General features: G+C 34.2%; 3 protein-coding genes across 3 annotated transcripts in view; 2 read left to right on the top strand and 1 right to left on the bottom strand.

The window, feature by feature from the left end:
- Window positions 1-3826: 3826 nt before the first annotated feature.
- LOC116347150 (inactive serine protease scarface) lies at window positions 3827-26073 on the top strand. The gene is made up of 10 exons (XM_031777626.1): window positions 3827-4095; window positions 5720-5937; window positions 6143-6318; window positions 13960-14187; window positions 22740-23744; window positions 23949-24335; window positions 24403-24502; window positions 24573-24870; window positions 24940-24977; window positions 25061-26073. Exons 2-10 carry the CDS (start codon window positions 5721-5723, stop codon window positions 25459-25461), a joined length of 2850 nt encoding a protein of 949 aa, XP_031633486.1. The 5' UTR covers window positions 3827-4095; window position 5720; the 3' UTR covers window positions 25462-26073.
- Window positions 26074-26526: 453 nt separating this feature from the next.
- Window positions 26527-27662, bottom strand: LOC116347151. Its single transcript, XM_031777627.1, has 2 exons — window positions 27612-27662; window positions 26527-27539 (listed from the first exon to the last, which is right to left on the bottom strand). The coding sequence occupies exons 1-2, from the start codon at window positions 27660-27662 to the stop codon at window positions 26763-26765; spliced, it is 828 nt and encodes a 275-aa protein (XP_031633487.1). The 3' UTR covers window positions 26527-26762.
- Window positions 27663-36103: 8441 nt separating this feature from the next.
- LOC116347100 overlaps window positions 36104-72089 on the top strand; it is a 70963-nt gene continuing 34977 nt past the window's right edge. Inside the window, exons 1-3 of the mRNA XM_031777535.1 lie at window positions 36104-36293; window positions 56294-57842; window positions 58187-58349. Coding sequence (XP_031633395.1) covers window positions 57438-57842; window positions 58187-58349 — 568 coding nt within the window. The 5' untranslated portion in view covers window positions 36104-36293; window positions 56294-57437. The remainder of the gene's footprint in view (window positions 36294-56293; window positions 57843-58186; window positions 58350-72089) is intronic.

A 72089-nucleotide genomic window follows, 5' to 3' on the forward strand; every position in this document is an offset into this window, starting at 1 on the left:
TTTTTATTGCTTTACATGACTGCATAACGGCAAAATAGTTTTGAAGCAACCGAAAAAAAAACACACATATGACAGCAACAAAAGCCGCCGAATGAAGTATTAAGTGGTGAAGCATTTCAACGACAAGAGTGAGAGAAAACAAAAAAAAAACACTACTGAAATGATAATTTGTTGACATGAAAACTTGTCTGCCCACTGCCTAAGCACAAAAGACAAACGATATATGGGCATTAATTCAATTATCCAAATTTTGATAAGGGACAATTTAATTTGGAATTCCAACGAAAAGCGATTTATATACATTTGCGCAAACACACACATTTTTGTGTTGATGAAATAACAACAAAAAACTAAACCAACAACAATGCTTTGTTCACCCAATCACGCTATAAGGAACTATTATAAGACGACATAATCATCAATACGATTATCTTTTCGGCTCAGTTGAATTTTTGGCCACATTCAAACAAAATGAGGAGTGAGAGTGAGACCGACGACTCGATGCGAACCTCTGTTGAGAAATCCAGTATTTATAATGCGTAAATGTTAATTAACACAAAGTACATTTGAGATCCAATATTTTATATGATATGGCCAAATTATAAGCGAGACATTCATTTGGAGACATTCTTCAAAAAATTGGCGATTATTTCTTAATTTAGCCTCCAATTTTACTACCAGCAGCATATCTATATCGTTTTTTTATTTTTTATTGTTGTATTGCTTAATTACTTTTTTTGGACACGATGCGCAAATTTCAGGCGCCAAACTGAATGACACTTTAAACTCTTTTGCGATGGATCTCGGTCAAGATGCCATTCAAAAATGCACATAATTCACATATGCAACCGAATTTCACAAAGGACAATTGGATTTTAAATCAGTTTCGTTTTTATTTTGATTTTGTTTTGTTAGGTATCTTTTGTTTTTTTTTTTTTTTTAAATTTAGTTTTACTGTTTTTGGTAATTGGTGAAGATGAAAATCGCGTGGTTTAAATAATCATCAATCGCATTATTTGAAATTGAGAAATAAAACGAGAGAGAGAAAACATCACAAATTTATGACAAAACAATAAATTAAATGACGTCAAATTTTCAAGTATGGCATCTTCATTTTTTTTTGCGATTATGCCAATTTGTGATCAAAAATTTTTAATCGCTCAATCGAATAAAATCATCCAAATATGAAATACGAAACGGTTTTTATCATTGACATACGTCAAAAATCAAGTTGGAGATTGCTTTAGAACAAATATGACACAAAATTTATGCGAACATGTCATACTTTACAAGTCAGTTTGGACATTTTTACTGACAACATCACACAGCGATATTTTTTATAGAACCGGACTGGAATTAGAATTAATGATGCCAAACTCATTCATTCTCGCACGTATTCACAGAACTCTTCGATGTATATGATAAATATCGTTAAAAAGTGTAACGCCAAAGATCTCATCGAATTCTGTCGGATGTTCTTGTTTTCGACCTGTTCAAATGTTGACCGATTAAAATAGAATAGGTCTTAGAAAAGTAGCCAATTTGTAGGCTATTTCTTATCATGCTTACCATAAAAGAAGAACTTTGAGTGGGGAAAAGATTTTCAACGCATCAAATCGAAAAAAAATAATCGGTTTGTGGTTCAATCGATCATGAAAAAGTCCAAAACCGACATGATGAAAACGTCGATGAGTCAATTGGGATCGGTGTATTCGTCGAAATGACACAAAATAACATTGAAAAGAAAAAAAACGTAGCACCGAATAAAAACTGCAACATCCTGGAAGGAGATGTTTTATTGCGATTCTCTTAATCGATGTGCTGTTCTTTGTAATGGAATATGAGCCAATCAGCACGATTTGTCTCTCTGTAGGCATTTAACCCACATACACATAAAGTCAGGAAGAAGAAGGCAAAAAAACCATTCTGCCGACTGACAATGAATGAAGTAACGAAAAACGCATATATGCATATTATAACCATAATCGTTTTTATATATATATGTATATTCTTTTCGCTCGCATCATCAACATCATTATCATTGTTACGACGATCTTTTGTCGGTTTGTCGTGTGATCATTATAATTCCGTTTCGTTTTAATTTTTTTTCCTCTTCATTTCAGCGTTACCGCGTTTGTATACATACATATGTATTTTTTTTGCACCAAAAGTTATTAACATAAATTATAAAAGCTTAAGCAAAATAGTTATGAAGAAACACCTCTGTGATTAAAATACATATGCAAAGCGCAGTGCACGTGTGTGTGTGTGTGTATGATGTTAGATTTTCGTTGTTTTTCTTTTGCCCTGCACTGTCAGCCTTTTCACCTTCTTTCGGCAGCAGCACCAGCCGTCGCACAATTCCATATGAGTTCGAACGCAATTCGCATTGCCACAGTATCGCCGCTATGCACCGAATGTTGCAAATACCAAATTTTGCATATGAAATGGTTGATTCAATTTAGTTTTTCTCATTAGAATCAGAATGATATTTTAATTATGTCTTGTGTCATACGAATAAACGCATTTGAATATTTGCATTATTCAATCGTGCGAACTCATATTTTTCTGCGAATATATTAATAGAAAAAAAATCGCATCACATGAATTACCTGTATAATTGTTCGATTATGGATAATATTAACGATTTGCAATTGAGAAATAATAAATGCCATTGTTTTCATTGTTTTTTTCGTTTCGTTCAGCATGTGCCTGCGAAACCAATAGAGAGATAAATGAAAGCGGATGCAATTATAAAACAAGGATACTTTTATTGTTTGGATTTTCCGAATCCACGCGAAATGGTCACATGTGAACCGATCAACCGATAAACCGATTCGATCTTGCAATTCGTGTTCAAAAAGCGTTCAGGAAGATCAAAAATAAGTGAATATCGTCGTTGCAATTTTTTTTTTCATTAAAATTTTTTGCATTTCCATTGAAATCGATACGGAAAAAAAAATCTATGTCAAATATATGAAAATACAATGAAATAATTGAAACTGTGTTATCAGAGCTCTTGAAATTTATCTCGAAAAAATGTGTGCTGCGAAACACATCATCATTCAATCATATATGAATAAATTATAACAAAAAAGCAGATAAGCGATCGCCATACATAAACCAGCGCATATGTATATGAACAATGCGAACTGCTTTTTTCCGCAATTTTATTTATTTTTTTCTTATGTATCATCTCTTTTTTTTGTTTCTTGGAAATTCGTGTGATCCCAACATTTGAAGCGAAGAAGAAAAAAAAAACAATTATGCAGATAGTTTTCACAAAAATGATTATCAATAATATTAGTATCTAGTAACAGTAGCGCTGGCGCACGTATAGAAGAAGTCTTTTTGTCGAAAAAACCAATGAGAAGACACAGCAAGCATACAATGTCTAAGTGATTTGTTTTTTTTTTCTCTTCTCTCTTCCATATACTACCTTTAATCAGCAGCTATGGTGATCGCAACGCTAGCGTTAAGATGACACACAAGCACGAGAGCGTATGAGAGAGCGGCGACAACGATGACGACGGCGGCGGTGGCACCTTATGGTATGGTACATTTTTTTAATGTTGCTTTGGTTCGTCGCGTTTCATTGCTGTGGCAAAAATGAGAGAGATAGAAAACAACACCATAGATGCGAATACGCGTACACGAGACACACATTTAAATCCTCCAAATACACATCAACCACTTTGAACACCGAAATAAAGAGAGAGAGCATCAAGAAAGAAAAAAAAACGAAAAACAAAACCGCCACTGAATGATTTTCGATTCGCTATATAAATGCTGTAATTTTCTACTCACTCTCATACTAAGGTGATCATTCGAAGTGCAAAGACTGTATTCGGATTTTGAATACCGTGCGATCGAATAAACCGTTCAATCAGTGTATTTAGAAGAAAATTTTATTTGTTATTTAAAATAAACAAAAACACTGTTCACTATATTTCGCATTAGAACCGTGTTTTTATTGTGTATTATTTTTGGTGATTTTTGTTGGAAAACAATACCAGATATTGGATTAGCAGCGATCTGAACTTCAGATCATTTTCACCCTTTTTCGAGTTTTATTTAAAAAAAAAATTCCGCAATGTAAGGAATCTTAATTCATTGTTTTTGTCAAAAAAGCAAAAAAAAAAACAGTTTCATCGATTTTTTTTTATTTTGGTTGCAAGTGGTAATTTGCTGAATAGAAATTCGTGTATTTTCCATTTATTCTTTTCTTATTGAAATTTAAAAGAAAAAGAAAGATTTGATCTTTGGTTTAATTGCAAACGGAGAAAATCAAAGAAATTTACTTCTTCGGAATAAGTGATAACAGATAGATCAAAATCGAATTTATTTTCAACGATCACACACACAGTGACCAATATTTAAAGGATTAAAACAGCTAGAATTTTATTTTTGTAAATTTGCACCGTCACTTGATCCGCTGATCGAATCGTGTTTGTTCCGAAAATATATTTTGTAAAGAAAAAGGCGAAATTTTATTTTTAAAGCATCCGAATCATAAAAAAATTACGAAATGTACACTTTGTGCAAGCCGAAGAAAATATTAAATACGTTGAATCGTCGTTTATTTCTTAAATGTGAATGGAAGACATTTTCCAATTGAACTTCTTGATATACTTCTTTTGATTCACATATTTCTTGTCGTTTATTTTTTTTTTAATTGTGGTATAGTAGTGGCTCTTTTTTCATGCTATATGGCATTGCAACGCTTCCAATTTCAGATTCATTATTATGTTGGATGCTGATGTGTTCAACTGTTGTGTCTGATGAAAATCTTTAGTAGGGCACGGCAAGGTGAAATGAGTAGCGAACAATCTACACCGGTTTTTTTGTTTCTTCACTACATTTTCGTATAAAGTTTGTTTATTTATTTCGATTGTTTTGCTGCCTTTTTTCCATGTTTCGCCTGTTATGCGCCGTCGTCGTCATTGATGACGTTGATACAGCCTATGAAGATCATATTTGAATCGAAAGCATCACGGCAACTCTCTGTGCAATGCACTACATAATTTCGTTTTCTTGATGTAAACAACAACAATGTAGTGTGCGCCATGGTAAAATTCATTTATGACAACATTGTTGTTACTTAACACGAATCAAATGTGTACATCTGTTCTTTTTCTTTTCACGTTTTCATTCGTCTTTCTTTCGTGGCATTGTACGGCTCATGTGAAATGGCATTTCTTTTCTCGGAACTAAAAAAAAGTTAAACAATATGCATCAATGCGACAAATTAATAGCGGTGATCAATTGAGCGGACAGGTCGATGAAAATGAGTTTGTACACAACTTTTCGGTCAGCTGAAAATGTTGTGAATTTGATTTTTTTTTTGTTTTTCTTACTGTCTGCACGAAGAAAAGAAATTAATGATTTTCACTTGAATAGAGAGCTTAATGCATTTGTTGCCGTTTCGTACACGTTTTGATATAAAGCAATGCTACGTAATAGTTGATTGAGTCGCATCTTTGAACGTGACGAATTAAGTGTATTATAAGAGCATTGCCTCACCATCAGCGGAGACATTTATCATTCGTTTTGTTTACCTTTTTTTATGTAATTCAATGCACGAAGCAATCTCTAGTAACCGAATAATTATAATAAAAAAAACAATCGATATTCTGAAATGTCCATCAGAAAACGTGAATAAATCTTTTGTAATCGACTAATTTTGACAATTTCCCATCTCTCTCTCAATAAAATATAGAATGAACGTGTGTATTGCCCTCGTCGGGCTTTTCCTTATCGGAGCCCAATGTGCCGAAAAAGAAGATTTCGAAAAAATCGTCGCCAACAGCAATGTGTTCGGTAAAGGCGATGACAAATTCTGGTGGATGTCCCAAGGCTCACCATTCAAACGTGCTGCTGCATACCATGCTGCACCACAACAACAATTCAACTTTGATGCTAACCCATTCTTGCGCAGTAAGTTTATATTGGTTAATTTTTGTTTTTGTTTTTTGTTTGTATTTTTATATTCATCGCCGAAAACATTTACGATTCTTTGAATAAATCGATAAATAGAATAGCCTTTTTTGATTTTTTTTTGTTTGTTGAGAAAACAATAGATTTGACTATAAAACATTAGATGTGCTCATATAAATTAAAATGTTTTGTGTTTCTAAAATAGGCAACAGACAAGCTGCTTCCAATGCAAAATTGTACAGTGCACCTGGATACTTGCCACCAGAACCACAAAAGCCACAAACTGTTCCATGCCAAGGAAATGGTCGCGTCTGTGTACCAAAATACCAATGCCAGGGCGGTTCAGTTGATGCTAGCCAAGTGAGCGGACAAAATAGCCAGGTAACTTATGTTTTACTTGTTTTTACATTTTTTTTCAATGACGCAATTATGCATGTTGATCATCATAAATTGAGTTAAAACTCTTTGGATGTTATCGATCATTTGAATATGTTGTTTGTTTCTATATGCCCATAATGTTCGTTCATAAATGTTTTTAACGATCTCCAGGGAAAAATTCACTCAAAGAATTTTATTATTGCCGCATTTTTATTAATGTTCTTTTATTTAATTTTTTTTAAATTTCATATTCGTTGGTTATTTTTTTTTTGCAATTTGCCCATTGTTTTGTGCAGCCATTTCGGCGCAGCCATGCACACAATATGCGCACACAAAAATGTTCCTTCTCTATCTCAAGGTTGTGTGTTTGCTTGCGATGTTTTAGACAAGTGAAAAAAAAAACGAAACAAACGAAACAAAACCATATATAAAACTATTAAATGTTGTTGCTCTGTTTTCGGTTCGATTTTTGTTTGGATTTGGTGTGAGCGTATTGTGTGTACGCAATAAAAATTATTGTACCACCTAATGCGTTGGGAATTCTCACCATTTACAAATGAAATTCAATTCCATAAACAATTATATAGTCGCGCACCTATCTCATTCACTCTCGTTTTTCGTTTGCCAAACAAAAACAAAACACATGATTCAGTCGCGCGTCCAAATACACGCAGCCAAATGCACATTTAAATATTCTCTATTTTGGATTGAAATTCAAAAATGTGTGTTAAACTCATTTAATGCATTTAACTGTTAACGATTCGTGGTTTGTATGCGTGTGCACTGCGATTTGTTCAGTGTTAAGTATAAAGTGTTCTGTACTCATTTGCCATTATTTACGCAGTGCAACATTCGCACAAAATTTCGCATTTTTGCGAAATTGCATCTGAATTGTCCGGTCAAATGGGTTTTGCTATTGCGAAGGGGCACGAAAAATTCTCTCTGTGTGTATGTGATGTCATGCGTACGTTTGATGCGGTGTGAACTGTACACATTCTAATCGAGAGCAAAGAAAGAATAATAAAAATGTGCTCGCACAAACAGATATCACACACAGAAAGAGCGAATGAGAGGGCGGATGTTGAAACACCGGCACTTAGATTGTGTTCGTGCCACTTCATTCAATCTCGAGTTTTGCGATTTAATTAGTTAACTGTGAAGTGGCAAATATGTGTTTAATTGAAAACATAAAATCTATGAATTCGATATTAAAACAACGTTTCCCTTCAACATATATTTCGTACTGTACACCGTACACACATATATATCCAGAAAAAAGGCCTCAAAACGCGCAAGAACTTGTAATTTTATACTTCTAAAGTTCACATCAAAATTGCTTCAAGCCAAGTTAGTTTCATATTTTGTATCTCATTCTTTCGATTTTTCACCATCTCACTCTATCTCCGTTGCTCTCTTCACCTATATATTGCTACATTTATATGTGGTCGTGTGTTGTGCCATACGATTTTTCGATGTTTACAGCGAATGCAATCGAAACGACATACAAAGAAAAGAAACATGCATAATTACGAAAAATTTCACGATTTCTTTTTTACTTGGTGGCGCGTTAAATACGTTGACGTGATATATCAAAGGTACAACCTAAAAAAACACACGCTGAATTGACACGATATCGATTAGATTAGATAGTCGGTATATTTCAATTTTCCAAACTTTGGCCGTTTTATATTGTAGTACACGCGCGTCAAATGCTTGTCGGCATATACTCGAATTTCGTAAGAACACAAAACAAGAATTGTTTCTATTGGCGTTTCCAATTTTTTGCTCAATTGAAACGAAACCAAAATCCACACATTACGAATGAGAGAAAACAAAGTTACCGAATAATTGGTGAAAAAGGGACTTTAAGCAATGATCCCCGCAGCCATTTTCAACCAATATTGCGGTGGAAGTAAACATATTTGTTGTTCTTCTATAATTTGTAAAAAAAAACCAAAGAGAAAACCGCATTGGTCATAAGCAAAATGGCAAAACCTATTGAATTCAACTGAAAAACGCAATAACGTTTTTCGCCTGTGTCAGCGACAGCAGCGAAAAAAAGCCACCAAAATAAGCATAACAGTCAAATAATAATAATAATAAAAAAACTTTGCAGTATTGCGCATTAGTCGGAATCTCCATGAGAATTTATCATTTGGCCAGTTGGCTGTGATTAATGTGTGCATGTACGCGATGTTTCAACAGGGATTATTCAAGAATATAAGAAATGAGATGCGATGCGATTAGCAATTGAATGTAGAGTGTATTTACGATTGTTTGGCATGCTTAACAACATCGATATGTCGCCATATCACGTTGTTCACGACTCTCCTACTCCGGCCTCACAAGATTGAGAGAGATCGATTTTTCATTTGGCGCGATCGTTTTCATGGCGATGATAAAGATGAAAACGCCAAAAAAAAACAACCAACAACAACAACAACAATCATAATAAGACATAAAACAACAAAACCATAATGCTTGTACCGACCAGAATCTGTAAAAACCAACACAATTACAACTTTACCCATTTCAATAAATCGAAAAGCGATCGGATCGGTCTGAAAAACAGCAAGCATGATGAGACTTTGACTTCCAACATGTTTGCATGCGCATGTGTGAATATGATATTACATGGTTGTGAGCATGCATTGCACAATATTCTATATAATAATAATTTTTGCCTTAAAATAAAACACAAATCTTAAGGACACTTGAGTAACCAATGCATCGAACGAATCGACAATTGCGCTCATAGTTTTTGATATCGTTTCGTCCGCCGAAACATGAATGTGTGTAAGTGTTCGAAATGATTGGTAATCGCATAAATATTAGGCATCGTTCGACACGCCATTCAATTAATAATTATTTTATTTATCGTCGAATAATTTAAATAAATTGGTTTCAATGAACTAGGTATCATTGTTTATGTGTGCGTGTGTGTTGTTTTTGGCTCAAGTTGTAAAATAAATGTTATTGGCGTGTTTCACATTTGATTGCTATTATATTTACCGTCAATTAGTAAATTGTTCATAAACATCGACAAAATTCCGTTAATTTTCATTTAGTTTCGCGATGATGTGCTTTTTTTTTGCTCTTTTGTTGTTGTTGTCCAATGGTTTTGTATATTTACAAAATTTCTTGTTTTCCATGCCGTGTGCGGGCTTTCGAATGCTTTTTCCTCTGCATCGCACACATTTAACCGTGACGGCGGTGATGATGATGATGATATATGACCACATTTTATGTCATTTGTTGCGTTAAAGTTGATTTGTTCATCATTATACGATCGATGTCGAGTTCGTGCGCGCGCGTTCATGTCAATCGACGACTAACAACCGATCAAAATACGCGAAAAATGTCATTTATCATCGCCATTTTGTGATAAAAAAAACACAAGCAAACCACGCGCTTATATCGAAACCGATGATCGATTGAACTTTCAGGTCACTGTGTCATGCATTCTGTGTGCTTTTTGGTTTGTAATAATAAATTGTTGTTGATCCAGATGTATGTATATGTTGGATATACAATGATATATTATGACAAAATTCAATTCGTTGCCAATGAACGATTGCATGTTACATGCATTTTATTCAAATGCTGCAACAATTCAATTGCACTATGAGATGAGTGGAATTTTTGTAGCACATATGGCTGTGATAGCGCACTTACCCATTGACCGATGCCAAATATATTTACGATCATCAAATTGAATTGCATTTTTATGGCCAGTGGTTACTGTTTTTTTTTCTTCTCGAATCACCTTCCCATACCAATGCACAAAGTTCACTGGATGAATCGACTCGAAAACAAACAAACACAACAAATTTTGTCATATAATAAAATTCCATTGCCGTGAATTGAGTTCTCTTCTTTTCGACTGGTGCACATTTAATGGATGTGACGTTATTCCATCTTCCATTTTCATAACCTTTCGTCTCTTATGCATTCGACCAGTTCTATTTAAAATGTCTGAATAAATTGTTGAATTACATGTGTCGACAATTAGCAGAACATTTTGAAACAGAAAAAATAGATTGTGGTGTTTACACACACCCAATACGCGATGAATGTATGAATCGAACGATGAAGACTAACACAATGCCTTGATCAACCAAAAATAAAGTGATTAAATTGCTGTTGACAGACACATGAATTTAGGTAATGGTTACATTTGAATATAAATCAATTCATATGGCGGCCAAATACGCTAGTTCGACGACATCTAGCCTAATTTGTTTACGATTTGTTTGCTTGCTATTCTTCTTCTTCTTATTATTTTTGTCTTCAGTCGTCTTTTCTTTTCTTTTGGTTTCGTTAATTTTACATGACATTCACAAATTGTCCGTTAATTAACCGAGGCAGCATTGACGAACTAATGGGCGAAACAATACAAAAAACAAAAACTATCGATATATGTGAGCGCCCGGTTTTTAGTTCTAATGTAAATTAATACCCAGTGTATTTGAAACTAGGTATATATTTCATGTGTGCCTTGATTTTTCCCCGTTTCTACACGAAGATGAAAAAAAAGCAACACACGTTCGCAAAGCGTTTCGTTTAAAAATGCGACACATAAAGAAAAAAACAAATTCATGCTTTGCTCGGAGATTTCCTCACGTGTTGTATTGCAATAAATTCATTTTGACTATGTTGCTCCCATATGCTATTGCCTGTCTCATCATATATATTGAAAATGGCATTGCAAGCGTTATTTCGGGCTGCATAGAATTGCTTTTATAATTGCATTGATTGTTTCAATTGCCTCGTTCGAATTTCGTGTCTTCAATTCCACTTAAAACGCACCTCTGTGCAACAGGGAACTGTTGCTCATATTGATCGTTGTTGCTGCCATTGTCGGCCGGTATATTCAACGGCGGCACAAACTGGTTTCGGCCCGTTCGATGCTTTCATACAGTTTTATAACAAATTAAGTAATCGATTTTTAAAGATGTGTATGTGTTTCATCGCTCTCTTTCTTTCTTTTGAGATTATCGTTGCTCTCGATTATTTTTTAAGTGCAACTTAAGTCTCGGTGCGTCTCATTGTGTGTTTTTTTTGGGCCCATATGGACGGAATAAGGACAAATCAGTTCATGACGCACACATGATCATATTAAATTACAGACCACACTTGGCTTGTCACACATTTTGATCAACAGAGAATACTTATTAAATATGGCTACAATAAAACTCTGAACCTAGGAATTGTTTTATGAATGAAATATATCGGAGATTCGTTGAAATAGCAACTGATTCACGTGCATGTGTGTTTGGTGATCTTGAAGGAATTTTCTTCGATGAACAACGATTCGATTCAAGGGCAATAAAAATGTTAATGGCATGCTTTTTTATACCTTTCGATTTATATATATATATGGTGGCGTTGAATGATGATCATGTGAACTTTGTCGTTGCCATCCGAAGTGCTCAATGTAAATTGACGACGATGAAAAAAAGCCATTCATGTTTATTGAATCTATACATAGTTGCATGTGCACAGTTGGCATTAATTAGAACGGAGATTGTAAGCGAGAAAAATAATCATAAAATATTCTGGCCACACTTTTACGATTCGAAACTGCTATAATATTCCAAAATTCATAAAAGCGAGATAGATGAAAATTCCATCGAATTTTGCATGCACATACACGCGCATTCTACCGTTTGAATATTAGAACACGAATAATGCTAGAATTTAATGTATGTGTGTGTATCTTAAAATATATGTGCGATGCCACCAGAAAGTGAAAACAATCGCGAAAAAAAAAAATACAAAACATGCTTAAACGAAACCAACCAAACTGACAGCCAACGAGAGCGAAAGTGTAAGTGAGAGATAGAGAATGAGATGGCAAGACCACGTGTCTTACACATACACCACCAATGGAATGAGCATAGCAAAAAAAGGAACAGAAATAATACATCGAAATGAATAAACCGAATTCATTACAAAACATAATTATGGGAATTTACCTTACATATTATTTATAGTTGTATTATGCACACGAAAAAAAATCGACCCGCTCGTAAATACATTGCCTCTTATTTATCTGGTGTTGTTGGTGCTGAAAGTATGACAGAGAGCCGGTTGGTATTCGCATCCCTCTCTCTTCCTCTCTATCTCGTGCGCGCTCTTTCATATATATTTTTTTTTCATTTCGTGAACACATATTTATTATGATTCGTATGCATTGAACCGAGTGAATAAGACAACAACAACATAAAATCGCAACATGTCGGCGTGTGCGCAAACGTGCACTCACCAAAAACAGAAAATCCAAACCAAACAAAACAAAAGAAGATATTGTATGTGCTGGGCTTACATTTTTTTTTATTCTCTCTTGTTTCTGGGTCAAGTAAAAAGAATTTCCCAATTAGTTTAATTATTAGCATAAAATGGAAATAATGCAAGCGATATCGCGATGATGCGAAAGAAAGAAAGAGAGAGATTTTTTGTTGGTTCGTTGACGACTATAAATCATTTATAGCGGTTTAAATAGCAACAAACATGCATGAATCGAATATAATTTAAAAATTCATAAATATCGTATTTAAAAAAATGCGCTCAAAAACGCGTGTTAGAAACAACATTTTGCTCATCCAAAACGATCGTAGTTTTTTTGTGGCGTTTTTGACATGTCTTTTGTTTTTTTACTGTCAATGATTTTGTGACAGCTTTTGATCAAAACTGGAGCTCAAAGTCGAAATTTGAAAGTGAATTTAACAAGTTTACATTCATGATTTATATAATTTCCGATTTATTTGCCACTAATTCCGCCATCGATGGCTAGCAAAGGTCAATCGACGATATTTCAAGCACTTCTTTTCTCTCTCTCTCTCTTCTCTTCCTCTTTCTCATTTAAATGCGATTCATAATCCCTGTGTTTATATATTTGAAGAAAAAAATCGTGATTAATTCTAAATTTGCACGTGTTTTTTTGCCATTTTCGATAAACATTCGCACAATGTGTGATAAAGTGTTAAAAGAGCAAGTAATAAAATTTTCACGAACGAACCGTTGAATAACACAAAACTGATTTATTTGATTTGTTTTTCGACTCTTGTGCATGCTGTAAATGATTGTTATGCTTCATTTTCTATTTTTGCGCTTCTTATTTGAAATTTACATAAATCAAAACAAGTTCGTTCATTTGAAAAGTACAATTCATGCAATTTTGTGCCCGAAAATTATGCGAATAGAATTGAAAACAAAGTGTGAACGTTCGTCACCAATAAAACGATTGCCTTGTGGTTGATGAAACATTTATGCTCTCAAAAAAAAATAAAATTGTAGGTCATTGATTTGTTTAAACGATGAACAAGCAACATTTTTTTGTTTTTTTTTTTTTTTTTTTTTTTTTTCAATTGATTTGTTTTCTTTCACGCTTTGTTTTCGCTGTCATTTTCTTAATTGAGAAAACGTGCACTTTCGACTCGATTGATGAACTCTGGGAAAATTTACATGATTATTTATGGTTGACTTACATTGCTAGGGCCACAAGCAACGTGTTAATATAACGAACATTGTTTGTTTTTAAATAAGAAATGTCACCACTGAATATGCCATTGTTTTTTTTTAAATTATGTAAACAGTTTTGTTTATAATTTGTGTATGTTTTTTTCATCTTTTTCTCTGCAGGAATGTAATGTTGATTCAGAAGTTTGCTGCCAAGTTCGTCAGCCAACACCAGCACCAACTCGTCCAACACCACCACCATCCCGTCCAACCTATATTCCACCAGCACCGCCAACCCCTGCACGTCAATTGCCAACACCATGCAATGACCGTAACTCAGTCTGTGCACCAGCCAACCAATGTTACAATGGAGCCGTTTCACGTGGCAGCCCATATGCATCTCGCGCCCCGGTAAGAACACACACACGATTTTCAATTACATAATTACGATTTTGAAAATCCAGTTTAAAGTGCGCCACAACAAATCGCGCATAATAATCGCACATAATTGAATGAGATGTTGTTTTTGTAATGCGTCACAATTTATTTATTTGTTTATTTAATAACTATAATTATAATAATTGTGTCCTTCAATTCAAAATACACCCGGATGTTATCCCACATACACACCAAAACAGAAGATACTGACCGTACTCTCTTGAAAAAATGAGTCTATCGTCATATTGTGGGTATCGAGTGTGTCATCTTTTATTTATACCTATACGGGATGTTGTTATCTCCTCTTTTAGTTTCCACACATTAAAGCACACATTGTTGTTAATTATTCGCACAATATCGCGCTTATGCCAAGTGGACGGTGAAACCATTCCAACCAAAAATGAAACAGGAAAAAAACCATCGAATCCCATTTTGATTATGATTATCGTTTTTTTTTTGCTCTTCTCATTCGGATGTTAAATTAATTTGCACGTATTTTATGTCCGACTTGTCCACACAAATAAATTCGGTTACTTCGCACCGTTTCACACAAAACAATCTTAAGCATCGGAAGAACAATTCAATTGTTTTCTTTTTCGTCTTCTTTATAATCAAGCGTCATTGTACAGATATTAAAGAAATATTGAGTATCGTCGCCACTTTTATGATGTGACTCCATCGCATCACAGAATAAAGACGCATGATGCTCTCTCAAGGTCTAGGCCATTTGCATGTTTTATACATATTTCAAAGTTTATAAACACGTGTGTGTATGTGCACAGCGCATACATTTTTGGATGGCTTACTTCGCCTAATCAAAATTATATCACCATTTGTGTATTGTTATGATATTTTATGATCGTGGTCAGGTTCACAAAGAAACGAATTTAAAAAAAACCATCTAATTTGGTTAGATTTTTTTTTCATCCAAAATCAACTTTCACAACGTTTTTACGCACACTTAAAGTGTGTTTTTGTTATTCGTTAGCAAAATTTCAGTATATATGATGTCATCAGCATCATTAACGCAAAAGAACAAATCTGTGATAGCGTTAAATACATATCTTGATTTCAAATCCAAAGCATAAATGGGAAATTAAAAAAAAATTAACAATAGAAAAGTGATTCGAGATAAAATCGAAACTTTGGTGTTATCTCATTTTGTGATCGGTATGTTCACACTATGGTGATTGTGCTGTCCATACTATTGCAGTGACGTGCTTCACATTCGTTGTTGTTTTTTTCTTCGTTCCGTTCATTCTGAGTGATGCCGGTTACGATAAGTCATTTGCATATTTCGAATAGTAAGCAAATTGCTTTTTTTATGTTACATTTTGTCCATTCGTTCGCTGATTGTCATCTCTGATTACATATCTAATAATTTTGTGCATTTTGCAACAACAAAAAAAACACAACTCACAAACACCGTAAACTCAGCAACATCTGTTTATTGTTTTGGATTTGTCATAGAAACGTGTGTGGGTGCAACGATTAACCGCTCCTAAATAAAAAAATTCTATTCTCATACATCGCATCGTAAAACATGGTCATATAATTGTATTCGATGGGGTAAGAGCAATAATCGTTAATTTTAATGTCAAGTCGATGTGTCAACTCGTCGATTTAAATGTGTAAGGAAAATTGGCTCGGCAACCAATCACCTAATCAAATCCGATCAAATGTAACAATTACAAAAATAAAAACAAAAAACTGCAGAACAAAAATGATGACAGCTTAACCGCATCCAAAAAAAAATGGAACGATGAAAAAAAGATTGGGAAGAAAATACCATCGGTAAAATTAAATGAGATTCAAATTGAAAAGGTCGATTGACCAATAAAATGTTTGTTTATTCACTCCATTCTCAATTTCCGTATTGGTTGAAAGCAAAAAAAAAAACTTCATTTTTATGATGTGATTTATGAAGAAACAACAACAAAATGAACAATTCAAATAAAATAAAATAAGAGCGAGACAATGATATGCAATGAAAAAGATATGCAAAACGATGCCTTAACGAATGTTGGATCTGGCTTAGCGGATTTAAGGTGTTGCTATCGATTCACAATAAGAGGCCAATACATGATGCAATATCTTAAAAAAAGCCGTTGAATGATTTAGATTTGTGAGATGTTCTATTTTAAATATTGAATGGCAACATTCCCATTTGATGCACATCAAATCAAGTTCAATGGTTTTGAATATTTATGATGACTTTGGTTGAATTTGCGATTAAGCATATATCATATACAAAGTAGTATAATGAATTCAATACTAATGCGGTCATTTCGTTCCCATATCAGCACCAAAAATACACAAAGCCATAAAAGTGATGAACAGAAAAAACATCTTTTTTTTTCCGGCTTAACCTTTTAAACACCATCAATTTAGAATTTAACATCTTTTCTTAGAATAGATTTCATTAAGGAAACGAACCTCATTTTTTTATAAACACACAGATTTACGCACTACGCATAATCGTTGATGTTGTCAATATTTCCAGCAACTATTTTTTTTTGTTCATCATATATCTATTGAAAATATCGAGAGGAGAGTATGTTTTTATTCAGACATTACTCAGCAATAAGCGCTGAATAACATACTCTCTTCTCGATATATTCAATAGAAATGTGACACTAGCAAAAAAAAACACTCACACACATTTTTAAAGAAAATGACAAATCAATCAATCGACTTGGATTAAGTTAATCGATTGTGTTTGCATAAGACACCACTGGAATGGATTATGATATTAAATCGTATAAATAATTATAACCTATCGATGAAAATCAATCGAATTTTGCATACAGGCTCAACTTTGACTATGGTTGACGCTCATACACATTGAATTACCACTAGTTTCTTCTAACTAATCCTGAATGCGGGCCGATATTTAAACCATTGCAAATTATTTCGTAAAATATTATTCAACAAAATATTCGGTATGTGTACAGAAACTAAACGGATAGTGGGAGCCATTCCTTTTTTTGTTCAGGCATCGCAGCCAGCATCATAGTTTAAACAGCGAAAAAACAATAACAAAAAATGTGGTGCAACATTCATTGAATATTATTATTATTATGCATGAAATGTTTTGCGCTTGTAATCCGACACACAGAATTCGATAATGTCGAATCATCCAGACAAACAGATAACTGGCGCACGCAAAATACAATTACTGTTTTCTGTGTGTGTTGTGAAAGGGGAATTATGTAATAATATTCGAGGCTGGACTGAGAAGAAAGAAAAATAATAATACACATAATGTTTCAATCAATCGTAAACAGCGGCAGCAGCCCCACAGCATATGTGTTTTGGGTTAATTCCCGCATCTAGTTAGCATATTTGTCGAGTTCATGCTCTCTGAAGCGCATAATCTTTGTCTAAGACCGTTGTGACTTCGATGGAGTTTTTTCTTTCGAATTGCTATAGTTTCGATGATATGTCAATTGATTTGAATGAGAAAGAGAGAGAGAGAGAGAGAGAGAGAGAGAGAGAGAAAAAGAGCGGAAACTTGAAATGTCATGCACTTTCAAATTGCTTTATCACATCAACGAACCATTCGAAACTGATCGACCACGATGAAACGAAATTTGTATTTTTTTTTTCATATAATTCTTTGTGTTTACGAACAGATACTGTAATGTGACAACCTAAATAATAATATGAAGATGTGTAGGCCAATTGTAGATGATTTGCCACAATAATCCCTCTCAATTATTCATAAATTACGTTTGCGGTTTAATTGCAATAAATTTAGCATTAAATCTCTCTGTTGTTGTCGTCTTTTTTCCGTTTAAAAAAATATTATTATTTTTTTGCGAATTAAAGCAAGAATGAGTGTGCGTGTGTACAAAAAGAAGATATTGTGGCAGACGACATTACATTGAAATGAACATTTTTACCTGATGTAATCGAATTGTGTCTGTTGTCTACATATTCTTGTCCCCATGCCATTGACTTAGTAAGTTCGCTTTTTATTTTTGCGCATTCAATGTGCTAGCGCACTCACGCTTTTATTTTTGCTTTGGTGAACCTACACACAAAATATGAATATATATTTCCAGAATAATAATCAATAAATGAAATTAGAATGGAATTGTCAAATCATGGTTCGTTCACTTTGCGGTCGTGCATTGGTGAATCATCGTTGTCGTCATAAATATCCAAGAAAACAAGCAATTTCAGAAAGTTTGGAAATTCATTGGAATTTCCGCAACACACTGCATGTAAATATGACGAAGAAAATGGAATAATAACGATTCATCTGACATTGAATCCGTATTATGTAACCACATCTGTCGATCGGTTGTTGTTTGGTATACCCGCCCAATTCCTCCGTGCCCAGTGCATTCAGTCCATTCTGCAAGACAATTGCACATACTGAAATTTAGATTCGACTCTTTTGTTTTCGGTATTAAATCAAGTCCAAAATGGAGTATCACACAAACCGAAATTTCTACAGAAAAGTAAGCGAAAAAAAAGAAGAAGAATCACACAGAAAATATTTACTTTAATTCGATGACACCGACATTCTTCTCCATGCACAATATGGATAGATGTGTATATCTAAGCTCATTGCCCATTATATAATCGCCATGGATTTTGTAGTGTAGCACTTGTTGTGTAGAAATCGAGCGCGCTCTTCCATTTGTATAAATGAATAAATAATAGCTGGCGATAATAAAAGTGTCGATTTTAATTAAGCGATTTTAACGCAATCCACTTTATTCGAACGAAGCATTTCACAATTTCATTCCATCTGAAAATGTGGTATGGTGGCTTGTCGATGATATGTGCAAGTATTTTGTCGTATGGTGTGAAACACCGAGAGAGAGAGAGAGAGAGAGAGAGAGAGAGAGAGAAACGAATCCGAAAAGAGAAATATACTTTGTATTTGGTGCAAGATTCGGTGGACACATCTTCAAATTCCATATGCAATAATGGACGAATGTTATTTATTAAGGTGCTTTTGCAATAACAATTTACCAGACACAATATATATACACGCAGCAATTGCGCGGCCACTGTTGATGATGATGATGCGCTGTGTTTCTGTATTTTATGCATTTGACTTTTTACATTTTATCATTCACATTTTGAAGGGGAAATTCGATTTAAAGCTGGCGCTTCGCTTAATGCAGCCCACCACGATAATTCAAACTGTGAACTCACTACATGTTATTTCTTATTTTCATGTTCATTTTTTTGTTTGTTTGTTGTATTAAATTTGGCGAACCATACAAAATGGTGCCACATTCGCTTGCGGCCGCACCATCAACTATGGTCAATAAATGCATCGTCGTCTCTCCTCTCATCGGTTCCAATACCGATATCTGTGTGTGTGCGTCATCAATATAATGCCATTGTCTATAAACTTCTTTACTTTGGCCGTCGCCGTGTGTGTGTGTGTATGTTAAATCATGACTTACAGATAATTAGATAAAATCTCAATAAAGTAGCAAATGTGGCAGTTTTACTTTGCCGCCAACTTTTCATACACGGACCTTTATGCTCTATCTCTAGCTCACTTCATCCCATTCTCACGTCGCTTCTTTTATACAAAATGCATGCGGTGCAGCATACATTTTTATGCTTCTTTTAACTTTATTTATAATGTCACCGTCTGTAACCTATTTCAGCGCTGAAGCTTATTTAAATCAGTGGCTCACAAATTGTACACTGTACGATTTGGTTACGACATTCAAATGCATATGAAGACACATCGCATTGTATACCGTTTCAAGTAAATTTAAATGAATACAAGGGAACAGAAAAAAAAAATGAACCGCCGTAAAATGAACGTTGAAGACGACAAATCTCGACAGTTAGAATGAGAACAAATTTTCATGCAGCACATTTGTGACTTTTGTGATTCACACAACCAAACGGATAAACAGTATAATTGTCACCAATATATTGCTGTGCTCGGAATGTCAAGCAACGGAATGTTTCTAATTAATTCTCTCAAGTTTTTCTTCTTTTTCTATATATTTTTTTCTTATTCTTGGAAATCTATTCTAGCCTTTCAATTAGAAGAAACCAAAATGCTGAACTTTTAACAAAGAATAAAGAGATATACACCAAAATCAAATTCATAACGTTAATTACTAGAACCGGAAAATAACCAAAATTCGATTACTATTTAAGTCACACAAAACTTGTCCTAATTAATTAAACACGCGACGATACGGTTGTTGGCTCGCCTTCATATCTTTATTCACAGTCCATTTAAAGAGCGATCAATTTAGATAAAACCAAAAAAAAAACCACGCTCGTATATTTCAAATATGTTCATATTTATGACGTGTGTGTGTGCTTTTTTTCAGCTGTCCTGTTCTTTTTGTTCGCGAAAATGGCTTTAAAAATAATAGTGAGAATTGTATTTCTCATCATATTCCATGCACAGGCATTCAATATTTTACGAACGCTATTTTTTGTGTGCAGCGTACACTTCTTCACATTCATTTTCAGTAGACACAGTGAGTGAATCGCTGACGATGGGCGAGCAAGTGAGAGAGTTGACACAGTTTTTTATATGCGAAACAATCGTTGCATTTATGATGTTTGTGTGTATGTGTGACTTTTTTCAACACCTTTTGTACAGTCATTTATCAAATTAAGCGTTAATGCTTAATGTATACATATAGCGCCCAACCTTCAAAGTTCAAATTGACGATCCGATGCAATGGTTCAATTTGCATAGAACCCTTTGATTAAGCACTTTTAATTTGCTTTTTTCTTTCGTTGCATCGCTTAATCGGCGGATACGAATCACAACACCAAATGTGAAAGGTGAAAAGCGCGAATAAAAGATAAATCTATTCGCGCTTATCACTTTGCCAATGAATTAACGATACTTGCATAGGTATTATATAAAACGCCGTTAAACTGGAATATATACGCAAGCAAAGAAAGAAAATAAGCAGCAACCAATTCACAAAATGCCATTTCGTTGATAATTTGTGTGCATTAAAGCCACTCATGCTCATGATCTCGCTGTTACGCACATATCATGTGATTGAAACAACGTGCGATCCCTGGCTGCATGCATAAATGCTGCATTGTGTTTGTGTATATTAATACTGTATAAATATAAAAAGGTCATCGAGCACGTTATGCTATACTCACAGTCAAAAATAGCAAATCATTCTTTCTCCACAATGCTCACACACACACTCACATTACAAACTCTCACATCATGCATAACGATTAAAAGGCAACAAGCATTCGATTACGATGGGATTTATTCTTTTTCTGCACCAAATGGGCATGCAGCAACACACACACAACAATTTGACATTGCATGATGACTGATTCGATTTAACAGCGCAACAACGTCGATCGTCTTGTTGCTCTTATGATGATTATCTCATTATTTTCGAATTGTATTTGCCCGGCCAAATGTTTCTTGGTTGACAATGAAGAAAGACACATCAAATCAAATAAAAATTAATTGATGCCAGAGAGTCATAAATGTGTCTATGTATGCCAGCAAAACGATCAAACACGACATCGAACCGTACTCTTCATCATTAAAAGTTCAAATATGCATTTTGTTGCTCACAGACATTCAGTTCATATATTTAACATTTTAACTGCATAAATGTTTACATTTGATTCGGCTTTGATTGAGAATTCGATAAAACTTATGTTAATCAACGAGCATTCGTATGGAATTCGGTTCGTGCATGAAAATGTCCCGAAATAATGTTAAATTTGATCCATTGATTGATACAAAATATGAGTGATTTATGAGAAACATCCAGCCGTAAAGATCGTCAAATTGTGTCTTTTTCTCAGGATTTGAATTTATGGTATATTTTCTTTAAATTCATTTTCTTTTCGGATGATTTCGGAATTAATAATTAATTCGGAAAAAAATTGAAATGTAAGAAAAAAAATGTATGGAAAAACACTTGGATTAAAAATTCAATCATTCGCTCACCGTCAATTATGAGATCGAATCCATTAAACACATATATAAAACTGTTAACACGCAACTATAACTGGGTCGCCGACTTTCGTGGTAATAATTTGATATCGAAACAAAAGTAGCAAATGAATGCGATCGTTTGATGATATACTTGCCAAAACATCAACGAAATATAAATGCAAATCTCGAAAAAAAATATTGATAAATGCGTCATTGACTTTTGAATAAATTAGCTCGCACGCAGCTCTTTCACACCCGAGTGTGCAGCAATGTCATTCAGATATCCACAATGCACGAATGTGTTCGGTTAATGGGATATTTATTCATTTTCGATTTCGTTTACAAGGTTACCGGAATATTGATATTATGATCATCAGTTTGTCATAACGACTTAATCTCTCTTTAGTCACTTTGGCGAGAAGAGATTAACTTTTATGTGCATGCATATGTTCCGTCATTTCTTTGTATTGATTGTATATATGAGAATATATGAATATAAATGTTATTTATTAATTCAAGCCGCCCAATGACACTTGAGTTTCTAATGTTTTGTTTCTTTATTTGTCTTCTTTTTCTTTGCATTCAATAGGCTTCTCAATGTTTGGCACCAGAAGTTTGCTGCCGTGTTCCAGAAGAACCAAGACCAAATCCAAGCGTAACTGTTGTTTCATACCAACCAAGCCCAACCACACCACGTCCAGTTGTGATTACCAAGAGCCCACCACGTGTTAACAATGCATATCTTCCACCACAAGACAATCAAGTTGGACAAGGATCAAACCAAGTTGGCGTGGTTAATAATTACTTGCCACCACCATCTGGCGGCGAAGACCAAAAATCACCATCAATCCCAGACTACTCTGGTAGCTCAAGCAATAACCGACCAACAATCAATCAACAAGATGCCGCACCACAATTGCCACCAACCGCATGTCCAGCTGCCACCAATTGTACCGATATTCAATACTGTGCTGCTGACGGTACAATGTCAACCTCACCAGTTACATTGACGTCAGAACAAGAAACATATCGCGTACCATTGAGCCCATGCCGCGATGAATCGAAAGGAATAAGCCAAGGTGTCTGCTGCCGTGATCCAAACTACACCGATCCATGGCCAACCGATCTTTTGCGAACTGGCGCATTCGATGCAAATGCTCTCGCTCAAGCATTCGATGACGGACAATATCGACCAAACAACGGCAACAACGGCAATGGACGTAATCAAAGAGGTGAAGCACTGAAAAGTCCAAAAATCAATCCAATCAATCCAATCCATCCAATCCATACTGCATCTAGCGAACAAACCAAACAATACACAAATGCACCTTTCATTACAAACGCAATTCCGAACAATAATCAACCAATAAAAACCTCTGTTTCACAGCAATCGCCAAATCCCAATAAATTCCAACCAAATCAACAAACATTCAGTACCCCCTCTCAGTTTAACACACCAACACAGCAACAGCCACACTCCAAACAGCCACAATTCGTTCCTCAAAATCAACAGGCATTCTCTCAACCGCCGTACGCTCAAGCATCAACAAATCAAAAATTCGCTACAACACCAAGCTTCCCAACACCACCACCGGTAAAATTTTGATAATTCGAGTCACACAAAAACAACAATTATCAAAACATTATCAAATGACATATAATACACTGCTTATTTCTTAACTGTCGATATAACGACACATTTTGCTCGCTTTTATTATTATTTTTTTCATTTTAGCATTTTGCGATGCAGTTTTATTATTTGAGGTTTTACAATAATTTGACTGCATTTTAAATTTAGGTGAGCCAACAATATAAAGAACCAGGACAACCAAGCACACCAGCCATTCAACAACAACAAACCTATCAACCAAATCAACCTCAAACATACCCACCTCAATCACAATCACGAGGTTTTACACCTGATCAACCATCAGCGTTCCAACAGCCACAACAACCACAAAAACCAAATCAACATTTCCAACCGCCACAGCAACAAGCATTCACACCGGCCCAACCATCATTTACCACAACACAAAATTTCCAACCGCAACAACCTCAAGCATTCCAACCACAATCGCAACCACAACAACCAGCATTCCAACCAAGCACACCATCACAAAATCCATTCCAAACAAGCGCTCCAGTCCATGGAAATCAAATTGGAACATGCGCTGTTCGTGACCAAGTGAGTATTTAGAATCGAACCGTAACGTTTTATGCAAATTTATTCATTTAATTACAAATCAAAACAGCTTGGATTACCACGTGGAAATGCACCAAACGAAGCCGCTTTCGGAGAATTCCCATGGCAAGCAATGATCTTGAGAGAATCGACCAAAACAATTCTTTGCGGTAAATTCATTGAAATTAAAATAAATCACACTTAATACGAATAATACACATTCGAAATTCGGAATTTCAGGTGGTGCCATTATTGATCGTAATGTTGTTGCAACCGCTGCACATTGTGTTGATGGACTTCGTACACACGATGTATTGATCAAGGCCGGTGAATGGAAATTGGGTAGCACCGAAGAACCAAAACCATTCCAAACAGTTCGCGTTAAGCAAATCACAATGCATCCAGCTTATCAACCAACCAATTTGGAAAGCGACGTTGCTCTATTGCATTTGGAAAATGACTTGAAATACGACAAACATATTGGCCCAATTTGCGTCGATGAATCTGAATTGGAACCAACACAAGGTTCAGATGAAGAGTGAGTATTTTGAGAAATCAATTTTCAATATGAATTGCCTATCATTTTCAATTCAATTTCATTTTTTAGGTGCGTCACCTCTGGTTGGGGCAAAGAACAAATCAAATGTTAGTATAGCATTGAGATCAATTGACATCCTACATATATTCCATATGCCAATTCTAATTTCTCATGTTTCTAATTCAAATAGATCACGTTGCCGGTTCACTACCTCATTCAGTTGCAATCAACCCATTGTCAGCTGACGAATGTCAATCGTCATTGGGAACATTCAATGCAAATACAGCTGTATGCGGTCGTGCTCAAGGAAATCCATGTGAGGTTGATAATGGTAGTGCTTTGGCTTGTACACGTGGCAATGGACGCTACTTGTTGAAGGGTATCTACTCTGGTGAAACTGGATGTGGTCCAAATCAAGTCATGTCATTCACAAAAATGGATGTTGACTTTATCAAGGGCGGTAGCGCTCAAAAATCACTTCCAATCCAACCAAACACACGTGGTTCATTCAATGCACTACAACAAGAACAAACAAAAGCTGCATTCACAGCGTCAGCACGTGGTTTGAAAAAGTACCTACCACCAAATTAAAAACAAATCAACAACCATAATGTAGCAAAGAATTTAACCAACAAATCAAATTGTTAATCATCGAGCGAACATTCTCATTTGAAAAAAAAAAAATTAAAATCAATTCCATGAAAGCATCAAAAGCGATTCGAATCTATTCATCCAATGAGATTCTTTTCCGGTTTGTGCTGTTCACGCATTTTTTTCACGAAACACAACCACAATCAAATTTATATATTTCAGCTTAAGATTTTGTTTTTCAAATATTTGAATATCAAAATTAAATTAGTGCGTCATCACACACTCACACCAATCCATAATAACGGTTCAAACACATGAGGAAGGGAGAAGTAGCAATGCCAGATTATTACTTTAAAAAAAACAAATAACAACACCATCGAGGGAAGTTCTATAATTTAATTATAATTTGTAATTAAATTATTAGGTCAAAATGCATGATACTTGCTAAAGAGAAACATAAAATTATAGACAAAACGAACTGAGATAACGATAATCAAGAACATAGAATTTTCTTCTTTCTACAAAAAAAAAACAAACGAAAGCACACAAAACGCTAAAATTAATAAAATCACCCCTTTTATTGCCATCGTCCTTTTGACGAACAAAAAAAAACATACAAGACAATTAAGAAATTACAACCTTTTTTAGAAAAAAAATGAAAAATCTAACTAAATTTTTTTGACATATTCTTTTTTTATATTTTCCACCTTTTTTGATGATCCCTTTTTGTGTATGTTGAATAGTCTTAGTTAAGAAAATATCATGTATTATTTAATTTACATTTAATTTAGAAAACAGAAATAAATTGCGAAAAAACGATTATTTGTAATAAAATAAAAAAAAAACATGTTTTATCTTCATTTATACTCTAGGCTCTTTTCGTAACATCTGTTGATCTTCATACGTTGTTTGAATCTAATTACAAACAATTTCAGAAAACGTTTTGATAAGAGGAAAAGCAATAGAATTTGTACAATTGTATCTCTACGAAAAGGAATTTTAGTGAAAAATTTCTCATAAAAACGAAAGCAAATTATTATTGATATGAAATTGAACTGAAAATGATTTTGTTGTATGAACATTTATTTTATTCATCGATAGTTATTCAAGCAAGATAATAAAAAGACAATTTTTTTGTTTTTGTTTTAATATACATAGTTGATTTTAATATCTATCCAAAGTGGAATGACAGTATTTTATGCTCGGAAAAGAGTGTAAAATCTAGCCCTCATTAAAAACCAAGATCTATTGATTTATGATAGCGATTGCAATATAAATGTTCTCATTTCATTAGGAACAATCTATGACCTGGACTTCCTCTTACTACTCTTTGCTATTTCGGCTCTCGAAAATGAGAGATCTGTTTTGAATCCAAACAAAAAATCTACATATAGTGGCCGAACCCAACGATTTTCATCAATGGCGTCGCCAGCTTCTTTTAGACTATTATACATTTCGTCCTGGTTTCTTTTGTATGTTTCCAAACTGGTTGATAATTCTATTATGTTATTAGCCATCTTTTTGATATCATTTAACTTATTAATAAATGATTGTGCTTCTATAGTAAGCCAACGTTTTGCATTAACCACGTCGGTCATTTTTTTCACACTTGTTTGTTGTAATTGTGCTCTTCGATTAAATAATCTCAAATCAATGTGAGTTTCTATCATCAGAATTTGCTCATGATTCATTGGTTTCTTTTGCCATTTTCGGTAATTTTTCATCAGTGAAGTAGAAATATCACTTAATTCACCTTTATCTGCACTCATTCCATCAACTATTTCCTTTGATAGTTTATTTATCTTCTCTTCAGTCTTAAAAATATCGTTTTTTACCGAATCTAGTGCATTCGTATATGGCGTGTGAGGCAATTTGAGTATTTCAAATGATAATTTTAGGGTTATGTTAGTACTTCCTTTCCAAGGTTCAAATACATCAGCAACCTCTTCAGTCATTTGAATGGTTTGGAACAATGGCATCAATTTTTTATTCCAATCAATTTCCACATATGCTGCCTCAGCTTTAGCCTTTCGATGAAAGTGCTCAACTATTTCTTTATACGTTGTTTTAGACCAAGCCTGTATAAAGATAGAGATATTAAAAAAGATAATGAAATATCAGCCAGTATTGTCTGTTGTAATTTGTCTCACCTGATCAAAAACAAAAATCGACACAAATATATAAAATAGAAACCGTTTCATCTTTTTCATCAAAACAAAAATGACATTTAATAAAATTATGAACTTAGCACCAACTTTTATACAGATGGATTTTGAAAAAAATTACAAGAAACATATGTGATATTTTTTTAATTGCATTCTTTACCTACTTTTTGAATAACGCGTAAGTAAGTATTTGTTTTATACAGGGTGATAAAACGACTTTAACTCGCAATAATTTAAGTTTTATTTTAAATAAATACATTTTGAAATATTTTTCACTCGCGCTGCGCTAAGCATTCTCTTACATTTTATTTACAAATTTTATAAAACTGGCCGTTTTCTTCATTGACACCTATATAGCTTTCGACTAGGAACTTCAATAGCCAAAATGATCAACTGCACCTACATACGTCGTTTGAATCTAATCACTTAGGGGGGAGACACCAAGAATAAATTCCGAATCCACTATATAAATTACTAATCCAGCTATTCCACTAATCCAAAAACACAAATGTGAAATCGAAACTATTTTTCCTATTCCATACACTGTTTCCGTCAAAAATGTCAATTCTGCTTTTCCGCACTATTCCACTAATCCATCAATAAACGTCAAAAGAAATGTCAAATGGATTTGAAGTGAAACAATTTTTGCTATTCCATGCACTGTTTCGCCATTCCACGCGAATCCATTCACAGGCGTTGCTATTTCATTGCAATTTCTCGAATCTTTACACTAAAAGTCTAATCCTATTCCACGTGTCTGCCCCCTAGCTGCCTAGAAGTAGATCTTTATAAAACTTTAAAACAAGTTACAAAAAACATCAAATAAAGATGTTTTTTCGTTTCAAGACACCAAATCGTCTTGATAAGATGAAAAACAACAATGTTTGTACAATTGGGTCTGTAGAAGCTTAGCATTGACGTCAACAAAAAAGAAACTAAAAAAAGTGAATAAGAACAGTAGAATTGTTTAATTATCGAATTAACCTTTAAGAGCAAATATATTATGTTAAAATAGTACTTAAACAACTAAATAAAAAGACGTTGATTTTAGAGAAGTTGATTTTAATATCTACCCAAATGACAGTACAGTATTTAATGCTCGGAAAAGAGTGTAAAATCTAGCCCTCATTAAAAACCAAGATCTATTGATTTATGATAGCGATTGCAATATAAATGTTCTCATTTCATTAGGAACAATCTATGACCTGGACTCCCTCTTACTACTCTTTGCTATTTCGACTCTCGAAAATGCGATATCTGTTTCGACTCCAATCAAGAAATCTACAAATCCTGGCCGAACCCAACGATTTTCATCCATGAAGTCTCCAACTTCTTTAAGAGTTTTATACATTTCGTCCTGGTTTCTTTTGTATGTTTCCAAACTGGTTGATAATTCTATTATGTTATTAGCCATCTTTTTGATATCATTTAACTCATTAATAAATGATTGTGCTTCTCTAGTAAGGCCACGTTTTGCATTAACCACTTCGATCATTTTTCTCTCGCTTATTTGTTGTAATTGTGTTCTTCCACCAATTACATGGAAATTTAAATGTTTTTCTATATTCTTCATAAGATCGTCATTTATTAATTCCTTTTTCCATTTTCGAAAATTGTTCATCACTGAAGAGGGAACAGCACTTAATACACCTTTATCTGCGCTCATTCATGCAACTATTTCATTAGATCAGTTTATTTATCATCCCTTCAGTCTGAACAATCTCTTTTTTTACAGAATCTAGTGCATTCGTATATGGCGTGTGAGGCAATTTGAGTATTACAAATGATAATTTTGCTGTTATGTTAGTAATTCCTTTCCACGGTTCAAATACATCAGCAACCTCTTCAGTCATTTGAATAGGTTGGAACAATGGCATTAATTTTTTATTCCAATCAATTTCTACATATGCGGCCTCAGCTTTAGCCTTTAGATGAAAAGAAATACTTTATACGTTGTTTTAGACCAAGCCTGTTAGGGATAAAGTTATTTAAAAAAGTTAAATGGAATGTCAGACAGTATTGTCTGTTGTAATTTGTCTCACCTGATCAAAAACAAAAATCGACACAAATATATAAAATAGAAACCGTTTCATCTTTTCCAACAAAACGAAATTTAATAAAATTTTGAACTTAGCACCAACTTTTATACAGATGGATTTTGAAAAAAAAATACAAGAAACATATGTGATATTTTTTTTTATTGCATTTTTAACATTTATTGAAAAACGTGCTCTTCTAATCAAGTAATTTTGCTAAATTAACTTTGATTACCTTTATTATACGTTGTACCGTTTTATTACACACAAAGTATAAAAAATACTAAAATTAAAAACGCCTCAATGTATACACAAGATGATTAACTCACTGAGAATTCAATTGCCATAATTTAAGTTTTATTTTGAATAACATTTAACTCATTTGCGGAGTAATTTTGTCGATGACGGGACTGTGCGGAGTTCGGCGGAGATAGCATGCAAATGCTGTGTGTACGAGTGCAACAGCATTCTTTGCTGTTCATAGATTTATTTTGTCCAATCGAACATCTTAGTAGCCGTACACACAGCTAAGTTACTAATCATCTGCGTAAGAATGATACACATAGAAGTGCTGTTACCCTCGCACACACAGAGTTTGTATGTCATCTCCGCCAAACTCCGCACAGTCCCGCCACCGTCAAAATTACTCCGAAAATGAATTATATGGGCATGCTTTGCAACATTTTTTTATTTTTTATTTCTTTTTGAAAATATTTTTAACATTTCACCTTGAAAAATTTCTTCGCAGTGATCCCCTTCGGAAAGAAAAAATGATAAGCATTGACTTGACAAAATATAATAAAAATGAATAATATTCAAACCATATTAGCCTTACTAGATGCCACAAGAGTTCATGTTAAGTTTTACATGACAGGGAATGAAAGTTTCAAAAAGTCATGGCTTTACACATCTCTTACTGCATGAATCCCATGGGATCGACTTATTTATAATCATACGAATACACGTGTTTCACACGAACACCACAATATGTTTTTTTCATTTCGAACAAAAGCTTACATTTAATTTAAAATGTTCATCAATATGGAATGGGAGTATTGTAGCCTGGAGAAAATATGATTTTAACTTTTTCATATACGAAGACGATAAAGGTGCTCCTCTATCTAAAGTTGACATAAAACTATTCTGTTTAACATATTTCATGTATCATCGATCCAATTTAAAGCCTGCAGAAAATGGTAAAAAATCACAATAAACGTTTCAAATTTTAATCCCAAAAATAATACTTTTTTAATTTTATTCAATTTATGAGAATTTTCTGAAATTGCCGTACATTTTAAATGTTGCTCCGAACCTACTCTCCGAAACTGAGAGTATAATAGATGAAGTTTTATGGATGCATGTCTTGCATACAAATTCCTTGATTTGAATTCTATAGTATTCACGTTTATCGTGAAAATGTAAGCAGCCTTTGATATTTCCATTCACACAATACATTTAACACTTTCATTCAATTGAATTTGCATACAAAAAGAACTAAACGATTGATAACATGATAAGTTTCAGTTTGTTCAACGAATCGATACATGTATTGCATGTAAACGACAATTCGTTTCGTTGTGTTTATATTTAAAAAAAAAATCATCGTCATTATCTCTCAAACTTCCCATCGAACAGAGAGTAATGAAGATAAAGTTAGATGAGTTCGGTGAGTCGAAATGCGTGCCACGGCATACTTTTACAAAATTCAATTTACGTTTTGATGAGCATATAAAATGATGTGCTTTTATAGTTCATAAACAAGTTAATTTTTATGCTTCCGTCTGCTAATAGATACATCACCCAAAACAGTGTTTCGATTGATGTTCTTCAAATATGCATATGTTCGATTGATGCGAATTATGGAACATTTTTTTCATTTCTGTCTGCTATTTTTCGCGGTCATTTTTTTTCTTTTGCCAACTTAAAATCGTGAGTCAAACTGTCTAATCAAATGAATGCTACATGCATTCATAAATTTTAGTGTGAAAGCCATCAATATCAAAGGCGAAAGTAGAAATTTTTTTTCAACGCAATATATGTTGTCTCGTGTATTCACAAACTGCCAATGTTTACATAGAATGAACGTTGTGCGATGACGCAATTTATACAGCTGAGAAGAAGAAACTGACATGAAAAATTCTTTCGCATTTTAAAAACCGATTTGGGTCAGTGATCAATGTGAATATAATTCTTTTTTTTTTCAGCGAAAAATGTAAACTTTATCTATATACAAAATTTGCAATAAAAACAACATGTATAACGAAGACAAGAGAGTGAGTGATACACAGTGCAATCATTTAAATTACCATAGAAAAGAAGAGTCCAAATTTCCTTGAGTCAATTGACAATCGCGTTAGTTCATTATTTTCCTTTATTGTTTTTTTTTTCGTTCTTCTGTTGTTTTGTGTTTTCGTTTTTTTTTCGCGATTATTTTCTATAATTTCGTTTCTTGGAATTTTGTACTGAAAGCGCGTCATTAACTATAGTTATAGCGCGACATTTTATATACTGACAAATTATTATTGTAACACATTTTAATGCTACAACAATAAACCTATATATTTTACACACTAAAATTGTATTCGGTTCACTGCATTGTAAATTGACAACGAAATGTGCCAATAGTAATTGCATTGTGCGTACGTTCATATGGTTATTTTATTTTTAGGTGTTTTGAAGAAGAAAAAAACAAAAGTATTAAAATTAAATGGCGATAAATACATTGTAAAAGTGTATCAGTGCATATATGTTTTTAAATAGATTTCAGCAAACACACACACAATCGCCGAAATAGAGGAATTTTCGCAAAATTACCGTACAATATTAAACATTATCTAATTGGAGCAATAATTTAATTATGTTATTTTTTTTCTTTTCGTTTTATGCGTTTTCATGTTTCACGGATACTTATAATCAGTGAAAATGTCTGAATGAAAAATTGTAAAGAATCATTCATATGAGACTGTCTTTTGATGATTGTTTGCCAGCGCATTAACACTTGTGCCAAACGAGCGCACGTTTGACGAGGCAACAACAAAAACTACACAAAGACTACACCGAACGAAAAGGAGAGAAGAAGAAAAAAAAAAACAACATAATTAATTAAACTCAAAGTATGAACATTTAAACGCTTTTGTTGCTAAATCGACCAAATTAAGTTGACAGTTCCGAACACAATTGTCGCTTCATTTCAAACAATAATTTGTTATGTGTTTAATGCGTCAAATTTTGAAGTAACAGAACAACGTTGAAAAAAACATACACATCGTACAGCACTCCAAAGCAGCACGATAACGAAATATAACATCAAATAGAAAACCACAACAAAAATACAAAACAAATAGAGAAAAAAACAGCAACATTTATTACCAACTGACACACATCATCACCATCCAAGTTCACACGCATTTCATGTTGCGCGCCCGGTGAATATGCATTCCGGTCGTCGCTTCGACGAATTCAAAAACGCACATCGCTTTTTTAAAAATAGACAACATTTAAAATGATGTTGGAACTATTTATCCAAATTCGTTAAAAATAGACAATATTCGGTTGAATAGTTGTTAATTTTCCTTTCAATGCGTTATCTATGATCTTTGACACATTCATATTAGGCTAATCTATGCCTGATGAAAGATTCTTGAACAATGAACATGTTCAAGAGTAGTATTGAATTATGTCACGAATTGAATGTAAATTGTCTTTCATTTTACAAGCTTTTTTACCCGAAAATTATACACTTTCATTTGATTTATTCCTGTTTTTTCCAAAAGCACACGATTTTCAATCGAAAAAATATGTTCATCTCTCGTTTTACATCAGTCAAAATATTTAATAAACTAATGAAAGATGTTCAATCGAAATAAAACTCAATTAATCTGATTATTAATTAAGTTGCCGGAAAACTTTGCTCATTTACTTAATCGTTACGTCTTGATTAAATTGAAACCACAAACCAAAAGAAAAATCCATTTTCTTCAATGAGTTATACAAACTAACCTTTACAAATTTACGTATTACAGTATCAAAGTTTTGTCATTTTATCTGTCGATTTGATTCATTGATACTGAATCGGTGCTTGACCCCGAATGATATTGTCAGTAAAAAAAAGATTCTGTTCGTTATTATTAGTTGTTAAACAAATGAGAGAGTGTGAAGCTCGGAAAACAACACAACGCACTATTTGACAATGAAGGGTTATCAAAATAGAGCGCAACGTAATCGACTCCATTTTAATTTATCTAATTTTTAAGTGATTTTACTATCGGTTTTGTTTTTGGCTTATTTTCAAAACAATAAGAGCGCGTGTGGTAACAAAAATGTTCATGATTTTTTTTTTATATTGATCGCCCCAAGGCAGTGAGACACAAAACACATTTTTGAACAACCGAATAGTAAAATGCCAGCCAATACAGGATGGATGGCATGAGTAAAAAAAAAACAACGGAATAATAGAAGCAGATATTGTTCAAAACTTTATATTTACATTTGGAAAATGTAGTCTCTTGTTATACGTCACCGCATCATCAAGAGCTTCTCTGCCTGTCTTTCGATTTCTATCGTTTCTTATGTGTGTGTAAGCTCGAATTACTTACGTGCTTGTTCAACATGCAGTCGGCAGCAACGGAACAAAAAAAGGAAGTGCTACACAACATACACTCTGCTAAGATATGCGTGTAATCGGTAAACGGTAAAACCGAGAAAAAACAGACTCACACACACACTTTGGATAGAATATAAGAAAAATGGCTCATCATTAAATTTTAACGACCGGCCATATATTCTGATTCGTTCTTGAGTCATGGATTAGAAATACAATCGGTTCAATTTGTTTGTTATTTTTGGTATTTTTTGAAAAATAGTTTTGTGATAGTTGGACAACATTTCATTTTCGCTATTGTTTGACATTTTCACCAAAAAAAATGGGTCGGTTATTTTTTCGCTCTCAGTTTCCATTTGTAATTTTTTATTTCTCTGGGTTTTGAATGAGGACAAGAAAAATGTGTAAGAATTGATTTTCAACCATAAGACCATTTAATAATAATGTCAATCCCGTTCAAAATATGCTGTCACTTCGACTCAATGTCTAGCATTTTCAAATCGAATCTGGCAAATTAGTTCTCTATACGCTTCGTTTGTAACGTGATAAACGGTTTTTGAATGGGGGACGGCTGCTGCTCTGACAAAGCGTATACACAAAACACAATTCGAAAAACAATTCATTTCGGCCGAAACAGCCGAATCACAATCAAAATGACGATGTACACTTGCGTGTTCATATCATTTGAAAGAGAGCCTCGTTTCTTTGCTCAGAACTATAATCCGAATGCGAACGGGTCGGGGGCGATACGATTATGTCTTTATGTGCCCATTGTACATTGGGATTAAATGGTAAAATGGTGACAATATATTCCGAATATCATAAGGCAAAAACAATCATGTCATCATTTCGATGCCGAGTGTGTACCACCGGAATGAAAGACAACAAAAGCTGGGAAGTGGAGAAAAAGGTTTGGGTATTACAACTTGATTTTTTTCATCACATTTGATCGTGGACAGAGTTAAACACTTTTCTTATGCAACACAACATCGTTTGTTGACTTCGGTGTTTGTTTCGGATGCAAAACCGGAGAATTTTGTTTGTAATGATGAGTAAAACGATACAAAAAATTTACAAAAAAAGGCTATGAATCATCTATTTATCAATCTACGGTTTAATTCTATCAACATGATGTGATGAGCAACATGTTTACGTGTGTAATACACGGCACAAATGTTGCACGACAACCCGAAATGTAAACCAATGAAAGAAAAACAATTCAAAACAATTGAATGTAAACAAATCAGAAGCGAACGTATACTTTTGATTTACTCTCACTATCGTTTGACAATGATAGCGACGTCATGAACGCATTACGTTTCATGACTCGGTTCATATGCTTTCTGATCGTTAAAATAGAATGGATGATACACACAACGCACGTGCAATTCAATGAAATTTACTTGCACCGTGTGTTTTCCGGAATCGAAGTGTGATGCTCAATCGGCAAATGCTTTCTCTTTCGCATTCAAAAAATATGGATAACATGTTCATCGACGAAGACGGCTGCAGTAACGGCGACAGTGGTGGCGGCAACGACGTCATCATCATTTGTGTAGTACGCATGCTTTTGCCGCGTATTCCATTCATATATGTGTTTTATTTTTTTGTCCATACACACAGTGTGTGTATATGCTGTCGCCGTTTGCGCGCTATCCCAACAGAGAGACAGAGAAGCGAGCTAAGCAAGCGAGAGCGCCAAGACAAGTAACACCAAAATTATATTTATATATTCGATATAACCGAATCAAACGAATATAGTATAGGCATCATATTGTTATTTTGCCGCTCGATATTGTTTGTTCTGTGGCTTTCTTGTTCAGTATTCGTACAGATACTGTTTCGACAACGCTGAACATACAACGGCTGCTGCTCGAACGAATTTTCGAACCGAAATAAAATTCTTGTGTGATATTCGATCTTTTCAAATCAGAATTAGAAAAAGACCGTTACCAAAGTTGTTTAACCATATTCGGTGTAAATAATGCCCGTTGCTTTGCCGTCTCTTGTGAACGCTTAACCGGGCGTAGTGTACGTACAATATTTTTTTTAATCACATCTTCATAATTATTTGTTTTTATTATTTTTTAAAATGAAAGAAAAAAATTGAAATTGCGTTCTATCTTGCGATCCTTATTATGAGTGAATGGTTTTTGAGCAAGCGTTTGAAATTCGATATTCGATATCATTCACTTAGGTGTTGCACACATAAAATTGGCGGTCGTTTTAAATCACGGTAGTGATTTTCAATTATACTAACACACCAAGATTCTTATGAATTTTAACGACAATTGTGTTCAATGAGTACTTTAAGATTATTGATGCCAATGCTTGTTGTAAATGGTTTCTGAGTGCGTGCAACTGACATATTCAGTTTCCGTTGTGCTTTTATTCAATCACTGCTTTAACTTGACTCTTAATTGTACACACTTGGACAGAGTAGCACACAATCGAAAGAAAGCACCCGGTGTACATATTGAGCCAAATCGTGTCAGAGTTGAGTAAAATCGGTACCGAACAACATCGTCCAACCACGTTCGACATTCATTTTCATGCATTTTGTCTAAATGGGTTTGTTGGCCAAAACGATTCACTCAATTCCGATATAAAATGTAATTATTTTTCGCTGTTGTTGTTCTTTGTGGCCACTTTTATTGCTTTTCATTTGACATGCAGGGATTACAACATCAAATATGTGTAGTGCGAATTCGATTGGTGGTTTTTTGTGTGTTATAAGTATTTTGCGATGAAAGCGCATCCTGCGGTCTGTTTAAATTTTGATAAAATTGCTGTTTTTTTGAATCACATGTTTTTGTTTTTAATTGAAATTTTATTGTTGCCGTACAATCAACATAACATTTAAAAATGTTATCACTTTCATTCGACAGAATTGTGAAAATCGTACAAACATGCTGAAAATTAAAATATTCAATTTACACAAAACAACGTTTTTTCTCGCTCTCTCTGTCGTTCTCTTAATGTTAATGAATATCATTCGTTAATGAAAAAAGGGAGATTAACTTGTTAGTCACAATGTAACACATTGTACAATATACGTGGTGATTGGAGATCTATCAACAGTAGAAGGATCATTTTCGGAGGCTTTTTATGAACGTTGTTAACATTAATTTTTGAGAGAAATGTGTTTTTTTCGACCATTTTTCCCATCTTTTCAGTTATGAATGGTTTCTGAATAAATTTTGCCGCATTTTTCGGTATGCGGAATGTGAGCAGAAGTGGGAATTGGTAGGACAAAGAAATTGGTGTAATGGAATTTGTTATTGTTGGTAGTGGTGTTTTTGCTTTCAAGTGGTTTAATTGACGTTCGTGTGATAAAAAGAGAGATAGAAAATGACGAAGGGTTAAAAAATAGCAACAGTTGCCAAAGTTATGTGTATCAGTAAGAAGAATGACTTTTGAATTGAGACAAACTTTCGGCGAGAGAAAAAAATAAATGTTGAAACAAATGTGTATAAACCGACTGTGTTATGAAAATATCCACATATAGATATGTTTTTTATTTGTAAATGCACTTTTGACATATTTTGTGCAGAAGAATTACGGTTCACATGAAATGTCATATTTTCTGTGTATATTATTTATGATATGGTTTGTGCGGTAAATTTTTCGAATTTTATCTACCATTATGCAGCATTTATATGAAAGGGTTCACGAAATTACACATCTGCCATATTTAATCTGAAATGTAGATTTATTGTGTCCTTATCGCTTCACATATTCGGTTTTTCGCTTTCTTTTCGTTGGATTTTTCCTCTTTGCTGTACAAAGTTTGGTTGACCTAATTGCGAACAGCGAAGAATATGGCATTTTTCTTTGAAAATGATTAGTTTGTATGTACAATCTAATGAAACTAATCTATATTGAATAAAAAAGAAACTAATTTAGTTTTGCATCGAATCAAATTAATCGCGCCATAGAAATTTCGCTACAATTTTCGATGAGAACGCAATCAAAACGTGATCAAAAAATCGATCCGACTCATACTTAGGATGGAAAAATACCTTAACAACTGTTTTACACTTCATACTAAAACTATACATCAATTTTAACCCGAATTCCATTCCGACAAAAAAAATCCATTTTGTTTGCCTCCCTACGGACACTAATTGTTTCTGTAAAAATCTATATAAAGTTTACGCTTTCGTGTTACCCGATCATTTACCATTCCACATATATCTCGCTTGATAAAGCAAATAACTTTTGCCAACATCTCGCCTCCAAAAAATAATTTACCCATTCGAGAGAAATAAATAGCATGTGTAGATAGAGATTGAACCAGCCGATGGACCAAAAATGTTTGTTATTTTCAACGAAAAATCGGATATCGAATTTCAAGTCCATTATATTTAATGCAAAACAAAACGGAATGTTGTTGGGATCGCATTTGTTCGAATGAGATTGAAAAGTAACTGCATGGGTAAACAATGTGATATGCCAAAAATCGAAACAAACAAACAAAAATGTTCGGTGTAAAATTGTTCTTGAACTTCCCATACTCTCTATATTATTTATAATGTATCAGCAGATTTATTCAATTGAATACCCTTTGAGCACCCGAAAAAAGTGCTATCCAACCGAACCACATACTCTCATAAACATGAGCAAATTCCGAAATGAGTTCAACCAACAGAAAAATGGTGTGAAAATCGTGCGTTGCGGTTTTTATAAAAAGATAGAACAAAGTAAAAAAAAGCGGCCGTTGTCGCTTTTTTAAACATTTCTTCTGTTTGTTTCGATTCTTGTTTTATTTTGTTTAGTGCACACGAAAGTTATATCTCGGTAATGTATATTTCTAGTGAAATCTAATACAAATACAATTTACTAAAAAAATCATAATTAGTTCGTAGTGTACACCGACGGTGTAATATTTGGTTAGAAATTAAATTGTCGCGTATATATTTATACATATTCGAGTCATTCGATTATATTTTCGATGTTGTTGTAAGCGGCTAAATGTGCGTAATCTTTTTGGGTCGAATCATGTGTTATATTGTCTGTTTTACACAATTTGTTTAAAGTGTATTTCCGCTTGATTTTGCACGCATAGCAATGTTATTGATGAGCTTGGGAGCAAGAAAAGGTCGGCTCTTTTTTTACAGAGTTATTACATAATTAAGTGTTTAACTTGAGACAATTTCATCAATGAAATTAAAGAAAATACTCAATTAAATCTCATTCCACAAAATGGCTTTGTCATTTGAATGTGTGCCCATATGTTCACGTGTCTTGTCAATTCATTAACAACCGCAAGCCCAGCAACAACAACACACACACACAGTTTGCACATTGAACCGATTACGTTTTTATTATGAAAAATATATATGTACATTTTTGTTGTTTTGTTGCCTATTTTTATTTTCTATTAATTTAAATGTATCGCATGATTTGTTTACCAAAAGATGATAAAGTGGGGCATATCTCATTCTACTTTTGTGTTCATCCGTTTTCGATGTCGCTTGCGAATGCGTATTTTGCGCATTGTACTTTTCGACTGGCCGGGCTGCTTGTTTATTTGCTCGTTTTTCATTTTGCATCTAATAGAGCGCGATAGCTAACATATGTGTAGTTTGTAATGTGAAGTGATGAGATACGAGACATGCCAATGAACGTGAATATGTGTAATTTGTGCGTGATGCGTTTGCCTCTATTGAGGTACTATTTCATATTCATTTTTCACGCGAGAATTAAAAGAAAGCCAGGCATCGATGAAATATTTCGCGTGGCTTATTCACTCAATTTGGCCATCAGATGTAAAGAACAGGCTGTTGTCAGTATTGCATCGGGGGCCAGCAATAACAAAGTGTACATTTCTTATCGTCTCTCTTCCCCCCTCTCTCCTTCTCTCTCTCATCCGTGTGAAAGAAAGAGATAGATTTCTTCCTCTCTCTCCGGGTGTAGCAGAAAATGTGAGAAATAAGCGGAAAATCACAATCACTGAAATTATTATTTTAGTGAGCCGTTTGTGTACACAATTAATAATAAAAGCGGCATTTGAATTTGACGGCTCAAAGAAAAGTAACACACACACACACAAACACACATTAGTAATTTAAAGTGAAACATGACGTGTGTTTATTCAGAAGATCGACATATTGTTGTAGAATAACAAAAAAATACGCTTTTTTCTCGTTTTCTTCTTTATTTTTTCTCATTTTCTCATGGTAAGACTCATTTTGATTCAATTTTCAAAATGCATGGGATTGATTTTTCAACGTGAGTGATTAGAGTGAGATATCGAGTTGAAAAGACAGAAAGACGAATTTACTGGGATATGAATAACGGCTTCGGTTCTGTTCAAGACAATTCAAAATATTACGCGATTCGAAATAGTTTTGGCAACCGTACACAAATAATGTCCCTCGCTGCAAAACTAATCAAATCGAACTGATACGGCAAGCAAGAATCCAAGAAATCCGAGGCAAACGCGACGGACACAGTGAACATGAAAGATAGAGAAAGATTGTTTGGCTCGAGAACTCACATTGAGAATGGTTGATATATAAATATAGGATGCAAACAAATCCCCATTGATCCTGTCACATTTTTTCTCTCAGTTGTTTGCCATCCATAGTTTCATCGTTTGGCACCACATCCATCTGCATGAAAACCGCACAAACACATGCACACACACCATCAAAAAAAAAAACAGCAGCAAAGTAAACAATACGTCTCTTATTGATTTGGATGCTTTTTCCGGTCGGTAATGCATTTATATGAGACTCATTCTATTTCTCAACTTCGACTCTTTCAGCCGCTTCGATTTCTTTGATTTGCTGCACAATCTTTTTGCTTCGTCGTCGTTGTCGTCTTTTCTTCATGCTCATGTCTATTTTCTCGGTGGGTATAAACTTGATCGTTGCTTTATTTGTTGGCATCACTTCTATCCAACAACAACAAAAAAAAATATCATTTTACATCAATGCCATTATGGGATGGCATAAGTACCATCGCCAGCACCACAACAGCGCCGAAAAAAAGTCTATTGAATACACACAGAGGATGATGATATTGAAGATAAAAAAAGACCGACTGTTAAAAGGATCAAAAAGTGTTTCCAACAACTTTTGTCACTTTTTTTTTGTCTTGTGGTTTTCCGGCATAAAGTTTTCGTGTTGCATACACACAGGGACAAATAATAAAATAAAAAAAATCTCTTCTTACACAGATCTATGTTCGTATTTTTATTGCCAAACTAAATTCGATTACAGATTTCTTGGCTACACACTTTGGACACTTGTGAAAGTGGAAATATGCGGTTTTTGGTTTTCTCTGCCCATCTCACGAGATTACTTCACACCAAATGCGTAGCCACATTGTTATTTGCAAGCATACTGCTCGAAATGATGAATTAGTCAACATAATCAAGAGTTCGTCGTGATATCATTTGATTAGTTTAGTTTTCAACAATCGCAGTTGTGTGTGTGCATTGATACTTCTCTTATCAATGAAACCGTATTCCGTGATTGAGCCAATTACAATATAACAAAATCCTCATGGCGCTTTTATTACCAGTTTGAATTGCGCGACATAGCCCATGTAATCAAGATGTTATTAACACAAATACAATTGTAAAACTTATGTGTGGCCACTTTGTAAAAAGCCCCTAAGTTAAAGTTTTGACGTGTAAATTTCATCAAATGAATGAAGTGAAGGCAGGATACGTGTACTGCTGGAAAAAAACTGATGCTTTTTTATCAGCACAGTTACTGCGTATTTTGTTGTCAGATATCAGCAGTAATAGCATCGAATGTGATTCAAGCATATAATAAATTATACTTAAAAATAAGTCATTCGGTCGTTTATACATGCTGAAATATTCTTCAACATGTCATTCCATTATTAATATTGTCGTCATCACTTTGGCAAGCATGTTGGCCTCTGTAACGGCACACCAACATCAGTTGTGAGCGTTTTTTTAACACCACTCTCGGTGCTGGTTGTTCCATACAACTTTTCTTCCTCCATCTAAACTTTTTCTTTTCACTCACCGCCTGTCAACCAAATTGAAAACATACATTTTTTTTACGCGCGAAATCAAAATAAATACGCATCATTTTCAAACGCATAAACAGAGAATATGGTGTGAAGGACCAAACTATTAGCTAGTTGTTGAAAAAAATAAAAAATGAAGATGTAGAGCTTGTTATTATGGATTGTTGAACACCGACGTTTGAATATCGCCATTACGTTAATTTTTCCTTACACATGTCAATTTTCGTTTTCTCTACGTTCAATCAACTCACTCTATTTTTGTGGCGAAATGACGTAATCGCCTGTCAAATGGTGTGATTCACCATTATCGATATAAATTATGCGAAAACTACTTGGTAGGCTTCGATGTTGCTTGCGGTGCTTCTAATGCCATTTTCAATCGATGATTTTGATGCGTTTTATCAAATAAATACAAAATCTTAAAGATTGTTCACCACCAAAATCCAGCAAATCCAATCATGTTGTGGTGGTGTAATCACTTTAATTCCGATTATGATTGATGAGTTATCTGCTTTATGATAGATTTTGAGAAAATGCAAAAGAGATGACATCATAACATCGGAAACTAGTGACAGCGTGTGCATATAAAAATTGCGCAAAGAATGCGACAAATGCAAAAAAAATATGAAAAATTAAAAAAGAAAATAAGAATGAAGAGAACAACAGAAGTGCCAAGCGATAAACTCATCTCGACGCTTGTTCTATTTCATTTGAGTGACTCACTTTCTTACACTTTGTGTGTAATTTCACCGCAGTTTTAATACCTTTATTATTATTCGCTCGTAGTCACCGATATCATTATTAAGCATCTATTATGTCAGCAATAAATTATATCTTTAAGAGATTTCAGTTATTCTGGACTTTTTTTTCTCGTCGTTCAAGTCCTTCCTATTTTCTCTCTCTCGCATTAAACTACTGCTCGAAAGTCTGCAAACAGTGTTTTAATATGATTTACATGATAATGTCAGCCCAATGCACATTCCATGTGATCAATTTAATTTTCACATTCAACACTAGCACTGTTGATTCGGTGTGGTTTTTCATTCACTCACTCTTCGGGGAACTCTTTTGTTGGTCACATGCATTGTGAATAACGAATTTAATTAGGTTAAACGATTCAGTTCACGTTAAATTCAGACTGAAGAACAGACCTGGTTGAAGACAATTTTCATTGGAAATAGGCGAAATTTCCACTTTGAAATTCGGTCGAAAGTGTCTTGTTGGTTTTAGATTCATTTTTTTTCATTTTTTCTGAAAGAATAATGTAACTTCAATGGTTTCGAGTGGTAGCAGTTATTTTAGCTAGTTTAGTTAAAATATTGTGTGTTACGGTACATAAATGGCAGACAAACCATTTAAGATATGACTAAAAAAACTGTGTTCATTTTATACACGAAATAGCGTCAAAGGCCAGACATGAACGATGCTCATCGTTTTTATCTAAAATGTGTTCACTTTACCATGTAATTTCAATCAATATCATAAATTTGTTGCAATTTCAAATTTTTATGAATGAAAACTGTCGCAGTTTGAATTCTAATTTAATGGGTAGTAGACGAGGTCAGATTTCTAAGGGGGGTAATTTTCAAAATTCCATTTTATCTAGTTTAAATTTTTTGGCAAAATGGACGACCCCAATTTTTTTGCCAAAAACCCTAAGCAAATCGAAAGAATTTCCTGAATCCCCATTCTGCTAAGGGGTACTCGGATCAAAATTCATTGGGCGTGGGAATTTGGCTCAAAAAATTCTAACAAATCTAAAGAATTTTCCGATCTTCAGGGTGGTAAGCCCCTTCCCCTACTCCTTCGCACACTTCTGATATGACTGAATCTATAGACTCCGGCATGACAGAAAGAAATCGAGAAATATTACAATTTCTCAGCAAATAGAAATGATTTTGACTCTATGGTAGCCTTTGTAATTGTTTTGTTTATTTGAATATGTTTGGCCTGAAGTCAAGTGCTTGATATGACATTTAAAGTAAATATATGTGTCATGATACAAACAAAACAGTGTCATTTCGTCTTTTGCCATGGTCGAGGGCTTTTCAAGAATCTGCTCAAGCATGATTAAGAAAAAAAGAGTATCTCCGAGAATGTTGGACACAAAAAAAGAGAGAAACCGAAGTAGAAGGCATGATGATAAAACGCAAGATGGTCCCGTTCAGTGTGTCCTCCGCTTCAAGAATATGCTTTTGTTTTACTATTCCCATATGACCTATCTTAAAATATACATTTTTATTCGCCGATGTTGCTTGAGATGACAACGACGACGACGGCGATGATTATGTTTTGGGGTGAAGAAGCTTGAGCAACGTGTATGTGTGTGTGTGTGTCTTTTTGGAGTCTATTTTTAGCCAGCAAACGTTGCTGTGTACACACAAACAAAACGTGTACTGAATCAAATAGCAGAAAGTAGATTGAGACACTGTGTGACTATGTGAATTATACATCTCATTGTCGTACTCATAACGACGCACATTTCTCAATCGCCCGGCAATATATACACAACATATTCGAAATGATAATAGGAAATGTCGCGCTCGGCACTATCATAAAGTGGTGATTTCTTCAGTTTTGTGAGCTTTTCATGTGTCTGGTTTTTCGTGCACACACAGCAAAAGTGAATATTTTTTTAATAAAATTGGGTGACTGCATATGAAACTCCTGATTTGCTTGATGAAAGTGAATGTGATATAAAAAAGAGAAGAAAAAAATCGATTGCACCGTGTACATTTTTTGTCAATTTTGGAATATGCTTCAGAAGGACTCAAAACATAAGAGAAGAAAAAGGGAATAATGTTTGTGTGTCTGAAATCGCTCGCGCTTTGCGACAACATTGGGCCAGACATTCAAAATGTAAATAAATCCAATTCTTTCATATGTTGGCATTGTTTTTGCCAATCTAGAATATTGTATTCAGTTCACAGTGCAATTTTAGGACTATCAACCGAAACGGTATCAGATTTCTCTCCTTTTTTCTAACTCAATGGTATATATATATATGGCTTGTATATTTATTTGCTCTTCGTTTTCCCAGCGGTCTGTGTCAACAAATGGTGGTTTTCGTAGGCAATAAAAATCAAGTGTCCACTCTATGAACGGGTCATTCTTGATTTTAACCTAGATTCAAACACTGTCCCCTTGCACTTTGGTTGTAAATTGATTGACAATTCTCACTCAATGTTTTGACGCACAAACAGATGTGAATATGACATTGTACCCTCTTTCAAATTCTTCCGCTTGAAATCGCTTGAATTGAATGCATTGGAATTGTTTACAAACTGGAAAAAGAAAACACAAACGTAAGATGGAGTGTGAGTAAATAAAACAGCGACTAAGTTGTATTTTCTTCCATTTTTTTCACTTTAAAATTCTCTGCTATGTTTTGGTAAGATAATTCGCAAGTAATATTCCATTAACACCCAAACACGCATTGCAAGACGAACACAAACATTAATCGAGCCATGTTTTTCTTCTCGATTTTGTACATAGATGTGTAATTGGTTCAAAAAGAAAAAAACAACAATACAATATTAAAACGGATTTTCGTGTACAAGATGGAATTACAAAAAGGGAATTTTCCAAACGTGTTGCTAAAATTCAGAACGTAATAATGACATTAAATCGGTACCAATTCTTTTGTATGTACATTGTGCTCATCCCACATTGAAACGAGAGAGAGAGAGAGAGAGAGAGAGAGAAACGAATCAAACACACATACAATGAAATGAAGACAAAGATATTAATGGATATTACATAGTTTAACTTACACTTTTTATTGTGATCTGTACCATTTTATCTGTATTTTTCTTTCATTCACTTCAGTATGATATTCCTTTTTCCACAAATTCATTTCCATTTTTCGCCATCGTTAAGCAATAAATGATGTAATGAGTGGAATGTCTGTGTTTGAATTTCTGGAAGCAATTTCGCTTGTCGTCGATGTCATTTCACTTTATTAACTCACCCTTTAATCGTATTAAATGCACAAATTGAACGTCACTAGACACGTTTACACACACCACGCCATACATACAGTGAATCTAATTTTTTTGATAGACAAAATAACAATCAAAGTAAGCAGAGAAACTCTCCATTGACATAGGATTTATATACGAATGGCGTGTGAGTGGAGTGTGCCATGCTAAATTTTGTCTACCAAAAATATTAGACTCAGTGTAGATTCCTACAATGAAAATATATTATCTTCAACACCAGGGCAATTTTTAACGGGTGCGACCTACACAAAAATGGTGGCTCTGAATCAAAATTCGGCCAATTCTGCATCAAATAATCAAAACTATGCATTAATTTGCTGTTCGGTGAACATTTTCGGCAAAATTCCATGAATTCCGCTTGAGTTTCGATTTGAGTTTGTGAAACCCGGATAAACCCGTGTATCACAAAAAAATTTAATTTTCGGGTAGCTACAAAAATTGCCTGAAATAATGCCCTGGTCGACATCTAATTACAAATGAAAAATTCATATATTTTCTTTCTTGTTCTCGTTTCTCGTTTTTAACACAGGCAAAGTGAAAACTTCAATCCAATGTTTAATGTACTTTTTATTGCGTTACTATTATTATGGTTATTGTCAATTGTCTGTTATGCGAACATTTGCGATAGCATGAAACATGATAATATCTGGCCGGCAGCGATTGTAGCCCCGAATAAAATGACAGGGTTATTGCGCTCCCCAAATCGAATACGTCATCATATTTTATGAAAACATCAGCCAACCCATTGTTAGTTTTTCATCTGCTCTTCCACTTTTTCAACTCGATCTATGGCTCTGTGATTTTTTTGTTCACTCCTTTTCTCTTTTCTTTCTAATTCGTTCTCGTTGTTTTGCTTCGGTCAGCTTTAACATACTTTCTGGTCATAAAATTCGACAATTATCACTAGATTTGCCATCGAATCGATTATATGGTCGTTTGTATGCGTCACGAAATTTTCAGTAATAATTAAAGTGTTTAGATGTCATTTAATGTCTATTTAGTCAAGAACAGTCATTAGAATCATTAAAAGGCAATTCTAATTATTCGAGGACTTCTATTTCAATTAATTATTATTTTTTTCGGGCATCGTATTCGATATATTATTCCTATCAAATCATACATGTACACAAATGGACTTCCATTCAGATTGTCATAATGAATATTTGCTAAAACGAAACGTTGAAAGATTCAAAACAGAGTTTCAATGGCAATTTATGAATAATAATGAAAAAAGAAGTCTGAAAAATATTTATGCTTGTCCCGTCCCAACTTTCATTCAAAAGGAATGCCAAAAATCTATTAATTAACAAAGGAACAAATAAAAAATTGGACCGTTATCAAAATTTTGGAGAATGTTGTTCAATGCCATTCATTTGAATTTGCGTATTTGCGCATTTTGTGAATAATCCCGTACATTTCCACATTTTGTAACGAACATTATTTAATGTAGTGCGTAATTTGTGGAACGGTGTTTTGATGTTGTAGCTGCTCGATAAATCAAGAAATTTTGACAGCCAAGAAAATGGCTCTTCAATGTACTCGGCGCAATATATATAAATTGTAAGGCATTTTCGTTATTATGTTTGGAAATGTCATTTATATGTTATTATATGTATGCATCGTATCGCATTTGACATGTTTTCCTTGATTTAATCATAGATTATGCGTGTCATTTCGTCTCTCGCATCGCAGTACGCAGGATATGAGGCAAGAAAGTGTGAAAATAAATATTTGAAATAAAAGCTCCATCAATTATTTCATTGGACGTGAGACGAAAAAAAAACACCATGCAAGTATTTGCCAGTTACGTATATTGTAAATAAAAGTTTGTGGAAATCGACGAGAAAAATTTCATTTTGATTAATTCGAAACCAGATCGATTACATCTACTCAAATCTTTGTGCCCACCACACTTCTTGCACTCTCTTGGCGCCATGCTCAAAGTTAAAGCACGTTTCGATTCACACACTAAAAACAAAAGTTATTAACTCCAATTTTATGAGTGGCAAATTAACTTACAGATAAATTGTTTCTGAAAAAAAAAACCGTACACCTTCCACATCATAAATCAACGTGCATTTGCCGGTTTTTTGCTCAATATACAATTTTCTAATTCACAAGAAATCGGAAAATTTCCCGAACATAGGTCACTAGGCACACCTATTGCCAATTAAAAAAAACAAATATTCGAAACCGAGCAAAAAGTTGCAAAATATGCCATCGATAATTTAACACAAAAAAAATAAACTTATTCAAAGTTCAAAATAATTTTTCATTGGGATTATCTGCGCGATAAGGCAATGGAATTGATTAATGTGTTTTTGTATCAACCGAATAACAAAAAAAAAAAACACACACTCCATGATGTGCAACAGCATCTGAGTGAAAGCAACCCCCGCCCGGTTCAAATTGTCTGTGTGAACTACGTGACAGGTAAATATTTTTTTGCTGCCTAAATGACCAAAGAGCAAAAAACACACACATTCCGTGCATCGTTCCGCTCATTTGTCATTTTATGACAAAAAATAACACAAATTGAAGTTGATACTTATAAAATTGTGCAAATTATTGTATTAGAGTCAATATTGGCAAGAAAATTGAAACTATTACGCTTCGTGCTCAATTACTCACGAAACTCTGAAATTGGTAATGTTGCCGTTGCTGTTGTTGATATCGAAACAAAAAATGTCGCGTAAAAAGCTTAGCAATGACATCGAAGAAGACGGGACAAAAAAAACCGAAGCAATAAAAATCAGAAAACATCGACGAAAGCAGCATTATGCATTCGCTGCTACGACAGCAACACGCTGAGAAATTGAGTGTGTTGAGTTTATGTTTTTAAGTTGAACCACACAGAAAATACTTGCTGCAATAGCATCTACTCTTATTTTTTACAGATAAATATAAAATATCAAAAGCTGGATCATTTTTATGAAGTATTTTTGTCGCTATATGGTGGTTACAATCGAACTGAAATTATTTTCTGGTTGTGGTGCATACCATCTGTACCACTGGTCATGGCGTGCGCGAGAATTTTTGCGACCGAAATGTGTGAGAAAAAAAACACACATAACCGATATGATTGAAAGCAAGCGGCGTTTTGTACGCGTTGAATTCGAAAATGGGTGGAAAAAATTTCGAAATATATGTGCCGATGTTTCTTTTCTTCTCTTCTCTCTCTGTGTGTTGTTTTTTTTTTGCGCCTCTCTCGAACGATTTTGTGTCATTTATATTTCATTTGCAGTGATTTTTCGCATTTGCTCGATCGATTGTGTATTTTGGCATTTTGTTTCGTTCCGGTTTTGTCTCTATGGACGTTTTTGTTTCACATTGTACACACATAATTTATCATGTTTGGCACTGGTTTCGATTTATTTATTTATTTCTTCTTCTCATTTTGTTTGTTCTCGTTTCCAACAAATTTCTATACTCAAAAACGCTCAAAACGCACCAAACTAATGTTGATTATATGCATCGAATCATGCACATTGTAGTTTTGCGTTTTAAATGTTCTTCAGTTTCATGTTGATTTTGAGTGAAAAGCAGAAAAAGAAATAAACAATTCTCCGCTTTTTTCGGGGTGTTGTGTGTGCATCTCGGTCTCTCTCTCTCTTTTGCTCTCTCTCTCTCTCTCTCTTGCTCTCTCTCTGTTCCTTTCTCTCTCTCTATCTCTCTTTGGAGCGTACAAAAAATACAAACCGATTTGCCAAGACATAAACCAACGGGAAATATATTGAGACTCATATTTCACGTCATTGCAAATCATCAACTCATTTCACAGCGTTGTTGTTTGAATCTATGTTTGGTTGTTTGCTGCCATGTAAGTCGAATCATTTTTAAGCCATTTTACGCTACGTAAAGCGATTTATTTTACGCTGCGCGTTCCCTCCTCTCTCTCTTCGCGTCCATCTCTCGTGTGCTTCATTTTATTTTGTACACTGTGTTGAATGTGTTGCATCTGATAGTGTACGCAATAGTAAATGATGAATCCGACATTTTACAGATTTATTATTATCATAATTAAATTAGTGTTTGTAATGCAGTTAAATCAGCAACTGTAACAGTAGTCGCGGCAGCAGAAAAAGCAACATAGACAACATTGGTGGCCGCAAGAGTGTAATTTGTTGTTAGCGCGTGTGTATCATTTTCAAATCGAAATTGGTTAAAGTTATTGCATTTTTACATGGTAAACATCTCGTTTGTCAATTTAATGCTTATAATTGCACAATTGATTAACTTACCGCACTAAATGGTTAACAAATTTAACGACACTAATGCTCACACGGTACACACACTCCAATGTTAAATTTTCCATGTAAAAATTTATCAATAATTTTACATTTCATTTGATTTCGATAACACGATGGATTTCTTTTTTTGCATTTTGAAAAAGATACACGTGTGTAATAACAAATATTTGGATACCCATTTTTAGTATAGATGTTGGCGTATTATGACAGCGCGCGAAGATCGATATTCGTACGTCTATATACAAAGTAAGATTACAAATAATCTGCCATCATGGGAGATGGTTTTTACAAAAATCGTACCACTTAACACGATACCAAACACGCCTGCACAGAATGCATAATTTCAAATGACATTTGAGATGATGTGTTAGTTTTTTGTGTGCCGCGCTTATTGCAACGTCAAACTCCATCGATTACCGATCGATTTGTATGGTGTGTGTCAATGTTCGGTTATTTGTCCGCATTTTTTCAACTGAATGAATCAAGCGTATATAGTGAAATATGTTGTATTTTCCGTAGTTGTGTCAAAGCAAAGTGTGAACAATCGGTACTTCTCAATTAATGAGTAGTTTTGGACATTCATTTTTTTCAATTCTCGCGACACAATTTTTGATGAGCGTAAAAAAAGCAGAGGCCAAAAAAATGTCATTCAATAAAAAGTAATGGTAGAGAGTGAAGATGTGCTTGTATCGCTTTTTTCTATGTGTTTTTTGAAGTGATTCGATGATGAATTGTGTGATAATTGCAAATCGTTAGTTGATTAAACATCGAAATAACAGCGACATTTGCTGCGATGAAAGTAAGTCACCGTCGTAACCTTAACATGGATTTAAATGTGACTTTTCTTCCTTAAAGAGACGATGACTATACTTGAAATATATTCAACAATTTGTGACAGCGTGCGCTCGCACTTACTTATTTTGCGAGCCGAAAAAAAAAACAGGCGAATAGCAAAGCGAGTGCATCAATGCGTGTATGCATTTTAATTATTTTTCCTTAAGTTCATTTGCATTTTGTGCAAAACTTTGGCGCACAAACAATTGGTGTACAATAACAACAACAACCGAATCAACAATAATAATACCAAAGCAATGGGCGACAACATTGCTATTGTCACCATGATTTCAAATGTGAATTTAAATCGTTTGCCACAAAATCAAGTGTTATATTGCATAAAATGTACACGTGCTTGCACATGCTGTGTGTGATGCGTTCACAAATATGAAAAACCACAAAATAAAAACGCTCACCCAAATTAAAAGTTAGTTGAAGTAGCGAACGAGAGCGAGAACACAATGAAGAAGAAGAAGAAGCAAAAAAAAACAGAGAAGAAATATCAAATCGAATAAAATGCATTTTAAGCTACTGTATTTTTGGATTCGCTTCACCGAACAACAGCACGACTGTGGCTAAAGCATTACATATTAACCGAGCCACAAATTGTCAATACGCTTAAACCAAATGTACTCATTTCATATTGAAATGTACATGCATGTAGAGATACACAGCTCTGTATTGAAATCACTACTCTAATATGAAATTACATGCGGTCTTGTTGCAGTTTAATTAATCCACATACACACACACATGCACGCAGATAAAATGTGTGCCAGACGAAGAAAATATTGAACTCCATAAAATCCACATCATATCGCATCAAAAAAGCGGTGAAACTATAAAGACTAAACGATAGAGGGACGACGTTTTTTTTCTCTGTCTTTTGATTTTCGTCTCTTATTACAATTTGATGTTATAATTCGAATTGTTTCATTGAATTTTCAAGAAAACGCTGTCGTTGCAGTGCGATTCATACAACCGCACAACGCACTCCCATGAGCAATTCGACAACAATAGCGTCGAACCATCGAATACTGCACGTAAAATATTTTATCACATGCATGTTCTCGGTATAATAAACGAAATGTTATCGAATAAAATATTCGAGCGAAAAGCGAAAGAAGAAATGAACAGAGAGAAGAAAAAAAACCGGTCATGACTTCTTCAACGTTTGCAAACGGATTTAAAGCGTTTGTTTTCGATGTGTGTTTGCTTATCTTAACTGCCCGCAACGAATTAAAGGAGGAATTTAAACGACTTAACTGGGAATGTATGTGTAAGTGAAAGTGTGTGTAATATTTAAATGGAAGCAAGGGAATTTGCATCAAAATTCAGTTGAAAGCTTTCTTCCATTCGAACTGACAACAAACATTTTTCTACTTGCTTTCATGCTGCTTTTCATAAAATTTGCACAAAAGCGCCAGCGCCGATGTGTGTGCATACGACGATTTTATCGTGAGTTAAAAGCAACAACTGTTAGTTCCGTGTAACGGACTCTCTTGTTTCGATTTTCCATTGACCAACTAACGGAAAACTCATTACCATTTACTTTCGACTCTTTTCATTGGTTGGACCCGAAAGCCAAACAAGCAAGCAAATCAATTGCGTCGATGCGTCTATTATGCATGCACACATACACATTATTTACTTTAATTATGTTAAGATTTTGAACGGTTTCTATTTTGCTGATGTTTTCCTTTTCAGATGCGTTTGTAAATCGACGCTTATCATTCTAAGTCGATCAAATCCCGGTTTCTTTTTTTCTTGCTTTACTTTGTTCAGCAGCAACATGTGCTTGTGCATACATTTATGTATGCATGTTTGTGTGTGAAAAGTAAGAAGAACAAAGAACATTCGAATAATAAATACCGTGTTCGTAGGATGCTTCTAATCTTTTACAACTCAGCGATAGTTCGTTGACTGAGTACTTCGCTGGCTTGATTGCAATGGATGACGACGAAGGCGACCATTTCCATTGTGCGACGTTACAAAAGCATGATTGGCATATATGATTGTTGCTCTGCTCCCTTTCTCTCAATCTCGTCATCTGTTCGCTGATTTTTTGTTGTTGGTGCTGCATCCAAAATTTTTACTTGAATCATGTCCAAAGTAATCGAAACGCACAAACATCTTTATATGAAAGTGTATCATCACAACATTGCTTAATTTCAGTGTTTCGCGCGTGAATGAAATGCACTTATAAGAAGAAAAAAAAAATGAAAAACACATCATCATTCGGTTTTTGCTATCAACAATGTTGAACATGTGCTCTTGCATGCTTTTGAATGTTTCTTTGAATGGATGTGCAGCAGCTGAAACAAATAAACAACGAATTAAACTATTTTAGTGATGATATGCTGTGTACATGTGCAATTTCCAATGAGCCAGAAACAATGCTGGAATATATCTTCGAAAGTCGAAGAAAGCAAAAATGATATGCATGAATTTTTATTTCCATAATTATTGAAATTGACGCTCCGGCATCGCTCAATGGTACGCCTGCATGAATGCAATCTTTGTCTATCATATAAACACCATACAAAACTTCAAAACTTCGTATATGAAACCATTGTTTGAATGGAAACCACGCATCACTTCATGGGAATTGTTCACTCTACCGAGGCTGTACCATGCACGGTAAAACGAAAATTAAAATTCTCATAGAAAGCAGATTCTAGCCGCTTCACTTCGTCACAATACACCTCATACCGATGAAAACATGTCCATTTTCTCACCTTTTTTTTCCTACTTTGTTAGAAATAATGAATGTATCTTTTTCAATCATTGCACGTTGTTTACACGAAAAGTCATTTCGAACGATGAACACTTTGATGACTTTATTTAACAAAAAACCGTTGAGCTGTTTAATGTCATTCACAGAAAACTCTTTGGTACTGATGCACACACCGATTTAAACACACATTTTAAAATGAAATAAACTTGGACGGGCTGATGTATTTTCATTTTATCAACAAAAGAAATGTGACAAATAAAGACACTTGTTTAGAATGAATAACAATAATTTGTTATCAAGCTAAAAGTATTTTACTCGCATGAATGCACGCTAAGCTGCAAAATGTAAACAACATTTCAGGAAAAGTCGGTAATTATTTTCCGCTTTTAAGTAAGAGGGAAAACTACATGGAATTGCTGAACACTGGGTGAACGACAAATAGAAGATGAATTAAATGTGTATATAATAAAATACCGTCGTATAATATACATCGTATGAAAATAGATTAAACAGACATGTTGATTTTAAAAATGGCACTTTTTCATCAAAATAATTCCGAAATGTTCGGTGCAATTCTATTTGCACTTTGGCTCACCCACTTTCAGCTCGTTAATATTTTAAAACTCTGACGATCAAATGAAAATGTTAAATTCAATTGCACAAAACGATGTATATCTAAAATGCTTGAACAAATCACATCAATGTCAAATAAATTCATAGATAATAATTTACCAGATTAGTCATTTAACTCATATCATCCATCTACATTCATGATGGAAAATTAGTATGTGTGATATTCAAAGCTCTTTGTTCATTTGTCACAAAACTTCAAAATTATCCATTTACTATGCGTGTGTTTTTGGGTGAGTGAGCCATAATTCGATTTATCTGACGAATGTTACATTATTTTGTGTATGCCGTAATAAATTGTTTGCCATAAACGATTGAGGATGATGCGTGAACGAATAATCGTATAGAATGTCCGTCATTCTGCCAATTTCAATTCGTTATAGTGTGACGATTTTCGTCCGAGTATATATGGTTTTTATGGTGGTCTATATTTATTGTCTGGTATGCGTATTGAATTGGATTGAATGTCTCTCGTTATGTAGCTTATAGGCCTCACTATGCTAAAACTTTTGGAGCCAATGAATCTGGTTTTTTTTTTCTCTTCTCTTCTCTAACAACAACTTTGGCCCGCACTTCATCCCATTTTCCCATTGAGATGCTATCACTTCGACTGCAATATACAATATTATGTGATAATATGTTGTAATTTGTCATTTGATGGTATCCTTGACTGAATCGAATAACATCGTATCTGGGCCATTTACGATTGGTCAAAACAATTTGTATGAATGAAAATAAGGAGTAATACAACATCTATGCATTATATATCGTATGAATTTTTGCGACGCCTTTGTGTATGGGCAAAAACATTTGTAAAACTACCGTAAATAATATTTATTTCATTACGACTCCATAAAATTTTGTCACCGTGAAAATTGTTTTTCATTGTATGACCGGTATTTTTGTGTTTTGTCGCCTCTTATGTGACAAAAAGAGAGAAAGAGAGAGAGGAAAGAATGACATTAAAATAAATTATTTCGTAATTGGTTTTAAAGCATTTTTGTGTGTGGCCACTGGCTTATTAAATGAAACTCTATCATGGATCTCTCTGCCTGACCTTTTTCATCGCATCATAATTGTTAAGTAGAAATTAGAGCCAAAGACTCTAAAGTAAAGAGAGATTTGCTTTTAGTTTGTTGTAAACTGGCGTACGAAAGTGATTTATGTTTTATTGGACAGTTTAATGAATTTCAAATGGCCTCATTAAAGGGATTTACAAAAAAACCTCGCTCACCAACTACTACCAATTATTATTGTGTTAAAAATGAAACCAACCGGATCAGTGGCAAAAGTAGCAGCATGGTGTGCATATTTAATACAAAAAAAAACTCCTTTGTATGCGCGCGCGCCAAAGTTTTAACGATAAATTAATTTTGCTTGGACATTTAATGCGATTGTATTTAAGCATGCACTCGAACCCACCGAATGTGTCTTCGTTTAAACTTAATTTTTTGGTCATAAAATGTAGCAAAATTTTATTTATTCTTTATTTAATCTAATTTTTTTTGTCGTTGTTGTTGTTGGTCTTGTAATTCTCTTTTTATGCGCTCTTTTCTTGCTAAACAGGTGCAGTGAATTGTACATGAATAACGATTGTGTACAGGAGACAACGACATCGTGTGCCAGTGTTTTGATCCCGTTCGCCATACGGTGTAGGGTGGTGCAAAGCACTCTTTTGTGTGCTTGCTGCAAATAAATTCAGTTTTTTTCTCTATGTAAAAATCGACGAAGTGCATGAATGCAAACAACCAACCACAGAGTCATCGCTCCAAAATGAACAAGGCATCGCCACATTGGAATGACGTCAACATTATAGTAACAATAGTTTTTTGAACAATCTAATGAATACACAAAAATTAAAAACAACGACACTCACATTGAAGTAAAACAACGTTGAACTACTGTCTTTTGTGTAAACTAGATGTGTGGCCAAGTGGCAACAAAATCAGTTGTACTAAGGCGAAATGAACAGTTTAAAATTGTGTGAACATTTTTAAAACACATGTTAACAGAAATAAATGTTCAACTGACTATTTTTCATCAATGACAAAAGAAACTGTGACTATCGTATGAAAAAAATCGAAAGTTTGATATTGAGTGTAGAATTGAAACTGGGATAATAAAAATATATCGATTCACATCCAACATATGAACGTTATATATAGTTCAATTATGTTCGATTCGTATAGAGAAAAAAATCCAGTGTTTTTTTGTGTGTAATTTTGCGTAAATGACACAGTCCATTTGCGTTTTGTTTCCATGCCAGAAAAGTCGTTGCCATAATTATTTTATTTCATTAGCTTATCTATAAAGAATTTCTTCGGATTAGTTTTTCGGTTCCGTTTTGCTGTGGTTTATAGCATATCGAAAAGCAACCACAAAACCACAATAGGCAAAAGAACGCACAAAAACAACAAGCATACCGAGTTATAATTACATAAAAATTTATTTATCATAACCACTGAATGTGTAACACGTAATCAACGCGGTTGAGACAAAGTTGGAGAGTGTGTGCGTGCGGGTGAACGGGCGAAAAAGCGGCGAAAATAGTGCTCTGCTACGAAAAACAAAAGAATATCAAGAAAAGAAAGAGAAATTGTTTGTTTATGTCGATAGAAAATCCAGTGCTGAAAGCTCCACTTGATCATAATAGCGTGCACTGCAATTCGTTTGCATAAAATAAGGATGAGTTGTTCGGTTTGAAGCGCGTATGCATGGACCGTACGCAATCGAACCGAAAACGAAAGAGGAAAAAAGCGAGACGACGACGAACAACGGAACAATTATTGAGGTGTTGAAGCGAACATCCGCACGTTATTATTATCGAATTGTTATAGTTGCCGTCATCATCATAACTCAATTAAATGAAAATGTGTCCGATGTAATTCAGCACCCCCACTCTGGCGACGATTTGGGGGTGTCTGTCGATAATGTGTCTTTAGCATCAATTATTGTTAACCAGGCGCTGAGTTCATTATCAACGACAGCAGCGACCGCCACCACCACCGAAAATGCTACTGAACGTGATGTACCGCAAATCCCAGCATACATTCGGACAACATCAATGGTTTTTTGCATCACAATCATGTTGCTGGGTGTGATTGGAAATCTAATGGTTTGAAAAATTAAACATTTCTTTTTTTTTAAATCAAACTTTTTTGTGTATCTTGTGTAAATTGATGCGTTAGTAATAGAGAAGACCAAACGAATATCTCAATCTTCATGCAGTGAAAGGAGACAATTACAGTTCAAAGCGATTAGTTACAAATCTTTGTATGAGCCACACACACATACTGATTGAGTGATGAGAAAATGATCTCGTCTCTATACCATCACGTCTATTTACCATAAGCTACAAAGCAACAAAAAAAAACCTTTTAATTTAATTTACTAACGGAATTCGTGATTTCTCTTTCTCCTCCATTCCATTATCCATCCATGATGACAATGTTGGTATAGGTGCCAATCGTAATAATGAAAACAAAAGACATGCGAAATTCCACAAACATTTTCCTAATAAATTTAAGCATTGCTGATTTGTTCGTGCTGGTTGTGTGCACACCGACCGTTTTAGTTGAAGTAAACACCAAACCGGATACCTGGATCCTCGGCCATGGAATGTGTAAGTAAATTAACTCATTTAAATTCGATAGTCTTTTCTTCGATAGTCGCGGCAATACAATAAATTTAAATTGAGATTTTTTGTGCACGATGTTTTCGTTGCACCAGACACCATTACCATACACAAACTGAATAAATCGGTCGGAAATCAATCAGTGCGTGCGCGTGTGTCGATGCAAATGTACAATTTTGCTGCTTTAGATACAAATTTCCCGAATGCAGATGATCTTGTTTTTATTTTCATTTTCTCATAAGTTTAAGACTGCATGAGCAAAAAAAAGAAGAAGATTTCAATTAAAAATCGCATCGAAAATTCATGCACAAAGCACCGATGAAAATCTTGACGTCTGTGTTTACATTATTCAATTAGGCAAAAATCGTTAATCGGTATTGTAATGGGTAAACATTGATTTTTCGCGGTTTTCAATTAATTTTCAACGCACACAATAGTTCACATGTTAGTCATTTCGTTGATTTTTTTGGCGAGCTCCTGCTATGATGCAACCGTAGTGATGATGTGCTTCGTACATACAATTTTAATTATGATCACAGCAGAAACACGTCGCACTTATTTTAAATGTAAAGCGTCGAGCACATGTCAATAAATATAATCAATGTTTGGCGATGTTGATTATCCGAATAGTTTGTTTTGTGACCACATTTATCAATTTAGAGACAAATTCGGTTTACCAAATCGATACTTTTTAAATAGTCACACAATTATAGATTTGATTTTTGAATTAAGTGTAAATTTATTTGTTTTAATTTTGGATTCTAGGTTATTCGTTCAGTTTTTTTTATTTTGTAAATTCCGATGTTTATTCATCAAAATTTATATTTCCTGTCATAAAGTCGTGAAAATTGTGCGTGTTTGCGTTCAAAATATTTAAACCGAATATGCATAGACACGTATAGCTTTCGCATAATCAAAATAAACTCGATGGAAATAAACAGAAAAATGAATTCGAAATATGATTGACGTCAACCGTATTAAAATGATGATATTATCACTTCGAAATGATTACACATCGCAGAATAACGTTCACAGTAAATTATACACATTAAGAATACATTGACATCATTCTCCTTATTTTCTTTTTTCCTCCTCCCCGCTCTTTTTCACTTTCTCTTTCTCTGTCGCTCGCAATGAAGCGAAAGATTTGGTTCAACGGCCGATTGACTGAGTGTGCTACGGTTCTGTTTTACCATATTGCTTGAACCGATTGTTATTTTCACTTCTTAGTTGATATACATGATAATTATCGTGTGGTCAAAGAAAACTGTAATGATTAATCGAATGGTGTATAATGGTCTAGAGTCATTTCCTCAATTATTTTGTGATTTGTCCGTAAATTCGTCATTTCTTCGCCTAAAGCACAGCATTCAATCTTTTCGTGAGTGTAAAAGTAACATCAACACCCCATCATCATCAGCATTCGAAAATGTCATCGATTTTTTTTCTCCCGTTGACATTTCCTTGAACCGTGCGTCGATTCATTTCGATTTATACATATATTCAATGAATGGATATCATGAGCACGCATAAATTGTGTCCTCAAGTGCTCATTTTGGGGCCGAAATGTAAACACACGTCATTTCGTTCACACACTGATATCAAATGTATATTTTCACTTAAACCGTCATCAATAGATGAGAAAAGTGAGAGAAGATGAGCCGCTCGTAAAAACGGTGTAAATTAACGAAGAAGAACGTGTGAGAATCGAGAATAACAACCATATCAACATCGTCGAAGAATAAAAACAAAGTAGATATATAACATGCTCTTGAGTCAGCAGTCGCTGCTGTCTTTAAACATCCTTAGTGGAGAAAAAAAAAACCAACCGGAGAGAAATGATGTTTGGTATGAGGTGGATATTGGTGTTCTCTCAATCATATAAAAAGAGACGTGAACCGCCCCATTATGTGTTTTAATTCATCATTTCAGCTCTTTAACATTGACTTGATAGATCAGTAAAAACAAAATACGGAAATTGCCCTCTTTATCTATTCGCCTTTTCTTATTTTTATAATACGACGATATCGCCATCGTTGACGGACATTTTTTTCTTTCAATCGCTTGTGTATGTGTTGCGGTCGCTTCTTGTTCCCATTCGATTATAGGTATTATTGATCATAAATTGACGGATATTTACTCGAAATATACGCTTGATGATTTTTCATGAAGTTCATGCCTTACAGCATATTTGTGTTGTGTGTACGCCATTTAATCCAATCCATTCGATATCATTTCCTCCCCTCTGTCGCTGTGTTTCACTTTTGCTTTTTCAGTTTCTCTCTCTCTCTCTCTCTCTCTCTCGTTCTTTCTCTCGCATTCACTTCACGTCTCTCTGCATTACAACCAAAAAGCTATTTAATATCATCTAATAATATTTTTATGTACGCCATTCGCGTAAACATTAGTGAATTGCTTTTACATTTAATAGGCATTGCACTTCTTGACACCTTTTCGCATTCTGTAGCGCGTCAATCATGAAAAAATCGGTAGTCCATAACAAATCAGTAAGATAAAATGCGCTTTAACTTGATTAATGCACTAAATTGTTAGCAATAAATGAGACATTGTTATCTTTCATCATCGTCGCTATATTGCGCGACATAATTTAATCCTTTCATCATCGTTTATGATTATACATTTCAATCAATGTGCTCATCAATCGATTAAATAAAGTACTTGAAACGCGATGAAAATTAACAAAATCCTAATGGTTTCAGCACGGAGGGTGGCATGGAAAAAAAGAACATTGTGTTGCGCACCGTTTCTTTTTTTTATACATCTATATGAATCGCTTGATCGTTAGGGCACATAATTCTGAACAGATCTAAGGTCAAGCGCACGTACGCGTGATAACAATAACAATAACAATGTAAAAAAATGCTTTATCACGCCATCAAGCTTATTTGTCTCTCATTGCTTTGCAATCTAAATGCAAGCGAAAAATGAGATAGTTGATGACGTAGAACAATAAAAACAGAGAACAAGGAGAGGAGAAAAGAGAGAATGGAAGGAAAAAATTGTATGCGAGTATTAAATTGAAGTCACGTCAAACCAATTTATATCGCTAGTTGTTGCTGTGAAATATTGAAAATGTTGCTCATCACAATCAATTCGATTCCTACAGCATGTCTTTACTAAAGGCGTTTTTTATTTATTAAAAGAAAATTTGGCTTATTAAAAATGATGGAGTGCATACTTAGAGAAATGAAAGAAAAACCGTCATCTTTCGTTCAATTTATAGAGCGGGTGACATCTTTTTTCTTCTTCAAAAGGTGGCACGAGCTTTGACCCAAAATTCTTTTCACATTTTATACTTAAAGTAGGATTCATGTTACAAATATACCTTGTTGAATATACAAGGGAAAAAATATTATGCATATCGTTTTTCCATTCAAATCATGTATTTGTATGTAAAAAAACCCGCTGATAATTCAATTAAAAATTACAAATTGCCTTTGCAAACTGTTGATGACTGCTACTGTTGATATTGCATACGCAATACAACAAATGGCTTAAAAAGGCGAGGTTTAAAAAAATTTGGTTAAAAATATTTAACACACAGCGACTGATGCATTTTTTAATCGTCTTTTTCAAGGTGTAAATGTCATCCGTAAAATTGGATCAAAATTGGGCTGCTTAGTCGGGCCACGATTTGGTATCAGCTTGTTAAATGCTTTCTTGTGAAAGAAAGGCTGAGCTTTGAATCGTCTAACACCATTATGTAAAGCCTTTGCAGCAAAAGAAGCTGTAAAAGGGTCACACACACAGCGATTATACATTATTTATAATGTTTGCGATGTCTCGGGACATTTTTAATCAAAATTGAAATGGATATGCCTTGGAAACTGTGTCATGCCAATAAAATGCCATTCAAATCGTCAAAATTATCAAAATTTTTATTCATTCCGTTCTTGTCTCAAACAACTATTTGGTCAAAACGATAAAATACTAGTTAATGATTATAACACCAAATGAAGTCAAGCGAATAATGAAAATCATTTTTTCGGCGACAGTACAATGTAACTTAATTTTACTCCTTCATTCTTCTCGATATTTCAAGTAGACAAAGAAATTCACCGAAACAAAAAACGAAAGCAAAAAAAAAATCAATGACTCACAAGAAAATGAAAAAGATTCTTTCTGTCACTTTGTGTGTCTGTATCCATCTTGCTGTGCGTATGCAACACATAAATGACATAATGATAACTGCCACATTGTTTATCCATGGACCATTAAAGAGTTAAATGAAAGCATTAAAAATAAATTATTTCAGTAACTTTCATAACTGTCGTTTTTTTTGGTTGTGCGAGAATCGAATTCAGTGCGATTCACGGTGTGATTTTCCCGAATTCAAAATGCAATATTCGGACTTGTTCTTTCTTTCGTCATCTCTCTCTGTCCCTCGCCTTGGCGTGTGCTGTTTTATGGTAAACACATAAAAACACTTTGTCGTGTGGGTCGAATTTGTTCAATGGAAATATTCGTTTATTTGCTCGTTTGATACAAGTGCACAAAGTAGATGACTTTCAGCACATTTTCTTTATTTTTATCATCATTTCGTTTCTTTTGTTCACTTGTTTGTGTCTCTTGTTCGCTCATGTACTTGCTTACTTTTACTTCTCCGCGCGTTTGCTTCCTTTTTTTCTCGTTCATTCTGGAATAGATTTAATAATCGGTATTTTTCGAGGGAATGAAAGAGTAGGAAAGAGTAAAAGGAAGAGTGAGTGGAAGGGAAAAAAACACACGCGTAATCACAAACAGCAGCGACGAAATGAACGAACGAACAGTAACATAGTGGAAAGGCGTGTGCCATCAATGGATATTCTCTTGGACGCTCTATGAAAACATATTCTTAAGCATCCACTTGAGATAAATGAAAGTCAATGCACCTCTTTCTTTAAGCATGGTGTAGCGCTTTCGCTCACTCGTCCGTTTACTCGTTTGCTATCAGCTGCAAATGTTCGCTACGCACTTGCTTCTTTCTCTCACTTTCTCTCTCTCTCTCACACACACACACTCTCTGTATGCATCAAAAGACTTTGTTTATCTATGTGTTTTAAATTTATTTGTGCATCGTATACCACTGAATCTATCTGCGTTTCGTTTATTTGCCAATGGATCGCATTGCATGGGGTACTCAAAATGGGAATGAGGGAAACAGTTATTCACAAATCAAATTTATGTGTCTACCAACATTACATTACATTCCATTACATTATTATTTGTGTTCTTGCTTTGACGATGCTGCCGTCGTCTGCTCACACTGCCCAAATACGCAAACACACACACACTCCATATCTCAGTGTCCCGTTTTTCTCGTTCATTTTGAACGACTCATAATAAACACACTCGTATACACAGATTTATAACAAGCACTCAGATTGAATCGTCCTTATATTAGTCATATCTGTTTCGGAATCGGTGAAAGTAAACATTAATAATTTGTTAAGTGCACACACACACAAACAAGAAGATCTCCATCGAATATCTCACTTCAAATGGTCCCTACACTCGATCGTACACATACCCTCAATGGAAAATTATGATAAGCATTGAATATGTTGCTCAATACTCTAACCAATGGCCAAATACCATGAAATTTGTTAAATTAATCGTTGATATTTATTTATATGGTACGTGTGTCGTACAAAAGAGACGAAAAAAAAAAACACAAACTCAACCACGAATCGGGTTTATTGTTGTGAGAAACGGTTTCAAAAAGTAAAAGTCATACATTTGTGAAATGCCGCATAATTGTCGCCATTGTCACACTTTTATCTAGTTCAATCCCTGAACAATCTATATGGCACATTCTGACCCCACATCACTCGGTCCATTATATGTGTTGTTTATCAGCTGGACGCGGGCATCATTTGATGCGATAAATCGGGGATCAGTGAAGAAAACGGTTATGTGCGATGAGAAATGGCAATGCTGGTTGCAAATGAGTGAAATTTGACGCAATTTACTCCATATGGAATTGCACATTAGTCGTAAAGTCCATCATTTTCATCAACATTTGTACAGTATCACATGAATCGTCACCATTCCATCATTTTCTGATGTTTTGCTGAATGAAGTGATGATGCATTTTCACCGATGATTTGGATTAAATCCCAATGAAATGTTCTCAAAAATGAGTCATTAACCAATATTTTCCATACCATTTTGAACCATGATACGAGTAGTCATAAACAAAATAAACGATAAAACAATTCAACCGCGAGATGTGAAATTTCATTTGAGAGTATTTTAATAAATTAATAGTCCATTATGATTTGTTCATAGGAAATTTTTCGGTGTGTATTTTCACATTTTCTGTGTGTCGCCGATTTTCCTCTCCATCGTGCGTCTGTCGCTCATCTTATCTTGTCGCATTGAAAATTATGTACATATTGACACGAATAGCCATTTTTGCCAAGTCATTGTCGATTATCTATATATCTTTGTGTTTTCTCACACTCTTCGGCCACAGCTCATTCACCGTTTTCTGCTGTCGTCGAGGGAGCAAAAACGTCCGACGAATAAACAAAATGAAACATTGGGAGAACAGTCAAGTTATGTGTTTTTGATGTACTTCGAAAAGCCATTAAATATATTAAAAACAAACCATATAAAATTGCATTGGACCGCACAAAGAAGATCAGCATACACACATGCTTGCTGTGCCGTAATGACACACAGTCGAGAAAAAAAACTACACTACACTAGTAAAATAAGCACACTAAAGCAAAAGTTGTTATTAATAGAGTAAATTCTATGAATAAATAACGTTCAATCTGATACGGATGTACGATGTATGTGTTTTGGGTGCGCGCACTATGGAAAACATGCTTTCACATTTTGGGCAACACATGCACACATTTTTGTGGAAAAATGTCCACATAATTAATAACAGCAGTACTGCCAGCAAAATCAGTAAATTTAATTAAAATGTAAATACACTAAATCGGAATTGTATTCATGTCGAACCGATAAATATTGGCAATTTTCGATATTTTCGCCAACAAATGCCTTTGAAGTTGAATACTTTCGAAATCTTCCGGAACGGAGAAACGAGAAAAAACGATAAATGGGAAAAGAAGAATAAGAGTTACAACATATATTTGTGACATGAGTCATTTAAGGTTTCAATGGTGATTGCATCCATTTCGAATCGTTTGAATGAAGAACCACAAATCCCAATATAGATAATGTATATGCATTGCACAGCATCAAAACAATATTAGTATAATGCAAAACTAATGTTAATATATGTATATTGTCGTTGTATATGCGCCGAATGCAGAGAGGTATGAATGGTACATTTGGTGTTGCATTGAAGTGTAACGTTATTTGTTTTGTGGTTGTTGTATGCTTTTGAGTATGCCAGCAACCACTTTGTCTTGATTCATCAGATTTTCCACTTTCAATGGTATTACGATTGAAATGAACAACTGGAATTAAATATAATGGCAATTCCCAATGAAAAATTACATCTTTTTAATTAAAATTATTACGTTGGCCTGTCATTCAACTGAGTAATGTATTCAACCGAATTTGACGCTACTTACTTTCGAAACACTTTTCGTCTGTCTCTTTTCGGTCGTCGCCGTGAAAATTTCGCAATGCATCGCAGAAACAAACAAACGAGAAGAAAAAAAAATCGAGCCGTCGATGCAAAAGAAGAATGAGGAGAGAAGAGAGTTCTATTTTTGAAACTCAATACATCAAGCGACACAAACGATTCAAATGGAAAACTATGTATATATTCATAGAGCAGCGTGTACGCAATACTCTTGCTCTGGTTTCTTCGTCTCCTTCTATATTTTTTTTACGTGTGAAATTTCACTTTTCATCGACGGCATCGATGCGGCAGCATCCGTCTATAAGTGTAACTTCAAAGTGCAAATTTTACACATTGCCTAGTTTCATTTAATAATAAAGAATAAGAATCAGACTGTGTTATTTTCAAATACAAGTTAAATAAATCAACAGGCAAATCAAAGAAATAAAAAAAAAACAGCAAAAATTGAAGAAGACCAAGCGCACGCACAACAACTCGAAATGTGATTAATTTATATACGTCCAATTACATAGAAAATGCTTTTAGAGTTTACGTTTTCTTTTTTAAAAAAACAAAACAAAACAAACACAAGCACAACATAAATTAAATATACACGACACACGACACACATCTCTTTCGCCGATCATATAAATATAAAAACAAGCCTAACAAGCTTTATGACGGTGACGATGAAAATTCGACCGAATTAAGATTATTAACGCCATCAAAATCGCATAAGAAATTCATTTCACTTTAGTTTTATATTCCCGAATGAAAAAGAGTTCTTTTTTTTCGTCTTTCGCTCTGAGTTCCAACTTCGTTCTGCTGTCATTTTAATTTCCAGTGAATCTATAATGAAATGTGCATACAAATGCATGCATATGTTGCTTACAATGCATGGACTTTTGTTTTTGCCTTTAAGTTGCACATAAAAATTCATAAGAATTGGCACACAAAGAATCGATTCGCTTGAAATCCACTTTGAAATGAATGAACAAAGAGAAGAAGAAAAATCAAAATCGAATAAAAAACAGAGAGAAAAAAATGAATGAACCAATTAATGACAATGAAACGATGGCTCCATCCATACAACTGAAGTCTTTATATAGAAACATTTTTATTTCTTCACCAATACAAATTCAATTTAACACAAATGCTACGTAAATACCATAGACGTGAATGAAATTCACTCTTCCATTAATAAAGAAAATAAACAAACAGCGAGCTGTTTTCTATTAACTTTTTGTGCGAATTTATTTAGCCATTCCATTTTCATGGAATAAAAGAGCGCAATCGAGAGAGCGAAAAAGTGAAGAAAGAAAATTGCTCGTTTTTGATATGATATTCTCACAACCATCTCAATGGACTGATGCGTAAATTCTGTTAAAATAGAACATTGATTCAACACAACAATGGATAATTGTTCAATTTAAATGTGAGCGGGTAAAAATTGGAGACGGAAGGTAGGGCTGTCGGATTTCATTTCTCTCTTGAATTTCATCTTGCTAATATATTCGATAACGTGGGTCTCTGCACTGTGCATCCATAATTTTTTGAAGTGAAAGTTCACAAACATGGTAAATTATGGCATTGGCAAGACAAAATGCGAGAAAAAAAGGAAATCCGACAGCCCTAGTTGGATGACTGTATACAAAACACTTTGAATGAATCTGTTATTGAGCTTTTGAGAATCCTCATTAAATTCACTTATTGCTTTCAATCAGGATTTATCGATATGATATCCATTCTAAAAAAATGTATTATTAAAAAATGAACCGTTCTTTTCAAGGTTCGAATTTTATACGCGGTAGACTTGAACATCACCAAAAATATCGATTACAATTACTTAAGTTTTTATTTTTCAAATCAATTTTTTTATATAATGTCGGTTGTTTGTATTCAACTGGCGCCCATTCGAATTAGATCTATCGAATTCGTGAATCGAATAGCTAAAGGCAACGTGCAAATGAGTAAAGTGATAATGAGGAAACTGAAATTGCAATGAGCGCAAAAACAATGGAATTCACTCTTTAATCAACGTTCATTCATCATTTACTTCCTTTGCCGAGCATTCAATTGGACAACCTTGCCCAAGGATTTGTTTATTACACACAAAAAAAAAACACAATTTTTCGATGGCCAAGATATTTCGCTCTCGAAAAATATTTCGTCCGGACAAAAAAGAACCGAAAAAAAACGAAGATAAAAAAGGAAAACTTTTCGTATAAAGTCTTCACGTTAAATTCCAAGCGATTTTAACTCTCGCTGTGTGTCCGCTAAGTGAGATGGATTATGGAGAATGGTAATGGATGCTTTGGGTAGCGATGTGAACAAAATTACATCCATAAAAGTAATAAGTATCGAAAGATAGGAATCAATAGAAAGGCGCTGAGTATAGGCGTTTATCGATTAGACCATAAAAAAATTCCATTACATGGAATACGTGAATGTCGCAGGAAAGTCAGCAAACACAATAAAAAAATGGTTAACACTCCAAATGAGACCAGGAACTTTTCTTGTCAATCCCACTGAAAATTCACATTAAATATGTCATTAATACAAACCAAACATATTAGCTGGGTAATGTGGAATAACTTTCCAGGACAGTTACTTTGTATAAACTGAAAAGTCATTGCTATAGTGATGTCATTGATCCAATCATAAGTTGTGATTTACAAAAACATCGAACCACTTGATGATGTCATGAATATTGGCAAAAAACAACTTTAAATTCCGTTAAAAAATAAGCGAATATATAAATATAAGAATAAGTCGTAGAGTTCAATTAAAAGTTTGTGAGAATGTACACACAAAGAAAATAAAAACTAGATGGCTTGTCGGATAAAATTCGGAACTAGTTGACACTCCGTGTATTTGTTCATATAATTTCATACAAAATATTGTTTTTGTGTATTCTTCTTTGTGCGGTTCTTCTTCGTTTGTCTTTTGAAGAAGATCCACACAAAAGAGAATACACAAAAACGATATTTTACATGAAGATTATATGGACAAATACAATTTTATATGTATTGTCATATAGTTCCAAATTTTGTACGACATGACATCTAGTTTTCTTTATAAAATTTCTTTGTGTGTATCGATGATTTTTGTGGCCCATTAAAAAATACTGTGAATATCCCAAATTTGGCCTAGTATGTGGCTGATCACTTTTTATTCCGACAAGATAATTAACAAGCGTGTCAAACCAAAAATAAATTTAATTCAAAGCGATAGATGTTCCGGCCATAATGCATTTAGGTTTGCATTTTTTGCTGTGGTTGAAGCGCCATTCAACAACAACAACCTATTTATTCATGCGCCATTGCAGTACGATTTGTGTAAAAAATATACAATTGCATTTATTTGATGTCACCATAAATTTTCCAAACATTTTCTATAATAACTAATTTAATAATTAATCTACATGTGTCGGAACAGTTGTGCTTCGTACCGAATTTATGTTGTTGCACATTAACATGCTTTTTCACTCAACCAAAACGATTCGGTATGCGGAGACACAATGCCTATATAAATGAGTATGCCCAATCGGAGAGGAAAATGTTGTGAAATGTAAAACAGATATCCAACAAAATGTGTATTTCAAGCCGAAAATGAAATTCAGAGAAATCCAACATAATATTACTATTTTTGATTTTCCGCACATCACCCAGTATAATGCAGCGAATACAACTTCGTAAATATTTACATCGAAATCGTTTATTGGACAACAATTTATTTTCTTGTTAAAGGAAAAAAAAGAATCAGTTTAAATTTTATACGAAAATGAATGTGACCGTTGTGACGCATATATTTGCGTAGATGACAGAAAATTGAGCACAAAATAATTAATGATTCGAATTTGTTTTGCTTTTGGTATGTTAGCCCGAGGATGAATACAATTGCCGTACGCAAAAGAGAAAGAAGAACAGTTATATACGGAACTAAGATGGAGAGAGAAATAGAAAAAAGAGTCAACTGACTTCATTTCCACTAAGGCCATATTAATGAAAATATAAATCCGTGTACCGAGATCTTCCTCAATCTTATTTATTTCGAAGCGCAACAGTTTTCTCTAACGGCTAGCAACTTCATTTGAAAATCTTGCCATTATTCTACATTTTCCACCCACAATTCAATGCTCTAGTTTTGTTGCCGCACCAAAAATACATATTTGGATAAAAATAGCAAATGTTAAGGTCACCCTTATTTTGTATATTTTGTATTGTCAGGGTTTTCGTCTGCTATTTATCTGTCTTTCTCCCTCTCCCTCTCGATCTCTCTCTCTCTCTTTAGTGTCTTGAGCATGACTTCATATACTATTAAATCGCGCTCTGTGCTTTGGCTTCCACATCCATCGGACGATGTGATAAGTTGTTGTTCAGCGCCTGAGCTGTGATGTGTATAGCATAAAATTATGCGACAATTTTCATTGCCACTATGGCTTAAATTCTTGTTAATTTGACGCTTATGAATGAATCTTCATTGTAGAAGTTTAAAGCTTTGCCTCGGTGAGTACAAGTAAGCTATATGTAAGATATCAGTTACGTTAACAAGTTAACGTCATCAGGCGCCCACTCACATAATCGCATACAAACAAAATGTATCGTGTAATTATTTACCAGTTTAGCTGCCTCACAACTTCAATTGCTATAACAACTCATTCGAAAATAAAGCGAAACGAAAAATGTCTTTGAATCAATGGATGTTGTGTAGCTCATGGAAAATCAAATATGAATCAAAAATCTATTTGATTGTAAATTTAACATGAATTTCAACAAACATTTACCAATTACATGGGGCCACATTAAGCCATGACCAAGACCATGGATTTTAATGAATAAAAAAAAAAAAAAAGAAAAGTTAGAACTTATAGCATCGAGCTCAAGTGGGTGTACAAAATTGGTGACACACATATAAAAATCCGATAAATTTATGGCGGAAAGAAACATTGAAAGATTACTTCAATATATCCAATTTTACGTCATGTCGGCATTTTTCTTCCACAGCCAATTGAGATATGGATAAAAAAAGCTTCTATTTCCAAGAATTCTTTGAATTTATATGTGTCTAAGAATAGCAAAGGACATATAAATATATCGAATATATCCACCCCCGTGCACGTACCATCAAACAGAAGATTTGCTAAGATGCAATCGGCATAAGAATAATTTTGAATGAACTGACATAACCGCCAATGAAAAGGATTCACACTTTGTGTGGAATAGAAACGAAGCAGACCAAATGACATCTACAAATTAAACAATATTATTATTATCATCAACATTATCATCAAATGCGAAAAACGTAAATGCGAACGAAACAAAGCAACAAGGGTAAAAATACATTCATTTCATATTGAGCGTAAACGAGATTTGAAGAAAAACGGCACACGCATACACAAACTGGGTCACAATCATCTTCATTTATATATACATTTTTTTTTTCTTCTTCTGTTTGGTCGTTGTCGTTTGTTGTTATTGTTGCTGTCGCATGTGATTGTTGTCTTTTTCCGCTTGATTTTTCATCATTCGAGCTAAGTGACAATAAGTGTATATGTCAGCGATCAGCTGCTGTTCTTATCCGAGTGAATTTGCGATGCGTATGAGATGCGGTGTCATCAGAAGATCATTTTATTTTTTTCAAATTGAATTTTGTTTACTTTTTTACATGTTTTGTTTGTTTTCTTGTATGCGCTTCCATTTCATTCAGTTCCATGTTTTCATTTCATTTTACGATGACTGCGACATACAATATATGACGACAAATGCAACTCTTTGCAATCGCAAAAAATTGGCATGTCACATTCAAGAAATAAAATGCAAAGAAAAAAGGGAGATGATCACAATGGAAAATAAACGAATGAAACATTGAAATTGAATACACGTGCTTACATAAGATCAATCCTTTAGGAACGATACCTGTCACCATCACCCGCTTGTCTGTACAATGCACAGTCTGTTGAACGCGTTCAATTCATTAATTATGCATATTGTTTCGAAGCCTTGTCTTGTCGGTTGTAACGAATGAACGGGAAATCATTGTAAATACGCTTGTAAAAGTAGCCACCGTTTGTTGAATACGATTTTAATTTTGCATTTAACTAATAAGAAGACCTTCAGCTTTCGAATAGATATGTTAAGACAATTCATTGGTAAAATATGCACATCTTTTAATCTGAC

Source organism: Contarinia nasturtii, unplaced genomic scaffold (assembly GCF_009176525.2).
Source record: "Contarinia nasturtii isolate CC-2019 unplaced genomic scaffold, AAFC_CNas_1.1 Cnas_scaffold_1699, whole genome shotgun sequence".
Classification (NCBI taxonomy): Eukaryota; Metazoa; Arthropoda; class Insecta; order Diptera; family Cecidomyiidae; genus Contarinia; species Contarinia nasturtii.

Bases quoted from the DNA above. Each gene is read 5' to 3' on its own strand.
- LOC116347150 (XM_031777626.1), top strand. From the start codon at position 5,721: ATGAACGTGTGTATTGCCCTCGTCGGGCTTTTCCTTATCGGAGCCCAA. The intron at 5,938-6,142 runs GTAAGTTTATAT...TTTCTAAAATAG, and splicing joins TGCTAACCCATTCTTGCGCA to GCAACAGACAAGCTGCTTCC. The intron at 14,188-22,739 runs GTAAGAACACAC...TGCATTCAATAG, and splicing joins CATATGCATCTCGCGCCCCG to GCTTCTCAATGTTTGGCACC.
- LOC116347151 (XM_031777627.1), bottom strand. From the start codon at position 27,662: ATGAAACGGTTTCTATTTTATATATTTGTGTCGATTTTTGTTTTTGAT. The intron at 27,540-27,611 runs GTGAGACAAATT...ATCTTTATACAG, and splicing joins CGATTTTTGTTTTTGATCAG to GCTTGGTCTAAAACAACGTA.